The following is a 60,948-nucleotide window of genomic DNA, read 5'->3' on the forward strand; positions in this document are numbered from 1 at the left end:
TGCATTCTCTCTCCTGGTCACCATCACCACACCAGGACACTGCAGGGTGGGAAGGAGCATCGAGGCCCAGCAACTCTGAGCATCCCCTCCCCAGTGTCTGCCATTCTCTTGGCTCCCAGGGAAGGAAGGAAGGGAGGGAGGAGGGAGGGAGGAGGGAGGGAGGAGGAAGGGAGGAATTCACAGGCCTGGAGAATCCTGAGAGAGAGGAGAGAGATCTGCTTCTGATACTCTGAGCACAACATTTCCCAAATCTGTTAACACAAAACTTCTCTTTCAAAATATGCCTGGTAAAAATTCACTACTCTAAGTCTGAAATTTACCGGCACCTGTCCTAGTCTCCTCTTCCTCCTCTCCCACCCAAGCAGCACCCTAGGCGATGACAAAAAGGACTTGGAGGCTACAGGCCATGGCCATCCCCACTCCGCTCCTACTTTCTGCTGTCCGCAGCAGCCCCTGCCCCAGCTCGGTCTGCCCCCAGACAACCCACCCCTCTGCCAGCCTCTTCCCTTCGAAGAATCCGGGGGATTCACATGGGAAGTGACGAAGCTGGAATGCAGGAGCCCTGGGCTGAGAGGACCACGGGACGGAAAGCAGGAGTTCTGTCTTTAGTCTCCCTGTTTTCAGCCCCTGGTCCAGCTCCCGGCAGGAGAGTGGATGAGTGAGTGAGTGAGTGAAATCAAAGCCCCATAAGGGAAGACTTAATCTCTTCCTCAGCTCTTCCAAATCCCAGAAAGGTGCCGCCCTGGCCGTGGGGAGGCTGGGAGGAGAGTCAGCACCCCTCACATTGCTGACAGCCTCTCTCGGAGGACGTGAGTGCGAGGATGCTCCCACCCCCACCACCCTGCCCTGTCCCCCCACACCCCCACCAGCGCTTGCTGGATCTTGTCCCTCAGACACACTGAGCCCCTCCTACCTCCCAGCTTGGCCAGCTGCATCCCCTCACCCGGCTCTGGTCTCCAGCTCCTCCCGCAGCTGGCCCTCTACCTGCTGATCAGTGCTCAACGCTGACCTCTCAGAGGCTGCCCCTGATGCTCCTCTGTGAGGAGCCTCCCCAGGCTCTCCCCAGCTCTTCACCCCACCTGCCAGCTCCCATCCCACACATGCTTCGGCACCATGTTTATTCTGTTGCTCTGCGTGCCTCCCACCCAGCAGCACACGCGATTCTCACATGACGACAGCATGCGCCCTGGAGCTAGACTGCCCGCTCCAGACACCACCTTCGTCACCTACGAACACGTGACCTTGGCTCGCTTGTCCAGATACTATGCCTCAGGTTCCTGACCTACAAAGCGGAATTTATAATGGAGCCTCTCATAAGCAGCACCTCACAGTGATACCTTGTGTCATGAGCCCAGCTGAGGCACGTGGAGGCTGAGAGCACTGCTCCAGGGAAGGGCCTACTCCGAGTTTACCTTCCCAGTGGCTGTTAGGTACTGCATGTCACCACTGCCATGACCTGATGCCCAGAACAGTGCCTGGCGCACCCCACATGCTCAGAACGGGCATCAGGTGTCGGCTGGACACCTGCAAGGGTGCACACATGACCAAGAGTCTCCAGATGAGTCGGAAGGGGCCTGGAGAACCACTGCTGGAGGTCCAGGGAGTGCCTGGGCACCAGGAGGGGCTGCAGGGAGAGGGCGGGGGGGCCGGAGCTGGGTCGTGGGGCCTGGGGGCCTGAGGGCCCGCCCTGAGACGGGCCCAGGCCTGGGTGGTGAGGGGTTCCGGAGGGACTAGAGGCAGCGGGCTCCGGGGGGCAGTTAGGTGGAGTGGGGGGGTCGTGGGGCAACGTGGGTTGCTTTCTCTTCCCCAGGAGAACAGAGACTAGTCCCACGTTTGCCTCTGATAGATTCTCCTCCAAGTCACAAGACCCTCCCACTGCCTCTCAGGCCTCCCTCAGCTGCAGGGGAACAAAGCCAGACAAAAGTCCTCTCACCGAAGACGTCTGAAGCCACCGACAGTCCCTTCCTGTGGATGCAGAGATTTGATGCCGCCACAGGAGGGAGGGAGAGGAGAGGGCACTGGGAGTCCTGGTGACCAAAGGACCGTTTCCAGTTTGTTATGTGAAACGAGGACTTCAGGGTCCAGATTTCCGCCCAGAGGGGGAAGAGTTAAAGGCCTCCGCTCATCTCTCTGGGCCAGGAGAAGTCTGCACACAGCCAGCCAGAGCCCCGCGGGCCGCTTGACGAGTGCCTGCCAGATGCTCCGGACTCCTCGGGGAGCTCCCCGCCTGCCCCAACCCAGATGTCCCCTCCCACCACCCTCCGAGAGCAGGGCGGTGCACCTGCCTGGACCCTCACACCCACATCCCAGAACCACTGCTGTAGGTCCAGGGGGTGCTCGATGGCTCCCTAGAAATGGGGGTCCCAACAATGAGACAGCTGAGGAGGGTGCTGGATTCCAGGTGGGCAGGGGGCACCCACTGCTTTCTGGCACCTCTCTGAGGGTGGGGGGGTGAGCCGAGAGGGAAGGGCTGTTGGAAAAGGAAGCATCCTTACAAATCAGGAGCAGAACAAAGCTCCTGCAGAGAGAGAGGCCAAGACAGAGGGAGCCCACAAGGGGAACAATTAACTGATAAGAGCAAGCTAATTGTTATTCATATTAAATTAGGGCACAGGTGATTTGGAGAAAACCCACAGACCCTTCCAGATGTCCTGCGAGTTCTGCACTGCAGATGATGGTTTTATGGAACTCTTCTGGGAGTTGGATTGCAGAAGCTGGGCCTGGACCAGAGCGGGGCAGGGCTCCCGTCCTGCTTAACTACACAGTAAACACATAACAGCTTGTCCCAGAGGACAGACCCGGCTTTGCATACTAAACATTGCGGGGCTAGGCTCTGGGGGCCTCTGAGAGGGGGGCTCGCTCCTGGCAGCAGAGGAGTGAGGAAGGAAGAGCAGTCACTCAGGAGACCCAGGGCTGCTCCAGATGTTCCAAGCATGACTAAGTGAGGGGAGGCTGGAAATCCAGATGTGGAAAGCAGGGATTCCCACGGAACTGCAGAGGCCAACAGGAAGACAGGAAAAGCGTAGGAAGGCAGCAGTGCAGCCAACCACTGTGCGGGGACTCCTGTGTGTGTGCACACACGTCTGCCCGTGTGCAGGTGGGCGCACATGTGCACATGTGCCTTCGAGGTATAGGAGTGTGTAGTTGTGTGTGTCTGTGCATGTATCAGCCACTGTGTGCATATTTCCTGTCCCCAGAGCCGTCTGTGTATCTCTGTGCGTCCGTGCACTTGGGGTGATGCCAAAACTTCCCACTCAAACTAACAGCAGGCTGTTCTCTCTTCACTGAGGCTTATGCTAATTTTAATCCCACATTACTGTTCTTATTTGGCTCTAAAAATTAATATTTAAAAATTCCATAAGCAGGGCCTGGGGCTAAATTACAAGATAGGTCCTCCTGGAAAGGGGTTTATTGTCACTGTTGTTCTTCCAAGAATGGTGAGGGTACAGCCAGTCACCCCACCTGTCCCATCTGCCTACCCTCCCGCTAGATGAAGGGCGAGCAGCCTGACACCTGCAGAGAGGGCCCTTGGTCACAGTGGTCAGGACCAGACAGGACTCAGAGCAGGCAGTCCAACCCCTGGATTGACTGCTTCTGAAGAGACTGGCAGCCAGAGTGTGTCACTCAGGCAGGGCCTCCACACGGCCTCCTCCCAGGGCCTTGTCCTGGGGGAGCTGATGGAGAGATGGGGTGGCTCTGTCATGCCTTCACACCCTCCTGGGTGTGTGGGTTCTGGTTGTTGTGGGTTTTGTCCAGCAAAAGTCCCACCGCGGAAGAACGAGATTACTCAAGACTTTATTAAGTCAAGAGAGTGAGAGGGAGCTAGAGACCAACTCTCCGAGCTCCTCCAAAGCTCTTGTATTTACTGAGAATAGTCAAACAAAAGAATCAGAGTGAAATACGTCATAGGAATAAAGGGCATGGTACACCTGCAGGGATGCAGGCCAGCAGTTTCAGTTAGTGAAAAGCAGAAACATTATAATCTTAATTTATACTTAGAAGGTTACGATATTGATAGTACAAATGATTATTTTAAACCTCAATCATGAGCAAGGTTACAGTGTTCCGAATAATTGATAATGAAAACCCAGACCACCACAGAGTCTCCATACTATGATCAGAAATTGTCGAAGTACGCGAAGCAGCCCAGCTGTCCCCAGCTGAGGCCTAAGTCACGGTCTTCGGTGAGCAAGAGTGGCCCACACTATCCACCTGCGCCTGATGAGCGAAGCATGTCCTGCCGGTTAGGGCAGGGGACAAGCTACGGTTTTCCATAAGCACAAGTGGCCCTGAATCTATGACCTCGAACTAAGCAAAGCAAGCAGAGCATGTCTCTGCTTTCTATGGCGAGGAGACAGTTTGCAGCAGATTCTGCTAGCAAAGCAGCTTCAAGGCAACTAAGCTAAGTTCCCCAGATGAGGTGGTGACTGGTACTGAGAGTTTAGTGTTTTGTGCTCTCAGACATTTTGCTTTGAGGTAGCTGCATAATGACAAATATAGAAAGCACTGGTTTTGATTATACATTTCTTATGCTCTTACATAAAGATGAGAATACATAAAGGTGAGAATATGATTTGGTAAAAGCAATTTTTACAATATCAAAGTTAGATAAGCCAAGTTTGTGCTCCCACACAGGTGAGCCCCCTGGGGGCCTCCATCTCCCTGCTTGTAAAATGAGGTGAGGGACCTGGAGGGGCTCTGGGGGGTTTCTGGGGAGGGAGGCAGTTTGTACTCAAGCAAAGTGGTGGCCAGGCCCCTCTTCTGGGCTCATCTGGGCAGCCCTCCCCTCTCCAGTCAATGTGGAGGCAAGGAGAACTCGGAATCAGAAAGGTTCTCTCAGCAGAGTCTCAAGGAGCAAGGATTATCGAAACAGGGGAGGAAAAAGCAGGGCAGGACTTGCTGTAATTCCTGCCTCTTTAAGAGAATGAGGACAGGATCCTGCACTGCAGCAGGACATACTCAGGTTAGATTTGGCAGAACTTCCTTGATGGCAAAGAAGGCTGTTAAACACAGGGACAAAAGAAGCGGTGAGAGGGAGGGACGTTGTCCTTACAAGCACAATTAGTTATATTTTCATGTGTTCCTGAGGTGGTGTGCATGGTGGGACCCCTTCCTCACCTCAAGGTCTTGAACAAAGTAGCTGATTCTGAAGCCCCTGGTCCCACCTGATCCACCCACCACACATACTCAGAAGGAGTAGGGCTGCATACTGAGCAGGGCAGAGAAGGTGATGGGAAATGGGTCCACAGTACATAGAAACACACTGCCTGGTGGTGCCACTTTGATCCAGCAACACAGACAGTGGGTCTAGAGTTGTCACCACGTGAGGGAAGGAGTCCTCAGACCTGATGGGAGAGTCTGAGCTACTAGAAGCACTGACATCCTCTGGTCCCGCTAAGGTCAGAACCCACCTACTGGAGCTGCCTTCTGGGGCTGTGAGGCGAACACAGGGTGGCCCTGACAACTGGTGTCTAGTAGGAGGACCAGCCAGGGATGCAAACCCTAAAAACATATGTTGGATAAGTCTCTGGCAACTTGATAAAAGAGCATTGGGAAGTGTCCCCATAGATGACTGCGTGTCACGGCTACATCTGCACCCCATACACACATGCACACACGTGTGCACACCCAGGACTCACTGGCTGCACATTCTCCAGCCCACCCAGCACATGCAGGCAGGAAACATGCAGGGGCTTCTTTGCCCAAGGAGCCCTGGGAAATTCCTGGGCAGCCTGCCGGTCCCGCTGCTCCTCTCTGCTCCCTTTCCAGCCTCTCTCCAGCCCCCACGCTGCCTGCCGGTTGCCTTTTCTTTGGAATGTCCAGTGCACTGGGGTGAGGGGGAGTGGGGATGTCGAGAAGGACACACAGCAGCTTGGCAGGCCTTCGGAAAGCAGCAGTGCTGACAGGTGCGGCCCCCCTATAGGCCGGAGCCTGAGACACCCATCTCCACCCAACAGGCACCCCGGTATCCCGGCAGGTACCAGTTGCCCCACCAGCCATCTCCCTCTCCGGGTTCTTGAAGCCAAGGGGGAGCGGCACCCTCCCCGCTCCTGGCTCTGCCTCTCGGTCCCAGAGAACCGCCCCCCAACTGCCCAGCCCGGAAACAATCACCCTTTGAGAAAGCCTGCCAAGCCGGGCGCCAGGAGCCGCCGGGATGCAGGCGGGGTGGGGGTGGGGGGCTTTAACTCCAGAGAGCAAGGCCCAGAGATGTCGCTCCGCCCGCAGCCCCGGCTCCAGCGTGCAGCGCCGGGGCCGCCTCCGCCGGGGAGGGCGCGGGGGTGATACCAATCCGGGGGTCCCTTCCCTCCGCGCCCCCGCCTCAGCGGACGAGGTTGGTACCGACCATCAGCCGCGCGGGTCCCGCCGGCAGCTGGCGCTCGCTCGGGGCGGGGGCGGGGGCGGGGCGGGCGGGGAGCGGGGGCGGGGCCGGCTGCGCTGTCACAGCCGCGGCGGCCGGGGCGCATCCGCCGCTGCCGAGGGGACTCCGCGCCGGCCCGGTCGGCTGGGCTCCGGCCGCGCGCCCCGGCCCCCGCGCCCCCGCTCTGCGCTCCCGGGGCCCGCCCGCCCCACTCCCCTCTGCGCCTCCGGCCTCCCTGCCCGGCTCCCCTCCCCACGCCCCTTCTGAGCTAAGCGCAGAAAGGCCGGGCCGGGCCGGGGCGGCGGGCGGACGGCGCGGACCTAGCGGCTATGAAGGGGCCCCCGGGGGCCCGCAGCCCGAGAGCCCCCTGGGACGGAGGCGCGCGCGGCCGGGGCCAGCAGCCTGGGGTCGCCGGGGCTGGAGCGTAGGGGCTGCCGCCCGCGATGGACCTCACCGGGATCGATCTGGACTCGCCGCCGCAGGTCAGTGCCCCCCGCCGCCGCTCACAGAGCCCCTTTATGCGTCCGCATCAGTACCCGCGCCATGTCCTCCTGGGCGCGTGTGCGCGCGCCTGTGTGTGTGTGTGCTTATGTGCGTGTGTGTGTTTGTGTGTGTGGCTGTGCGAGCAGCGGGGCAGCTGGAGAGCCGCCGGGAACCGGACTGGGGCCGAGGGGCCTCGAAACAAAACCTGGGCGATGCCCGCCCTCCTCGGGCGACGTGGAGTGGGGAGCTGGTTCTCAGCAGCTCCCACCAGCTAGCCGGCTCTCAGCTTGCTGGTCCCTCCCCACCTCAGCAGGTGGTTGCCGAGGGCCCGGGTCTGGGGGCCAGCACCCGCTACACGGGCTCCCCAGCGTTGTCCTCAACCGCTCTGAGGCTGCAGCCACCGGCGAGTTAAGTCTCTGCAGCTCTGCCGGGGATGCTGAGGGGCTAAGAGGTGGCCAGGTGGCCCAGGGTCCTTGGGACGTTAAGTGTAGAGGGAGGAGAGAAGCACGACCCCGTTTACCCTCTACCTGCTGCACTTGGGCTCCAGCATGGGGTCCTGATCACTCCCAAGTCAGAGCCCGTAACTTCTGAGAAGGAGCTGAGACGTGAGGCAGGAAAGAAGGAAGAAGGAGGCCAGGGCATCCAGCGGTGACAAGGAAGGAGGTGACAGCTTGGGACCAAGAGCTGAGGTCAAGAGACACACATACACAAGCCCTTGTCCAGTCTCCCCGTCCCCTTCTCTGGCCAGGCCTAGTCTCAGCTGGCACTGTCTGCATGGATTCTTGCAGAAGCTGGGGCTGAGGGACTCTGGGGATTTCTGATGCACTGGACTCTGAAGCCGGCCTTGCTGACCATTGTCAGCGCCATGCCTGGAGGGGGACGGGGGCAAGCGCAGCTACACCTGCGTGGGAACCAGTCTGGGTAGGGTGCCTGTTTGGACTTGAGTGTGGGTTTTGTGGCGTGTCCTGCTTCACAGGACTGAGTAGGGATGTCTTAGTGCATAGCCTGTGACACTATTGTGTGCATTTGTGTGGAAATGGGGACACAGCTTCATAAGGTACTGGGGTTGTGCAGCGTGTGGCTTCACAGGAACATGGCTTGAGGTTTTCTGAAATTTTTGTTCTGTGCCTTGTGTCTCCCTGCCTCTGTCAGTGGCCACCACAGAGATGGACATATTTCCTCCCAAACCTGCACAGCTGGGGGCCGTTACTGGCTTTACTGGACCAAACTGAAGTCCCCTTCCCTCCGTGTGGAATGAAGACCCTTCCCCCGTGAGACCCTCAGAGAGATTGTGCACTGTGCTCAGTCCATCCCCAGCACCCCCTAAGGTTCTGGAGCTGCGTGCCGTTCCCCTCTGCCCCTTTGGGTGGGAGCAGAAAGGCTTGCCGGGAGTACAGAACGGAGAGGGCTGATGGATTTGGGCCCCATTCAGCAGTGGTGCCGAGTGGCTTGCCATGCCCATTCTGTCCCAGGCCCTTGGACACTTGGGCATCCCTGTGTGTTCAGGCACATTAGAGGCCCACAGGCGCTGGGCTGAATATGTGCATGTAGGTCTCTGGATGAACAGACACTGGCTAGTCCTCAGAGTGTGGGGCAGGTGAATCACTGAGGGGCACAGGCAGAGACCAGGAGCTGCAGAGGAAGATGCTGGCAGAGCCAGCCCAGTCCCCTCCCTCAGGCCTCTGGACCCACCTGGATTTTCCCACCGCAGTTCTGAGGGGCGGGGGCGAGGGGTGAGGGGACCGAGTCACTGTACACCCCCTGGTCGTGAGCACCGAGGGGGAGACAGGGCAGGAGCCCTGCAAGTGTGAGAGTTGTCGCAGGGTGAGCTGACCTGGAGCCAAGCCCTAGGATCTGGGCGTGTTGGTTCAGCTTGGCTGCAGGAGGAGCTGGCACAGAGGTGCCTGAGAGCTCCCCTCGGCTGAGAACTGGAGGGGAAGGGAAGCAGGGCTCGGGAAAAGAGAATCTGAGAGTCTGAGGCAGGCAGAGCAGCTGCGAGAGACAACAGACAAAGGGGCAGAAAGGACAGAAGCAGGCTCACAGAGCAGCCAGCAGGGAGCCCAGTGGGGCGGGGAGTGGGGGCAGCAGCCGGCTTCCTTCCCAAGTTTCCCAACCCTGGGTGAAGCAGGGGCACAGTCTCCTGAGGAAGGTTCTTCCCAAGGCTCGCATGAATGTGAGGTTCGGAGGGAGGCCCGAAGGCAGAAGGGGGACCGCCTGTGAGACCGGGACCCTCAGGGAGATGTGGCCCGGAACCAGCCCCTGTGCTGAGGGGTCCCCTACCTCCTGGGGCCTGCCCCCCCCCCAGCCCTGGGTACAGTGGGCTGGAGGCACCCAACACCTGGAGAGAAGGAGAGGAAAACCTCCTGCTGCAGCCTCAGGGTTCCGGCCGGAAGGCCTCTGGGGGCCCCGCTGAGCACGGGGTAGGGCACGGGCTCAGCCAGGCGGGGCCGCCTCAGGCCCTCCGTGACCAGCTGGTGGACTGTGGGGGAAGCTGAGCCCCCTAAGCCCTGGCTCCCTGAAGGCCTGTGAATCCAGGAGCCCTCTGTACCAGGCTGTTTGTGGTAGAGTTCTAGGTGGATGTCACCGTAGCGTCTGGACTTTGCTCACTTCCGCATGTCTTCTGAGTGGCTCTGGAATTTGGAGTAGCCATTCTCTGGCCAACCCGGAGCCATTCACACTGGGGTTGCCATCTCTCCTATCTCCCATGCCTCCAGACTCTGGGCCTTCTCTGCCCAGCAGTGCCTGTTTCCCGGTGCCCCCTTGCCCATCCATGGCAACAATATCATTTCCATGTCTGATCAGTAGCAATGTGGTCCTTCCACTTACCAGCCAATGGTTGTCCAAAAAAATCCATGCAACTGATGAGAGCTCCAACCCGGTGGCCTCTCGGTGTTTGTGCTGAAGGATGGCGAGGTGGATGGAGATGGTTCCAAACCCCCACTTCGTGCTCATTCACTGAGCACCTACTGTGTTCCAGGCTCTGGGCCATGCCGGGAACTGAAACGTTAGAGTCAGATCAGGTTTTTTATTTAACTTTGGAAGAAAGGACTGTGTGGGTTGCTTTTTTTTTTTTTTTCCTTTTTTGCAGCTATAGCAAATTTACTTTTCTGATGAGGTTTAGCTCCAGCCAATATTAAAATGAGTCTGCACTCCCTGAGCACACCGGCAACAACAGGGCAGCGGCCTCCCAGCCAAGTGCTTGGCAGGGCTTAGGGCTTCGCCAGCAATAAGCCCAAAGTGGAGAGTGTCTGGACTACCAGGAGCTGGATGGACTTGGGGATAAAACTTGCCTGCAGTTTTAAACTTGTGGACCGGGTTTCTCTCTTCAAGAAACTTCGGGAAGGAGGGGAGCAGGGGCATAGAGATGGCAGGCTTGGCCGTGGGTACCAGGAGTGGACCCAACCTGCAGCTGGGTCCCTGGTCTGCGGGTGCTCGCTGACTGTTGTGTGAGGCTGGGCACAGGCGGTCCTCTCTGCCTCACTTCCGTCTATCTCGTTCTCTTCTGCGTGAAGCAGTCGAACAATCTGGCCTTCGAGGCCATGAGTCCGTTTAGGCTCAAAGCTCTGGGCTGTTCATGTAACCATCACTCAGAAGCCTGAACCCAATGCTGGAATGGGGTAGGCTGCTCTCCCTCCCTGGTGGGCTGTCCCCCAGCCAAACCAGCCACTTCTCAGCTCAGTAGCACATGTGTCTAGTGGCCATCACATTCCCAGCATCACAGAGTTCTCCTGGCAAATGCTGCCCTAGACTGCACAGAGGGCTCAGCCAGGTGCTGCGAGCACGGAGCCCAACTACTGGACTCAGATCCCCGCTCTGCCGCCACAGCTGTGTGTCCTAGGGCCAGTACTTGACCTCTCTGTGCCTCACACTCCTCATCTCTAAACGAGGACGATAGCAAGATGTCTGTGAGGCAGGACTGAGTGTTACGGTTAATCACGTTAACCACTCAGAAGAGGAGTAGCAAGTGCTTTGCTTTGCAATTTTTTATTGTTCGTTCAGTTAACGTTTCACGTAGCGAACCCTTGTGGAACCGGCGCATGGCCTTGCTTCCATCTCTGACCCCTCTGAGCCTGTCTCCTCACCTGCGACAGGCATGAGGCCGGTGGGTGGGCCTGCTTCGCTCTCCCCAGGACAGAGGACGGGGGGTGTCCGTCTTTGCACACGAACGCAGCCACATGCGTGGGGGAAGTGGGCACACCTGAGATTCCGTTTAGTGGCACCACTCCCACCAAAGACCATTTCTGGAGCCCCCACGCGTTCAAAATAAAAGGAGCTGCACGAGGTCATGGGTTCAATCCCTGGTACCGCCATTAAAAAAATAATTTAGTAAGTAAACCTAACCCCCCCCAAAAAGTAAATAAATAGAAATAAAAAATAAACAGAGCAAATAAGTTCCCGGCCATCAGCATCTGCTGGGTGAGGGCCTGAGGGCTCCACCTGGGCTACCGCCCCTGGTCTTGAGGGAGGGGGAGCCCAGCAGAGGGAGAGGGGCCTTGGGCAGACAGGATTTAGAGGTCACCTGGCTGAGCCAGTCCCAGCACCAGGTGTGCCAGCCACTCACTGAGGGGCAGAATCTCAGGAGCCGCTGTCTCTTCATCTACAGCGGGAGGGGCATGTAGCGTGTGAGCGTTCCTCCCAGACTGTGCTACTGACCCCGGAAGGCTCTCCTCTACAGACGCCCCCGGAGCAGGAGGCAGGAGCAAGGGGGCCCGCCTGCTGCGAAGGCAGAAAGAAGAGTAAATGGGTCTGGGGAGCATCTGCAGCTATGAGCTAGCCGTGGACGCACAGGTGGTCTGGCCCAGACTGGGAAAGGGGCGGATTCTGTGGCTCTAGGCTGTTTCCTCCTTTCTACCGATGAGGAAGCCAGTGCCCAGAGAGGTTCCATTCCTGTTTCAGGTCACACAGCACTTTGGTGCCTTGTCCCAGATGGTGGCCTAAGTCCCCCAGAGCCTAGCCCTCCCGCTCTCAGGCCCCCCCATGTTGTGCAGGACAGAGATGAGCAACGGGGTGGCAGGAGCAGCCCCCCAGGCTCAGGGTAGGAGACCCACACTGGACCCCCAGGCCCCTTCCACAGACCCACTGGGATAGGCCTCCTCTCTCCCCTTCATGACAGCTGACCCCAGAGGACAGACCTAAACTGCCTTGACAGGGCCCCAGGGAAGGTCAGCTGGTTCAGGCCACAGGCGACACATTAAAAATATATGCGAAACTTTAATTAAACCAGTGAATCATCAGTCTGCATGGTATGTTCACGCATGCTCTGGCCGAAGGAATGAGGTCAGCCTGGAAATCAGGTGGAGTGAGCCGTCAGGCCCACAATGGCTCGAGAGGGTTTGGGGTGCCGGCTCTGCTCAGACCAGACCCAAAGCCTTGTGTCCCCATTAGCTGACTGGGGTCTTTCTGGGGTGGGCTTCTCAGCCCGAGCAAATCCAGGCCATCCTCAGCCCATCCCCAGCACTGTCCAGCACGCTGGGAGGTAAGTGCAGACTCAGAGGTGTCAGGGCTGCATCCCTGGAGATGCAGTTTCTGGAAGGGTGCGGCCAGTGGAGCAGGCCACACCAGGCCACCTGGAGCCCCTCCTTCCAGGGGCGTCAGTGCGTGTAATGAGTGCCTCGCCCCTTCATGCCCAGGTGGGACCCACGCTCGGCTCCTGGGCAGTTGAGCTCAACTTGCTGTACAGACTCTGAGCACGTGCTCCCCTTCTTCTTCCGTCAGAAAGCTCTGAACTAAAGCTGAAGTATTACTCATCTACCTCATCAGCTGTCAGTGTTAACTTCCTCTCCCTCCCGTAAATCTCGCTCCAGGAACAAGCGTCCCACTTGCTCCCAATGTCCACCACCTCCCTCCACGCCCGAGGACTGGGGACACAGTGGGCTGCCCTGTGTGTGCGCGTGCATGTGTGCATGTGTGTGCATGCTTGTGTGTACACGCACACCATCATCTGTCCACGTCCTGGCCTGCTCACTCCTAACAGCTCATCTGGAGCCTCTGGGGGCTTCCCACAGCCATGCCCTGTGCATGTTTCCTGGCGGTTACCCTGCCAAGTGACAGCCAGCAGGGAGCTGCACACACTGGGACAACACACAGGTGCCCGCCCAGCCCTGCTGCTGGGAAGGCCTCCTGTGCCCCTCCTTCAATGTCCAGGTGCGTCTGACCCATCTGCCCAGACCTTCTGGATGGCAGGTTCTTTTTTTGTGGTTAGAACAAAAGCACAACAAAATTAAAATGTAGCATCTTAACTGCTCTTAAGTGTGCAGTGCTGTTAAGAACATTCATCATTCAGTGATCTTAACCATCCATCTCCAGAACCTTTTCTTTCTGCAAACGGGGAACTCTGTATTCGTTAAACTACCCCCGACCTAGCTCCCAGCCCCCAGCCCGGGCACCTGCCCTTCCGCTCTCCGTCTACAGAGGTCTGACTGATTACACATCTCTGTGAGTGGGTCACACGGGGTTGGTCCTGCTGCTCTGCCTCTCCCTGAGCGCAGCATCCTCTGGGGTCCCACGTGCTAGCAGGTGTCAGGACTCTGTTCCCCTCAGGCTGGGTCCCACCATGTGGATGTGTTTCGTCGTCAGGCTGGGGGTCGTTTGATGCCAGACCAACGATGGGGCAGAGTGCTAACAGCGATATCTCTCCACCGCCCTGCCCAGCCTGGGGCCTGTTGGGTCGGGGATGGTGCAGACACCTCTGTGCTGAGTCCTAGGCATCTGATTTGGGTCTCTGGTTGCTCCCCTGACTGTCCAGTGCCAACCACATGTACTCAATGCCCAGCCCATGTGACAGTCCCCAAAGGTGGGGCAGGAGCAAGTTGGGGAGAGCACTCCCAGCAGAGGTGCCAGGTGGGCAGGTGAAGGGGCGCCCACTGGGCCCCCAATCCCCCACCTCCCGGGCACCTGGGACTCTGGGAGCTGGGGGGAAGCTGGGGTCTCCTTGACCCCCATCCACAGGGGAGGCCCAGAGAGGCAGAGATGGGCCCATGGCAGGAAAGGCCAGCGTGTTCAGGGGCATTTTGCTGTCATTGTATTGGAACCAGGCAGGACCTCGTCTGGGCAGGATCTCAATCTGTGCTAGGGGGACCCACCTGCAGTTCTGCTTGGCCTGTTCTCAGTGGTGGGGTGCAGCCAGGAGATGGAGGCAGTGGGGAGACGGCCCTGGGAGCCGTTGGTTGAGCCCCTCTGCTCCCTGAGCCTGTGACTCAGGCACAGGGGACCCACCCTCGGTCTGCTCTTGAGCTGGCCTTCCGTCGAGTGGAGACCCAGTCACAGGAGGGCTCCAGCCAGGCTCAGAAGCCGAGGGTGTTCACACACGCCCACGGACACACATGCACTCGTTCAGACCGGGCACTGGCCATGCACACACACGTGTGTGAAGACGTGGGCTGCAGCACTGTGAGGCCACTCAGGGGCTCTTTGGTTTGCAAGGGGTCAGGCAAGGAGGCAGCCTCAGGAGCTCTCAGGATAGACGGCAAATTCCATGTCCAGGAGGACAGGCAGCAGGCGTCTCTGGTGCCTTCACCAGGCTTACAGGCCAAGTCAGACAGCATCAAGAGGGCAGTGGGGAGAGGGAGAGGGGCATGATAAAACACAGGGACACGCAGGCCCCACGTTGGGCTGTGGCAGAGGCGACAGCAGGAGTCAGAGGCCAATCTGAGGAGGGAAATGAGGGAAGTAAGGGGGTGCTTGCGGCTGAGGCCGGGCCTGGCTTGCTCTCTGGGCATCTGAACTCAAACTGTGCTCCTGGGGCTGGCCCAGACCCTGGGTGGGAGGGGAAGTCACCATCTGGATGGACAAAGGCAGGTCTGGTGGCTTCCAGAGCTCTTGGGAGCCCTGCAGGGAGGGGAGGCGCTGTATTGGACGTGGGTCAGACGGCCGTAGGCAGAGGTAGAAGGGAAACGGGAGAGGCCACAGGGAGTGGTGGGTGTGGCCGCACGGCAGAGCCTGGGTGACACCGAAGTTTTCGATCTGTTCAGATTCCACGGTGAACCGGATGTAACACGCAGTCCGAACCTGTTTTCAGTCTTCAACTAGTCAGAGTCCAAACCTAATCCAAAGGTTATCTCTGAAAAACCAGAAAGCAAACTAGGGAACTGCCCCAAACAAGCAAAAGGTGGAGTGTGTTTTCTGACTCTGCTGGGCTGGAAGAAACCAAAGCTGTCACGTGGGGTTTACACCAGGCCCAAGTGGAGCTGCCCTGCTGCCCCCACCCAGGGTTTGGTCTCCTGGGGAGAGGCGACAAGGTGGGGCGAGGCACAGAGTCCACACTGCCCTTCCTGCCAGGCCTTCTGAAGTGAAGGCCAGAGGTGGCCAGGCCATGGCAGGACGCAGAGCCCCAGGGCATGGCCTTCCCTCCCCAACAGCCTGCACCGTGAAACTGTGGGGGAGCCCCTTCCTGGGCCCTCAGCTGACCAGGGCGGGCAGGGCAGGGCCGTCCCAGTGAGCTGGGAGCCTGTCCTGGGCCTGCAGGCGGGAGACAGCATGCACAGGCACCTGGTGTGAGCAGCTCCGCTAACTCCCAGACCCTGGGCCCTTCCAAGCCACAATTTCCTCATATGTACAATGGGGATGAAGCCCCCTGCCTGCCTCTCAGCCTTCAGTGGAGACCAAAGGGCTGGGCATCATGAAAACTGAACCTCACCTGCTCCAACAGCATGGCCGCCCAGGACCTCACTTCCCTCCTGAGAGTGGAGTGAGCTGTGGGACCTGCTCCAGGGCGAGGATGGCGGGTGGAGAGGCCACTCGTGTCCTGTCAGGCAGGGCGGGGATGGGGGCCGGGGGCCAGGGCTCGGGGGCCGGCTAATGGAGTGTGGACTGGCTGGACCGGAGCTGATTGGCTCTGTGTCCGGCTCTCCTGAGCAGCAGCAGCAGAATCGATACTCGTCCCCTGATCCCATTAGGGCTCCCACAGATCTCTGGGCAGGGTCAACCCTCCCCTCGCGGGGCCCCGGCTTCTGTCAACCTTGCCCCTCCCCTGCCTTCCGCAGCCCCGGCCCCCTAACCCGCATCCCTCCCAGGCCCAGGGGGGCTTGGGCTCCTGGAAGACGGGGACAGCTTCTTTCCTCACGGGCACAGCCGGGGCTCTCCTCCATCCCTGTAAGACCAATGTCCTTTATTCTGTCCGTGCGCTAAACGGTACCCAGGCCGGTGGGAGCCTGGGGTCCCCTCTGGTAGCCAGTGAGCTGCATCCTTCCCGAGCATCTGGAATATTTGTTCCCAGCCTGTTTGTGACGGTCCTGTGTGTTCTCATGGTCACAGAATGTGACACTCCACGAACTGTGAGCTGGAAAGAAAAGAATGTGTCGTTCCTATGAAAACTAAGTGGAATGCTCTCGACTCCATGAGGTGAGCCTGGGAAAAAACTTCTCCAAATTAGGTGAAGATTGGTGGGAAATGTCAGGAAACTCCTCAAGGATATGGCACTGGGTTGCTCACTGAGCGTCCCAAAGCATCCCCAGGTCTTGTCACTCTGGAGAGGTCAGGCTGCAGGCAGGGCGCCCAGCCCTCCCACCTCCAGAGGGTGGTGAGCTCCTGGGAAAGGCTGGAGCCTGCTTCCAAAGAGGGCAGAGCTGCAGTGGCCAGGAGGAGTGTTGGGTTGCACTGCGCGGTCATTGGGGACCACCGTCCATCCAACTCTGGGCGCTTCAGTTCTTGCTTCTCCTGAGCTGACACATGTGGCTTGTATGTGTCACCTGGAAGGAGTCTTCACCCCACGGCCTCCTTGGCCAGCCAGCCAACCACTGTCCCACTCCAGAGACGTGGGGTTGGGTAGTCTGTGTGTAACAGACTCCACGCTCACACACACACACGCACACACACACAGGTGCGCACATGCTATCTCTGCAGCACCTCCCCCGAGAGAGGGCCACATGAAGCCCCTCCCTGAGGGCTGGTCACTGCCGGAAGGCCGCCTGTCCATCTCCCGCACCTCCGCATTGTCCCTGGAACCTAACCCAAAGCCCCACTCACCACCGATGCTGGGACTTACACAAGCCTCCTCCTCAGGAAGATGCCTCCCTGCACGTGTGGAACCATCCAGCCTTCAAGCCCACCTCGCCTGGCTTTGCCTCCCCAGCCTCGCCCCTCCTGTCCAGCCTGACTGGCTCCAGCCCAGCCTTGGGCTCATCAGAGCCCCTGATCTAGGTCCCAGGACACTCTGAAACTCGTAGGTCTTCCCAGACGTGGCCCACCTCCAGGGCTCACTGGCCCTTAAACCATGACCGAGCTCCTTGGAGAGCCATGTTGCGGCCTCTTGCTCTGACTCTGGCCTTGATGGACCCCGACCCCCGTTTTGTCACACAGGACACTTCTCCATCCTCACAGCCCTTACTGTCCGGACCCCAAGTAGCTAACGAAACAGAACTGAGACTTCACCAGGGTGCTCCCAGTCCAGCCCTACTTTTGGAGATGAGCGCAGGGGCTGAGGAGGACAAGCAGGGGCCCCAAGCCCCCATGGAGAGCCGGCCCCTGGCCCACTGGGCTCACATGCCCCTCTGTACAGCACTGATCTGTATCCAGCCGAGGCCCTGGGAGGTGCCCAGGGGCAGAAGGGCCCCCATCTGTACCTGCTGAGGGGCACAGGACGATGGCGGCGGAGGCTGGACACAGACACGAGCCTCGGTGGAGGGCGGGGAGTCGCGGCCGTAGCAGACACAAGCCCCCACTCACTCTAGCCTGCAGGAGCCTCCCTCAAACATCTGTTCTCCGTGCCACGCCCCTCCCCACTCTGAGTGTGACCCAGCCCTCCTCTGTCTCACCCCCTTTGCCCAAGCCCACCAAGGGCGGGGTCTGCGGAGGCACCAGCCCTACCCACAGGCAGGCAGCCCCTACTTCAGGGTTCGGGTTAGGAGCAGCTACCCCATCTCAGACTTAGGCCTCTGGGTCTGGGGTGGGGGTGGGTACAGCTTTCACCCCCACCCCAGGCCCCAGGCCCCAATTCCCCTAGACCCGCCCCCTGCTGGCTAGCTGGCTTCCCCCAAGGCTGGGGCCCTCCCTGCTCGGCTTAATAACCTCCTGATAATTATCTCCACAATTTTGCTGCTTGCTTATAATAGTCTCCATTAAAGTTACGGGGTTTTCAGGCCATAATGGCTTCCAGAGTAATTAATGCACAACTGGGTTTATAGCTAAGTTTATTTTTAGAGCTTTTCTGCCTCACCCCTTCCCCCTCCTCTTATAGATGCTTTGACCAGACAGACTGGATGGGATCAGAGCCTCCATCCACGGCCCCAGCCTCCATCCCCCCATGTCCACTCCGGCCCCCTCCTGCTCCCCCTGGGGAGGTGCTGGGACCACTCTGGGGCCTGACCTCCCTTCCCGAGCTCCTGACTGCAGCACAGACCCAAAGGGTCTGGCAGCTCAGGTCTGGCTCCACCATGTGCTGTGACTTGGACGAGACATTGACCCTCGCGGTCTCAGCAAGCCCCGGGTGAAACGGGGAAGAGGTCCTCACCCGCGGCCCAGGAGTCCTGAGGACGGAAGTGCTCAGTGCATCCAAACAGCTGTTCTTGTTAAAACTGCAGCCCAGGCCGCCCACAGAGGAGCCAGTGCCAGAGGCAGGAGGCCGCCCCAGCTCAGCCACCTGAGCGCACCGGGCAGGCCAGGTGTGTGCAGAACAGCCCCAAGCTCACTCTGCCGTGGCTTTCCCACCCTGAAGTAGCACCCTCCCCAAGACCAGGACTCCTGGAAAATTTCCAGGGTGATCACAGAACCAGAGGAGACCTCCCAGCCAGGTCTGTTGGAAGGGCCTCTCCTCCTAAGACGCCCAGCCAAACAGAGCCCCTTTGCAGCCTGTCTATGGCCTAGGGCGGGTGGGAGATTGGCAGGGGTGTGGCATGAGCTCACTCAGCACACGAGACCCAGACTGGCATCCTGGGGTGGGATCCTGGGCTCCAGCACCTGCTGGGGCCACGGCATAGGAGTCTGAAGGAGACCCAACGTGCCTCAGGATTATTCTCCTCTGCGCTCTGTGCCCCCACCATCCCTGCCTGTAACCTTAACCTGGGAGCCTTCCCAGCTGCCTCCAAAGAGACTGTGGAGGTGGAGCTGAGGGGCGGTGGGGGCAGGGTGGCCGACCCAGGACACCACAGTGCCTGTCACTGGAAGATGACATGGTTCTTCCACGAGGCATGAGGACCAGACAAGGACAGGGAAACAAACTGTCTCCAAAACCTGGGGCCCAAATCCTGCTCAGCCCAGCTCCTGGCTGTGCTGGGAATGGGTGGTCCCCCTCCCGTCTCCCCTGTGGACCCAGCTGCACCTTGCATGGTGCTCAGGGCAGAAGTGATGAGGAAGGTGGGAAATGGGATGTGACAGTTTCCATGGCGTCAGGAGGCTCAGCGCCCACCTCCCATCACGTGGGAGGCCAGGCGGGGCAGGGGGGCAATCTCCCCATGCAGGGTCCCTCTCCTGGGGCCTCTGCTGCTGCCACTTGAGTGCCATCTGACCAGCACGTGGCAACCCACCTGGCCCCGTCTCCTCGCTGACATCCAGCTACAAGACCTGGGCTCTGTCTTACCCACGGGGGGCTTCTCGAGAATGTCCCCCCGACGTCAACAAGGGCAGAGTGTTCCCTCCCAGGACCCATCCTCCAAATGCCTCTTACTGGTCCTCGGAGGACCCAGCCCAGCACCAACCCCTTAATCCAGGCTGTGGAACACCCATGGGGGCACAAGCATGCAGCATTCACAGCCGCTCATGCGTCCCAGACGCTCACTGAGTACATCCGGCCCATGGGCTCCACGGGCGTTAAATTGTTTAATTCCCAGAAGCCCCGGGAAGGAGGTGCTGAAGGTGCCCATTTCATAGATGAGAAGCCTGGGACACAGAGATGAGCTGGGGTTTGATCCCAGGCAGGTGTGTCTGCATCCGTGCCCTGCTGACTCCAAGTGGGCAGTGCCCGCCCTGTGCTTGTGGGGACAGAGGTGGCTGTGCCTGACCAGCAGACAGAAGCTGGGATCCACCCAGGAAACACAATGTCCTGTATCCCCAGCCAGCCGGCCCTGCTGGGGCCCATCCCGCCCAGGTCTCTGGCCATCCTCTTCTGCTCTGTCTTGCAGGTGTCCACCCTGCAGGGTTCCTGACTGCACCCTGGACAACGCCCTCCTCAGCCTCCGGTCGGGCGGGGCTCTGCAGAACTGCTTCGGCAATGGGTGGGTTGTGAGCACCGGTAAGGCCTGCTGGCCAGCATTCGGCCTCCCGCTCCCCCACGCCCGGCCTGCCTGGCCCATTCCTGTTCTTTTCTCCCCTGTGCTTGGACCATCCGCCACCATCGTGCAGGTAACGAGGAGCCGTGGGCCCAGCCAGCCTTGGAGATGCCGAAGAGACGGGATGTCCTCGCCATTGTCCTCATCGTGCTGCCCTGGACGCTGCTGGTCACCGTGTGGCACCAGAGCACCATCGCGCCCCTGCTGGCCGCACACAAGGGTGAGCCGCTGTCCCGCTGCTCATGAGCTTTGGTGATGGGGGTGACCAAAGCCAAGGCTGCTGGCAGCTGGGGAGCCATAGGGTGAGCCAGGACAACGACCCTCCTCTGGGGGGGTCTTGGCTGCTTCAGGGACCTGACAAAAGCTGCCACACATGCGGAGACTCAGGGGCCGGACGCTGTCCCCGCTCCCCGGGCGCACTCGGTGGCTGGTGGGGCTGGTGGGGCTGGTGCGCGGGCGGATTCCCAGCCTGTGCTGTGCCATAGCCTTCCAGGGAGAGTGTGCTGTTTACTCCCTTTCCTCCTTGCAGGAAGCCCTGATCCAGCCCTACCAAGTGCAGACCGTCCCTGGAGCAGGGGTGGGAGAGCTGGCCTCTCCTGCTCCAAGGCCAGACCTCTTCCCGCTCACGGGGGCTTCCTTCACCCCAAGGCCGGGCATGTGCCCCCACCTGGCCTGCCCCCATCCCGCGGTCTCTGGTCCCACACCCTCCTCCCCCGCGTCCACACGCAGACACCACCCTCCAGGGCAGCCCTTCTCCCACTGAAATGTGCGTGAGAACCTGGGGGCCTGATGAGACATGGGGGTGCCCGGCCCACCCCAGAGACAGGGCAGGGTCCGGGTGGGCCTGGAAATGAGTGATCTGGGGGCAGGCAGGGGCCAGGAAGCAGTCTGGATCCCTGACATGGAATCACACGTCGGGTCTTGCTCAGCTGGGGGTCCTAAGGTTCTAAGGAGCGACCGAGGTGAAGGTCGCTGCGCGCCCTCTGCCAGGCTGGGCGCCTGGAGCCCCTGGCCTTTCTCCTTGACTCCAACATCTCTCTTTGGTGCTTGTCATCCTGCAACCTGTCATTCCAGAGGGGCCATAACTACCACGTGTCAGGAGGCAGCACCACGTGGATTCCATTCTCGGCAGAGCTCTGGGGTCAGAGAAGTCAGGCTGTTGTGCTCAGCACTGCTGTCCCTGCCTGAGGACAGGGAACTGGCCGCTGTCTCCCCAGAGCAGCCAAGGCAGACCGAACGAAGGCGGCACTGAAAGACGTTAGGGAGGCCCATAGGGCTCAAAGGTGGCAGAAGTCCTGCCCAGCTGCATTGTGAGGCCCAGGCAGCCTCCCAGGGCACAGACCCGCCGGGGGATGATTGCAGTGGTGGAAAAAAGGAGGCAGGGAAAGCTCAGTCTCGTTCCCCAGCCTCGGTACCTTAACTTCCCTCAGGGTGGGATGAATTTCACCGTCTTTATATCCTGGTCAGAGTCTCCTCTCCTCAAGATTGTTCTCTTAGCAGCTTGACCCAGAACTGCTTTGGGAAGTCCCCTCTGCTCCCCATGTCTGTGCTCGCTTTCCTGCTGCATCTGCACCCGCGGGCCTCACATCCCTGGCCGGGGCGGGGTTCCGGCTGCCGCTGTGTGTCCCGTCGTGCCTTCAGCCTGTCTGAGCTCCCTGAGAGCCCGAAGCCTGTGTCCCCTCCGGAGCCCAGCGTCAGACCCCACCTGCTAATGACAGGACTGGGGCAGAGAGGTGGCAGCGGCTGGTTCACAGCATCCTTCCAGAACCACACTTCCCTCCTTGCGTGTAACCGCTCACACTATCCTTTCTGTAGCTGCAAGAAGCCACGGGGAATAGAGCTGTTTACCACCCTCCTCCTATACAAGAGGAGCTGAGAGTGACCTGCTGGGCAGTGTTCCAGCCCTTTAACCCCGTAGTAACTCGATAAGGTAGACGCTGTTATCAGCTCCCTTTTGCATTTGGTAAAACTGAGGCACCAGAAGCTCCCTGCTCAAGGCCACGTGGTTGGTACGTGACAGGGCTGGTCAGGGTCTGAGCCCAGGTGTTGGGATCCTAGGTCTGGCCTCTGCTCGTTGCCACCTCCTGCTGAGATGCTGTGAGGGCAGTGAGGGCCCAGCCATCCAAACAGGAAGGGAGGGCTCTTAGGAGTGAGAGTGCCAGTGTGCTGATTCCTCTTGGTGGTGGGACTGACGCTTCGCCCACGGGGAAGATGTCCAGGATGTAAGAAAGGCTTGGCGATTAGAGCTGTCTGGGCCGGAAGGAGGGGCTCCCCATGCCTCCGAGTGTTTCACCTGAGGCCAGGCCTCCACCAGGTTTCATCCCAGTCCCTGCTGGGGTCTTTGGGACACGTGGTGTGCACCGCTGGCTGCAGGGCAGGTAGGGTTCCAGACGGTCGAAAGAGCGGACCCAGAAAGTGCAGGTTAGGAGACCTACACCAAACCACAGAAGAACCAAGACAGGCCTCCGCTCTGTCCTTTTGCCCAAATGTGGGGATACCTAGAATCGGAAAGGACAGGATCAGGACAAAATTTTCTTGACAACTACGGGTGACACCCTGGATCAACAGGCAGCACTTAAATATCAAATTCCACACCAAGATTCAGAGGCTGGATTATGAAACCCCAACGCGAGGGTTTGTGAAAACCCGGGCAGGGCAACGTTAGACCCCAGGGCACAGTGGGCTTTGTCCGAGAAAGTTCTGACACCGCCCTCAGGCGCAGCAGCAGAGGGAGGCAGTGCCCAGGCTCTGCAGTCCCACGCTGGCTCTGGCCAGATGAGGAGGGCATAGGGTGGCAAGGGCAGAACACTCTGTCACGTTAAACCCAATACATTTGTGAACCGAGGATGCAGGCTTGGGATTTGGCCAGCTGCCCTCAATAGCTACCGAGCTGTCAAATGTGGGAAGGAGGAAGAGGTCATTTCTGTGTCTCTAGCAGTCAGAATTAGGAGAAACCCGGGAAGGGATGTCAGGCAGGCAGCCTTGACCTTCAGCTGCAGCCTCCCTGCCCCCTCCCAACTCCGAACCCTGGGGCAGGTGGAAGAGCAGAGGAGAGGTGTGGCAGGGCGGGGCTGGGGCCCCTGCGGTACCTGCAGCCTGAGCCAGCCCACACCTCTCTCTTCCGCCCACCTGCAGATGACGGCAGTGACTCCCGGCGTGAGGCTCCCCCCGGCACAGACCCCAGGGAGTACTGCATGTCCGACCGCGACATTGTGGAGGTGGTGCGCACGGAGTACGTGTACACGCGGCCCCCGCCCTGGTCCGACACGCTGCCCACCATCCACGTGGTGACGCCCACCTACAGCCGCCCAGTGCAGAAGGCGGAGCTGACGCGCATGGCCAACACGCTGCTGCACGTGCCCAACCTGCACTGGCTGGTGGTGGAGGACGCGCCCCGCCGCACACCGCTGACTGCGCGCCTGCTGCGCGACACCGGCCTCAACTACACGCATCTGCACGTGGAGACGCCGCGTAACTACAAGCTGCGCGGAGACGCACGCGACCCGCGCATCCCGCGGGGCACCATGCAGCGCAACTTGGCCCTGCGCTGGCTGCGCGAGACCTTCCCACGCAACTCCAGCCAGCCCGGCGTCGTGTACTTCGCAGACGACGACAACACCTACAGCCTGGAGCTCTTCGAGGAGGTGCGGGCCGCGGGGGAGGTGCTGGCCGCGGACACACGAGGGAAACCTGGGAAACCCTGGAAGGGGCAGCCTGCAGGACCCCAGGAGCCTGGGAGAACTGGCTGAAGGGAAGGGGGTTGGCGTTGGGGCTCCCAGACCATAGCCCTGGCCTCGGGGCATTGTCTGAGGGCTTCCGGTTGCAGGGGCGCGGGTTCTGTGTCGACCCTCGGAGGGTCTTGTGGTTTGGGAGTCAGGGCAGTGGGGAGGGGAAGGAGTCATTTCAGACTCTAACCTGGGAAGACAAGTGTTGCAGAAGGGGGCAAAGCGGGCAGCAGGTCGCGCGAGAAGGGGAGTGTGACCTGGGTGGAGAGGCGGGCTTGCGCCCCTGGCCCAGCCGGGCACACAGCTCACTGATGACTCATCTTCCGCGGGAGGGGCTCCGCGCGGGTCGGCAGCGCAGGCGCCCTGACGCTCTTCCCGCTCAGATGCGCAGGCACCCTGACTCCTGCGCCTGCCCGGGTGTCCTGACTCTCTTCCCCTGCAGATGCGCAGCACCAGGAGGGTGTCCGTGTGGCCCGTCGCCTTCGTCGGCGGCCTTCGGTACGAGGCCCCGCGCGTCAACGGGGCAGGGAAGGTGGTCGGCTGGAAGACGGTGTTCGACCCCCACCGGCCATTTGCAATCGACATGGCAGGATTTGCAGTCAACCTGAGGCTCATCCTGCAGCGGAGCCAGGCCTACTTCAAGCTGCGTGGCGTGAAGGGAGGCTACCAGGAAAGCAGCCTCCTCCGAGAACTCGTCACGCTCAACGACCTGGAGCCTAAGGCCGCCAACTGCACCAAGGTCAGACCCTCGGCAGAGCTGACAGTAGTCGTGCAGCCCTTCCCGGCCCAGGCGACCCTCCCTGCCAAGGAGGGAGAAGGGAACAGGGCCTGGGAGACCCGGCCCCCCAGGAGGGCAGGTTACTGCCCATCAGGCAGCCACACTGAGGGCAGGAGGAAGCAGGGAGGGGCGACCAGTGGGGCAGAGCCCAGAACTGCATCTGTCTCTCTCACAAGAAGCAGCTGGGCTCCATGACCTCCCACCAGACACACCTTCACGTGGTCACACACGTGCACGCACGTGCACAGCAACATACGTGGACACACATGTGCACACTCCCACACACCTGCGTGCATACACAAGAACACACACACACACACACACACACAGCGCTTCTAGCTAGGGCCTGGGCTGTCATGTCACTTGGCTGAGCTGAAGGCCCAGAAGAATCCTCTCCCTCTGGAGAGACCCATCAAGAAACAGAGGAGAGGATGAGAAGCAAAAGGAAATCTTGGGGCCTGTTTGTCTGTTTCTGTAGCTGTAGACGTTCTGTTTCCCACAGATATTTTGAATGCATCCTATGTACAAACAGCGAGAATGAGGGGTGGGTAGAAATAAAGAACAAAGGAGGAAACCCTGAGGGAACAAGGGCAGGACGGAGGGGGCAGGGAATGCTTGCAGTGGTGGGAGGGAGGGAGCAGGCGGTGGCAGGGCGAGGTCAGGGCCCGCCCCATATCCTCTTGTGTCTCTGGGCACACAGATCCTGGTATGGCACACTCGGACAGAGAAGCCGGTGCTGGTGAACGAGGGGAAAAAAGGCTTCACTGACCCCACGGTGGAGATCTGAGCCCCAGGACACAGGTAGGGGTGAGGGAGGTAACACAGGGCAGGCCACCCAAGTCTGGATGCACAGTAGATCTGCCGAGGCTTGTCCCCTCTGTCTTCAGTAGTGGTGGTCATGGGGCAGACGCCAGCGGGAGCAACAGGAGCCCACCAGCCCTGCTATGCTGGGTCGTTCTGCCACCGGCTGCTTGGGAGGCCTGGCCATCCAGGCACCACCCTTTCGCAGCTCCCTCCTCACAAGTTCTGCTCTGTGGACTCGCCCAGGCTCTGTCTCCTGTGGGTTCCTCCTCAATCGAGGTGGAAGCATGGCCCCCAGGGCTGAGCTCGGCCCCCAGGTGCCACTTTTCACTGTCTGACCTTTCTGTCTCTGGGCCTCAATGTCTTCATCTGCACAATGGGTTGTTGGGGTACCAGGTGTGTCTCTGGAACTATAAGTCCTGCATGCATGTTGCTACTTTGTTTGATTCTTTAAAACCCTCAATCGAAGTAGGTCACAGGCTCCATCTACACTTTAGGGGTAAAGAAACATTCTGAGAAGCTGAATGGAGTGAATGGTACCAGGTGATGGGCAAGCTGGGAATTTTGTGTGGGCTTCCTGTGGTCTTGTCATAGAGGCCAGAGCTTGGACCGTGGGACACACATCTGTCCTCTGGCCGGGAGTCAAGCTGTGGCTTTGTATGACATTGGCAACTGCCTGCCCACGGGGACCACAGGGTGTCATTCTGCCTGTCTTGTCCCTGAAATTAGAAAATTACCTTGGTCAGTGCCACTGATGCTGTTGGCACAGAGCATCACTCCCTGCCCCATCCCTGACACTGGAGCGCGTGCCCCCACTGCCTCTCAATGGGGACCCGGGGGTGGGCTCTGCGGACCCCCTGGATGGCCCCCAGGGGGCCCTGACGCCTCACCCTCCCTCCCTCCCCTTCACAGGAGCCTCCTTCTCAGACCCGGTCCTGGCCACCTCCTCTCCCCACAGCTGGTGGTCCCTCCGGGGCAAACTCCTAAGGAATCACCATCACCCTCCTTCCTACTCTGGGGCCTTCAGAGAGACCAGCTGATGGCAGGACAAAGGACGGAGACCCTAAAGCACAGAAACCCCAGACCCGTTGTTCTCTTCCATCCCGCCGGGGCAAGGCCTGCTGGAGCAGACGCCGTGGGCCCTGAGCCCAGGAGCGATGCTGGGCTGGGAGGGAGGTGAAGGACCTGGCGGTCCAGCAGAGTACCCCCCACACACACCCCCGATCCCTGCTCCCGGCCCCACGCACGACCACACGGGACAGACTGGCCAGGCACTTCTGAAGACGGAGGGCGGCCCCTGGCCCGGCATCAGTTGGAGCTGCTCAGAGGAGACACAGCCGTCTGGCTTTCCTCAGCTCCTGTTTCCAGAGCATAAGGCAGCCAGCCCTGGGTGAGGGGAGCCAGGCTGCCAACGGGCTCCCCCTTCCCGTACCTCGTGGTGGGAGTAGACCCCCTTCCCCAACCCTTGTCCCTCAAGCCTGCTCCTTCCAGCACAGGGAAGGAGGTGGGACCCTGAGCCGGCACAGGTCGTGGGCTGACCTGGATGAAGACCACATGGGCCCCAGGCCCCTCGCCTAGGCTGGGCCTGGGGAGGTGGGAGCCCTCCCCGCCCCCAGAGCCCTCAGAACTTCAGGCCACAGGGGCTCGAGGGGGCCCGGGTGTGAGGGAAAGAGGAGGGCCCGGGCAGCCCCACGACTCTCCTGAGGGACTTTGGATTCGGGAGGAGTTCCTGGAAGGGGCGGAGACGATCTGAACACCGAGGGCAGGAGGCCGGAGTGCACACCACTTTGGAAATCATGCAATTTACACACAAAGTGGGAGAGGAAACCTCACTTCTCCCTCAACGGTGGGGGGGGTCACACAGAGCAAGCTGGCCTCACATCCAGCTCCCCCTCCCCCTCCAAGAAGGAACAGTGCGTGCGGCGTGCGGCCCTCGGCCCAGGTGATGAGGCCCCTGTCTCCCTGCTCTGGGCCCCGGGCCGTGCACAGCTTCCCAATGGGCCGGCCGGCCGGCCTCCGCCGGTCTCTCACTCACGCTCCTGACGGTTGGAAGCACAATTTCCCTCCCAGTGGAGGAAGAGGAAGGGCCTGAGCCTGCTGAGGGGGTGTTCACTTTTAACTGCTAACAGCCCCCACTCCTCTGAAACTCACAGGACGGGTCTGAGGACCCCTGAGAACCACCCCTGTGTGTGCGTGGGTGCACAGGCGTGTGGGACTCAGTCCAGGACCTAACAGTCACACAGCAGCACTGGCTGACTATTTGAAGTGGGTTTAACTCCGCCGCCCCCGACCCCCGTAGTCATGAGACCGTTCGACGGGCTCACCTCCCTGAGAGCCCTGAGCCACCAGGTGGGAGCACCTGGGGACCAGGCGGGTGGCGGGAGAGGTGGGGAGGGCTTGGGCACGGGCCTCGGTCTGTGAGTGAGTTGACTCTGGGCACCTGGCTGCCTCGCTTCCAGGACCAGCCCGAGTACAGGGCAGCTTGGCTGGACTGGGGCCACCTTATTGGCCAAAACCCAGGGCTCGTTTTCAGGAGATTGGCAGTGAACAGCAAGCGGGGCTAGTCTCTCCCTCTCTCTCCCTCTCTGACGCCAGTCCGGCTGTTTGCACCTAACACCCTCTCTTAGCCGCATGTGTGTTTATTTATACTTATACCCAGGTGGACTGCAGTGTTCATCTTTGTTGGGAACGACTTCGTTGTGAATCAGAATTGGGCCCATGAGTACAGTGTGTTTCCAAACCCTCAGGCCGGGGGTCCTGAGGACAGAGATGGGGGGCGTGAAGCCCACGCAGCTGCCACCATCTGATGTTTTAGTTCCACTGTATTTAATTTGTTTCAAAATTAAAAGTCAAATATGGTTTTTAACAGTCCTAGCCCTCGTCAGCCCTGCCTTATTTTCCCTCCTTCATGTAACCATCCAGCTGCGCTGGTCCACGGGCCTCTTTCAGGAGCCAGGACAGAGCAGTGGAAACCAAGGCACTGCCTTCTCGTGGGAGGAGATAGAGGGACAAACCTAGGGCGCTTCAGCCACAATCTGTTCAAGGAGACAGTGGGGGCGGAGGAAAGGTCGTGCAGCTGGGAGGCGCCGGCCCCTGCGCAGGCCAGCCAGGTGACCTCTCAGCAGACACGCGGGGCCCAGCGTCATAGCAGCCCAAGAAGGAGGACCTCCTGCCGGTGGGAGAGTTCAGCAAACAGGCCGCTGTGGGGCGGCCGCCTGGGAGAGGAGGGGGTGGCCAGACCCTGGAGCAGGGGCACCGCACGCACCAGCCCTGTAAGAGAGGGGCTGTCGGAGGGTTTGGAGCAGAGATGGACTCAGCCTAACCAGCCTTTTGGAAGAGTCACTTGCTTCCACTGATGACCCAGGCCCGGGACGGTGGAGTTGGATGAGGGGACAGAACAGAGGAGAGGGCAGCGGTCGGACTCTGGACGCATTCAGAGGCTTTGCTGATGGACTAGACGTGGGTATGAAGAGCCAAGAGTGACCTGAGACCCAGCCTAGCGGCTGCGTGTGCTGACCAGGGCTGCAGCTGGGGACGGCTGGCGTGCCCGGAGCTCAGACCACGGCCCACGTTGGAGAGAACTGGGGTGAAGGCTGGTTACCAGCCCCAAGGGTGAGGCCTCCGGCACGAGTGTAGACCGAGGGAAGAGGGGGCCGGGGAGGGGCTGAGACCTCCAGCACTTAGAGGGTGGGCTGACGAGTCTTCAAAGGAGATGGGAGTGAGGCCACTCGTTGGCAGCAAACCCGGAACGAAGCCTGGAGGGTGCTCCCTGCCGAGGGGCTTGGACAAAGAAGCTGGGGTCATCTGACAGGTAAGGTCGAGGACAGCAGGCTGGCCCAGGAGGTCCTTGCCCAGCAAAGAGCCATGCGTGTGCAAGCTGGTGTGTGTGGCAGAGTAACTGGGGATAAATCTTACAGAGGGGGTCCCTGCAGGAGTCCTTTACACACAGCGCCCTGCCACACTCCCCGGCACTGGTCCTGCCCACGGAGTCCAGTCTCTGTCTCATTGCCATGATTCCCATTCCAGCAGTTCTGGGAGAGCTGGTGAGTCTGGATAGGACGGCTCAGCTCCAGGGCCCAGCGGCTGCACACAATTGCCCCAGGGCAGACCCCTCCTTAGCTAAGCACGCGATGCCAATGCTGGGGTGCTGGGAGCCTCACACCTGCTCTTCCCTGCCCATCCCCACCCCTAGGAGGCCTTTCTCTTCCACCTGGACTCCTATCGAAGATCGTAAGTTTGTGCAGGAGACTCCAGACGTGGTTTGGGAAACAAATTCCCCACCGTGGCTCACATGCAGCTCTGCTGCTGGCAGCCACACCCTGCCCACCACACAGAGCCAGCAGAGTCTGCGTCCCCACTCCCCAGCCCAGCCCCACACCACCCTCACTTCTGGCTCCCAGCACACAGAAGGGATCACAGAACATCACCAAGGGGGATCTGATTCAACTCTGTTACTTTACTGCAACTCAGGGCAGCGAAGCTGGGCCGGAACACAGTGCCAGATCCCCGCCAAGCCCTGGGAATCTTGACCAACACCTGGGGCCCAGCGCTGGCCCCTGACACCCCAACACTCCTGCCCACGCCCCCACGGCCACGCCTGGTGCCCCCGTCTTCCTGGACCTTCTGAGAGTGGCGACCTTTCCTCCTCAGCTGTTACTGCTTCTCACAGTGAAACTGGAGCTCCTCGCACTCAGAAAACAAGTGCCCATTTTCCTGACTCTGTCAGCACCATTAGAGTAGAAGTGAAAGGTGGCCTGCATCCATCCCATGGACTTCCTTGTGACTCGCAGGGAAGGCTCGGGCAGGGTTGTGAAGGAGGAACAGGTCGACTCCAGGGCCCCTCGTCCTCTACAAATAGTGCCACGCCCACCAGCTCAGAAACAGGGGCCCCAGGGACAGGGTCGTGGCTGGTCCGGGGGACATTCAGAGCAGCAAACCCTGCAGGAGTTGTGCCTGCCCATCAAGGGGAGTCGGAAGGAGCCAGCACAGAGCCCAGCCAAGAAGCACTCCAGGGAAGACGGGTCCCTCCTCACCCCCACTCTCCTTCAGTCTGCAGGGCAAGGGTCTGAACTGCAGCAGAAGCAGAGCGAGCCCTGGCCCTCGAGGCTATGACTGAGGGGCACTCGGGACTCTGGACAGACAGTGGGCGGGGCAGCACCGGCGGGGCAGCAGGGAGGGTCTGCAGGTTCCTTGCCAGGAGCTGCTCAGTCAACGTACTGGCGCCGGCCCAGGTGGGGCGTTTCTGTGAACTGTATCATTGGACCCGCCATCTTCTCCTCGAAGACGATGACCTGGGGGAGAGACAGCTGGTAGGTCTTGGAGCCAGACCAGGGCCCTCGGGAAGGGCTGGGGACCAGCTGGAAGGAGCAGGGATCCACTCAGAAGGGGCTTCTGTCCCCTCCTGCCCGCCGAGTGCCCCCAGGGAAACTGTGCAGGGAGGGGGTTGCTGACAACCGGTCCCTGGGAAAAGTGCCCCCACCTGGTTGATGCCTTCGGCCAACCAGACACCAGGGAGGTAGAGGGTCTCCTGGGGCCCGACGTTCCAGTAGCGTCCGAGGTTTTGCCCATTGACGAATACAACCCCTTTCTCCCAGCCCTTTAAGCAGAGTAGCGACGGTGTCAGTCGACCACGAGGACCACCGAACACACACACAGGAGGCAGAGACACAGACAAAGGCCATTTGCTCTTCTCTCAGCTCCCAGGGACGGTGTTCCCACAGCCATGTGGTTAACAGGCGGGTTCTAGCTCCCGTTCCGTGAGTGCTGAACCCCCTGGGCAGGGCGCATAGGCTCAGACTGGACATAGGAGCCTGGGCCTGAGAATCCACCAGGTGGTCCTTCTGCTCTGAGCCCACCCCTCCCACACCAGGGAGGCCAAGCTGGAGACCCTCTGGGTACAGGCAGTGTGGGGCCTCTGGGAGGGAAGCCCACAGAGCCTGGGCAGGGCGGGGCTACAAACCTCCAGCTTCATGAAGGTGTCATAGGGGGAGAGGGGGACGGACAGGACACCCAGGAAGAAAGCAGGGAACGTGGGCACATCGGGGACGGGGTTCCACTTGTCTCCAAGGAAACTATGGACAGGATGGAGGACAAGAGGGTTAGGGTTAGGCTCCCAAGGCCCCCCAGCCCCCATCTGCTGACTGGGGCACAGCACTGGGCACGGGGGTACCACGGGCACACCCGCCCCAGCTCTGGCACTGCCCCGGCCATTGGGAGGGTGCGGAGCCGCTCTGAGCTCTGGAAGTTTCCAGGGCCTTGGGGCTGAGGCCAGGGCAGCTCCCAGGCTGTGCGGAGTGGGGACCGACCTCTTGAAGAAGCCCTTCTTCATCTCCAGGCTGTAGATTTTGAAACCTCTCAGGGGAGAATCGTTCAGATAGAGGTCCCCAATTAAACCTGTGGGGAGGAGGCGGGGACACTGAGCAAGGCCAATGGCAGGGGACAGCTGACCACCCAGGCACCTGCGAGAAACATTTCTGGAAAGTCTCCTGGCGAGGATTCCCTCTGAAGGGCCAGCTCCCTGAGGGCATTCTCCACGCGACGCAAAGCCTCCCCCAGCAACCCCGAAGTGGTGAGTGACCCCAGGATGTGCAGGGGGCAGCGCCTGAGGGCAACATTGGCCAGAGCCCCTCTGAGGGGGACGCTCCCTTCCAGGGGCTGAGAATCCCAACCCCATGAAATGAGGCCAAAGGGGCAGGTGACCAAGAGCTCACAGCGGCTCCAGCCTTGCTTCCAGGTCAGCTTGGTGGGGTCCCAGACTCTCTTAAGTGCCAGGACAGGTGTGGAGGGGCACACAGTTCCGGCAGGCAGGACTGCGACTTACAAACGAGGACAGGACTCCACAGTGAGAGGCCAGGGCACACCTTGGTCAGGGGCCCAGGGAGGCGAAGATGGGGACCAGGGCCAGGCTATAGTGCCTCCCACCCCAGAAGAACAAGAGAAGTGAAGGTGGGCCTGCAAAGGGAGCGCCCAGAGGAGATGCCGAGACCCAGAGAGGAACACAGGGATTCCTGGGCAGCCTGGCAGCGCTGAGGCCCTCTGGACGGGCTGGTCCCCAGGGTCCAAGAGCCCCCGGGGCTGGGCCACATCTCCTCCCTGCGGTGAGGAAGGGCTCTGCAGGTTCCCTCATCACAAAGACCAACACCTGTGAGCGCTGGAGGCCACCAGACTTCCTGCCACAGTCTGACTTATTGTCTGAGTTCTGACTTCATAACTTACATGAAACCACCCATGTTTTGATACGGAAGGGAAAAAAAAGGCAGATGTAAACAGAGACGGTTTAGAAGGCCAGGAAAAATAAAATGAACCGGTGGGATGTTCCTGGAGGAGCATAAGGAGCATTCTGTTCATGTGTCCTCCTTCCCACACAAAATGGACTATCGACGGGGCTCCAGAGAGAGTGAGAAAAGAAATTCAGCGTGAAGAACCAAGAAGGCAAATGTCTTATGCCAACTCCCCCAACTGGCCCCCGTGAGCCCCCTCCCCCCAGTGGCCCCCGTGACTCCACCTACAGCTCAGCCTCCGTGTGCTGCCATGGAGAAGGAACAGCCAGCCATGTGTCGTGACTCACCTTTGCGCTGGTCGTCGATGTTATCCCCATAGTTGACTCGCCCGCAATTCTCCACCAAGATCCTTAGCAAAATGAACCCCTGCCAGGAACGCAGCTGTCACTGAGGAAAGCCTGACTCCCAGCCGCACGGGTACAACTGCCCCTCGGGGTTTCTCTCTGGAGCCCCAGTTCTCCCTAAGCTCTGAGGACGGGAGGGAGGGTTCCCGCCGGTCAGAAAGCCACGCTCACCTCCCCATCAGCAGCTCTGTGTCTGAGCCTCCCTGCCTGACGCCCCCACACCTGCCCAGAGCGCAGCTGGCAAGCACCCGCCCCCAGCCCCAGGGCACACCTGGATCAAGGGGATAGTGACTTCCTTCCTCTTGTAGTCCAGGAACCCTACGGAGACGGTGTTCACAAACACCTGCCAAGCGAGCAGACAGACCAGGACGCATCCCATTGGCTGGGGCAGGCAGAGGGGTCCCCGCCGGGCAGGCAGAGGGAGCCGTGTGCACCAGCCGGGGAGGAGGCGGAGGCCGCGACTCCTGCCGCGGGGCCTTCTCCACACCTGCGACGCTCGGGGGAGGGTCAGGCGTGCGGGACGGATGGGCTGCTCCTACCTGCCCCCGGTCGCGCACGAGACCACTGAGTGTGCCAGACGAGGTGATGGTGGTCTCGTACAGCGTGTACCCGAAGGACTGCCCGTTCCCATCGTTTATCGGGAGGTTCTCCATGTTGACTGGCTTTTCCGAGCTGACTGGCTGCACGGAGAAGAGACAGACAGGGCCTCGCCTCCTGGGGGTGGCGGGCAGCAGGCACCCCCCCGACCCAGGGTTAGCTCTCTGGGGGCAGGGGCGGCTGGGCAGCAGGAACACTTCTTCCACTTGACTTCTCATCACACAGTCGAGCTCCGTGGTTCTGCTCCTGACTCCTCGTCCCACTGCCTTCAGGGCTCCCCACGGTCACCAGGGTGGGGGTGGGGGGGAGCAGCACGAAGCCCCATGCGCAGTGCCTGACGGCTTTGTATCCACCACACCTTCTGCACCAGGGCAGCCTGGAGGCGGCTCCAGGAGGGGCACCCTCCGCAGGAGGCTGAAGCCCCATCCCCCACCCCCCCCCAGGCTGGAGGCCAGGTCCCGACTGTGTGACCAGCCCCTCCTCTGCTGCTTTCTGTCCCTCCCGCCTCACGCTCCAGCACAAGTGGGTTCTCTGCTCTGAGTTCTGAAGGTGGGGAGCAGACCGCGACGTGGCCAAGCAGCTTCTCTTCCTTTGGGGCCACGGGTGGCTCTCACCTCCTCCAGGTAGGGCAGCACGTCCCACAGGGACAGGCAGAAAACTGGCTTCACTGCCTCGTACGTCGTCTTGGGAAGAAGGTCCGGTGGGAGAGGCAGAGGGGCCCCTGCGACACAAGCAGACAGAAGGCCGTCCGAGAGGATCCCCCGGTCACGGCGCCTCCAGCCTCCCTGGGCCTGGCTCCTGCCCACAGCCCAGCACGCCCCTGGCCCAGGCCGCTCTCAGTCGAGCCGGAACGTCACTGGGAAGGCAAGGCCAGGGGCGGGCAGGGGCCTCCACATGTCCTCGGGGACCTTGACACCTGTGAGAAGGTGGGGCTGGCGGGACCCCAACTCTGATGAGAACTGCCCCTCACACATGCCTGTCCTCGTCTGGGATGTTCCCACACACAGACCAGCTGGGGTGCAGGCTGGGGTTGAGGGGAGCAACTCAGAGCAAAATCTGGGGTCTCAGAGCAGAAGCCTGGCCCAGCAGGGCCTGGGTCCACGCAGGCAGGTACCTGAAACAGAACCGAAGAATTCCCGGAGCTTGACGTACTTGGCGGTGTAGTCCCCGGCCTCTGTCAGCACCGCGTCATAGTCTGCAAGACACCCAGCACCGTCATGGCCTTGGACCCCGGGCCCCACGACATGTCATGCGTGGCAGCAGATGGAAGGGGAGAGGCTGAGCAGACGGCAGGGTCCTCGCCCAGCAATTTGGGCATCGTCAGTCGAGATGTCACACCTACTAAATACTACTGAACGCCACCCAGAATGCCAGGCCCTGAATTTCCAGGCAGGGGGCCAGGGTCGCCTCATCTCAAGGCCTGAGGAGGGAGAGGGGCTCCCCCACCTGAGGGTCTTCCCTCCCCAGCCCGTGCCCCCTCTTCCCCTGGCTGACTTCCAAAGACCCCCCGTCTCCTACGGCTCTGAAAGCTCAGAAGTGATCCGCAGACAGAACCTTGGCCATCACACTGATGGGGCCATAAGCCATCCCGAGGGGTTCCTCTCAAAGCCCAGACCCACAAAGCTGGGTGCGCAGGGAAGGCCCGAGCTGGGGACACTTGCCGTAGCTGGTGACGTCAGACTTGTAGTCCTGGAAGTGCAGCGCCCCATTCATGAAGCCAAAGTTGGTGCCCCCATGGAACATGTAGAGGTTGATGGAAGAGCCGGCATCCACGATGGCAGACACCGTCTTGAGAACCTCTGGCGGGTGGGTGCAGAGTCAGAGAGAGAGGGAGAGAAAGAGATAGAGAGACAGAGACGGAGAGAGAGACAAAGACAGAGAGAGGGGGAGAGAGAGAGACAGAGAGAGGGAGGGCCATGCGCTGAGGCCTTCCTCCGACCCCCTCACCGCTCGTCCTAGAGCTGCCACTAAACCCAACCATAGGCTGTGGGGGAAGACGGCAGATCTCGGACCCATGGCCCGGGCTTCCAGGGCTCTTGAATCCCAGGCAAGTCTGCACTGACCCAAGTCTGCAGCCCGCAGTACGGCGGCCCCTCCTCCTGGCGGGCCTCTCCTGTGACGCCCACTTAGGAGACAGGGAGACCAGATTCAGAAAGGGAGACGTGGTTCTGACCCCCACCCTTCCCTGGTCCCACTGGACTGGAGAGTGAACCCTCAGCGCTCAGTAACAGCAGAGCAATGACATAAATGGCTGATAAATACGAACATACATACGGTTTAAAACCTCAGCACTGGTCCAAGACATGAGGGCTGAACGAGGACCTATCAGACCACCAAGCACCAAAATTACTTTCACACTCAGTGCCGACGCGCCTGCTGGAAATGGGACGGCTAGGCTCTTCCTGGGGCAGGTGAGTAGGCACGGTCAGACGTGCATTAACGAAGCAGGGCTGTTGCTGGGAAGGTGTTGCAGGAGACAGGCCAGGTGAGCTAACCTGACCACGGGAGGGCCACCCAGGTCCTCATCAACAAGAGACCGGATCAGCCCCCCAGGCTCTCTGCGTTCCTTCAAGTGGTGGTGGGAGCCACACCTAACCACGTAGGAAGCTGTGCACCTGTGTCCCTCACGGGCACGCGAGGCTGCAGGAGCAGGTGCGCCCACCTCTGCCCACACCCGTCTGCAGGCGTGCCCAGGGCTGCGGACGGAGACGGAGGATGCCTGGGCCACACACGTCCCAATGTCTGCTCTGCGCTCCAGGGCTTCTGCTTCTTCTTGACACATTGTGCTGGCCGGGTGTCTCCAGAGACACGTGTCCTCACCTGCTCACAAAGGCGTCCCAGAGCCCCGTTCGACCGCTCACTTCACGCGTCAGGACTGGTGACTCTGGACCATCAAGACCTGACTATGCGGCAGAGACTCCCCGGAGCCCGGCAGCTCCTCTGCATCACGTAGCAGCCAAGCCAGAACTTACTCTCACACTCGCGCTGGACGCAGCCCTGGACACTCACCTGAGGAGTCCAGGATGTTGTGTGGGCCGCCCCACGAGTCGAACCAGCCGGTCCAGTACTCCATTACCATCTTGGGCTGAACGCTCTGCGCACCACAAAAGCAGATGTCAGCTGGCTGAGGGAGATGGGGGCCCTTCCTGATGAGTCCAGCACCTCTGACTTCTGGACCCTTCCCAGCTGCACACCCAGCCTCAGACGCCTGTAAGCAGGGCACAGGTGAGCACCAAATGCACCTGCAGCTGCTCGTCCCCCATGTGCAGCCTCCACCCGGAGTAGAGTGAGTGGCTGGGGCTACCTAAGTGAACACAGCAGACACTGCCCCGTGGATGTGGTGTCAATGCTGCCCACGGTGCTGGTGGAGAACCCCAGGTTCCACCTGAGGTGAGCCTTTCCCAGCAGCACAGCCATGTGGTCCTCACACCGGTTTGCTTTCTAGATCAAACCAAGCTCTGCGTGTCCTCTTCAGGAGGGAGAGCCTTCCACCAGAGTCACCCTCTCTGAGAGGCTCATGTGGACACAGACCCGCAGCTGCCGCGTCCCTTTGGCTGGAGGGGTCAGGGGCCTGTGGGGTGGGCCCTCCACCAGGCCCAGGTCAGTTTCATCAGAAGTTTGCAAAACCAGACCAGAAGACCAGGGCGTCACAGCTGTCCCAGTGCAGACTCTGCCACCACGATGCCTCAGCCAGGACGTTCCAGAGTCTAGTATTGCTTCCAGATCCTGACTTGCCACAGGACTGCCCCAAGGACACAGAGCTCACTCCCGGGACCAGCTCTGCATAGCCACGTTCGCAGAAGCGCCAGAGTACCAGAGAGGCGCTGGGGCTGATGCTGGTGTCGCTGGTTCTGCCCCGCAGGTCTTCCTCGCCCATCAAGCACCCACTCTGCCACTGACAGCCTGGCGGTCAGGGGCCCCGGCACAGGGCACCACTGTCCCTTCAGGGTGGTGGCAGGTTTGTGGTCCGTTGAGTAGAAGGTCCCCACCATGCCGCAGAAAAGGCCACAGAGGTCATGACAATTTTCTAGCAAGATCAGTGGCTTGGTTTCCTTATGGATGCCTACCTCCAAGGGGACACCCTATACCTTGTTTAGGTCACTGAGTCACACACGTCAGCAGCCTCCAGTGCCAGGAGGGGTCCCACACCTGAGGGGCCGGGCTGTCCACCAATGGCCCGACGTAGCCAAGAGCTGGCTGTGCCTGGACTGTGCAGGACTCCCTGACCTGCCCCTGCCAGGGCTTCCCTGTCCTGGAATCTGTCTCCTGTGGCCACTGGGAGAATCACAGGGGATGGGACACTGGAGCCCTCAGCACACGCTGACCCCTGAAGACGTGCTCGGGGATACCTGCTTTCATCTTTTTGTCACTGGACAGACCCAGGCCGGCAAGGTGCAGCCTGGCACCCCAAGTAAAGCAGGGCAGGGGCACTGACCCCCTGAAGGACCTCTGATCTGAACGGCCCCTTCCTGGTTGAAAGCACACGTTGTGGCCACAAGTGCTGTGGACAGGACAAATAGCCTGGGGCCACCCTTCTGAGGACGACGCTGCAGGAGCCTCTGGGGATCATGGCTGTCTGAGTTCCCCCCAAACATCACCCACTTGACCTTTAACTGCCCTATGAGGGGTCCCACTGTGACCCCCACTTCACAGAAGAGGGCAGAGAAGGTGAGGGGCACAATACCATCCCCATCCTGGGCAAACTCCAGGACAAGCCCACTTGGCTCCTGGGCAACTGTTTCCCTAACGCGTCTCTTCCCCGGTGGGCAGAGAACCTGTCGTCTCAGACCCCCGCTCGGCAGGTGGAGGAAGCGGGGACACAAGCTGGGCCAGGGCCGCCTGCATGCTGTCTTCTCGCACCTGTGGAGCAGCTGTCCAGGGGCCCACTCTGTCCCACCTGGGCACCTCTCTGCATCCTGCTGGTCCCTCTAAACTCCAGTAGCACCTCCCACACACTGGGGCCCTCACCCTGGCGGCTTCACACTGTGGTGATGTTTCACGTGGCTGTCCCTCTGGACACCACATCTGCTCCGAAAAGGAACAGCTGGAACAGGGGACAACCCAGCCTCCCCCACCAACAGCCCCATAACACAGAGTGAGATGCAGCCTCTGCTCCCCCAAATGGTCACAGTGGCCTGGGCCAGATCATCACTCTCCCTGGGAGAGGACGCGGACCTAAGACCGGAGGAGTCAGTCAGGGTAGGACTTCACCATAAGTTCCTGGATACATCCAAGAGCTCCTCCCCTCCTGGCCTGGAAGGGACTAGGACTCCCATTTTCTGGTGACAATCGTCTTTCCGGGCCCAGAGCAGGTTAAGGTCAGACACAAACGAGCAGGGAATGTCTCTTCCCTCAACCCCTAGGGCCAAAATGAGCACACCTGGAACTCCTGAGTCTACAAACTTCCAGACAAGAGGCCTCTGGGACACAGCCCACCACGCCCAGAGCTTCACAAAGGGCCCCTTTCTCAAGAGGCAGGAAACTAGCTTCACGCACCAGCCGACACAGGGACCCCTCAGAGCAACCTCGCCGGGGCAGGAAGAGGGGCACAGGGGTGGGATGGGCCCTGGGGAAGGGAGGCTGAAGCCCAGGGCTGAGCCAGGGCTGAGCCAGGGCCTTCCCTCTGTCTGCGGACCCAAGCCAGGGACAGGTTCCCCACATGGAGGCTCAGCCCCGCTTTGGGAACCTGGTCCATGCTCACTGACTCACCTGGACACTTAGCAGATAGGTGACCAGCAGCTGCAGCTCGCTCTGTGACTGCAGGTTGATGGTGGCCAGCACTGCAGGGGAGGAGAACAGAGAGTTCTCCCCAAATCCAGGAAGACCTGGACCCTCCTCACCCCACCAGCAAATCAACTAACTCATCTCGACTCTGTCTCCCACCTCCAGTCACAGCTGACTCCTGTAACGTCAGGAGAAACCCCACCACTTGGCAGAGCCCCCCACCCCGAGAGGCACACCCCCCTGAGACGCACCCACCCTGCACTGCTCTCGATTGACATACTCTTTAGACCAGAGCCCAGAGCCTACAGTGCACGTCCAGTGCCCAGTACAGGGTGCCCTTCTAAACCAAGGCTCCCTTTTACATCTTAGGGAATGGCTAATTTTCTGTTCCACCCCCAAGATCTTTAAACGGCTTTCTGCCAGAAAACGGGATCCCTGAGAAAGAAACCACGGACATGGCCCTGAGGCTCCTTGCCTGCGTCTTGCTCCTAGATGGGGGGCCTGGGGAGGCAGGGGAGCCACCTGGGCAGCTGGCCCCCCAATGCACCAGTGATTACAGACAGACAGACAGACAACAGCTGGGGCTCCAGGAGGTTAAACGACTTGTCTCAGGTCACACCACTGGTGAGTGACCCACCTGTCTGGGTAAGACTGCACATCCAGGCCCTCCTCACCAGAAGTGGACACCTGAGACAGGGGGCCAGCCTGAAACCTTGGCAGGGTCTCAGAGCCCAGTCAGCACGGCCAAGCGAACCCTGCACCTGCTCCGTCCTCCGTGACAGCCCAGGAAACAAGACGGAGGAGGAGACAGTAGGGAGCAAGAACGGGAGATGGGACGGTAGTTCAAGGATACCTCGGGTGCCTGGAAAGGGGCGGTGGGTCTGGAAGCCACCTGAGAGCCGAGGGGACTGCTGGCCCCCACCCCAGCCCCCTGCTTCTCCACATCCCAGCCTCACGCCCCCTCTAGCCCAGGAAAGCGGAGGCTCGGTGGGAAGAGGACACTATGAACAGGTGACCCCTGCCGTTCCTACTGCCGGACACCCGCAGTGACGGCCCGAGGGTTCTCCTCAGGCATCACTTCATCCTGCGAAGCAGCACCCGCAGCACCATACAGGATTCCTCTCACTGGAACACGGACTCGCCCATCACCCACGGAGAGAGCACCAGCCACACCCCCACCAGCCCCCAGGGCCACTCGGTGCCTCTTCCCTAAACTGCTGGGTCAGCGCCAGATGATCCATCAAGAGGCTCCCAGACATGGGAAACAGAGCAGAACCAGTTAATGTGCAAAACAGTGAAATGCCCTCAGAGAGAGATGAGAAAGACAGAGTCCCTGAACAAGCAGGCTGTGAGGAAAGAAATATGTTGAAGAGAAACGTGAGTGTGACCCAGGAACTAGGACTGGAGGAAAACAGCTGAGGATGTCACCCATGACACAGCAGGGAAGGCGGGGATGAACCACCGCGCACTTGGAGGGTCACCACGGCGGCACACAGGCCAGACGGGACAGCACAGCCGGGAGGGGCCAGCTGGCCGCCCCGCCCGGCAGCTCGGACGGGGCGTCCCGCAGAGACCACGACTGGGAAACCTGGACAGACAGGCGGACAGACAAGAGGATGGGGACCCAGGCCCAGTCCCAGGGAAGGCGTGCCGGCCGCGGTCAGGCCCGGGACAGCGCGGCGCCGGCGCCACAGGGCTGGACCAGAATCTGACAGCGCAAAACCTGTCGACACCAGGACAGGAGTTCGGAAGAGAAAAGAGGGAGGGAGGAAGAGGGAGAGAAAAGCCCTCAACAGGAGAGGAAAATAAACGGGGTAATTACAGCAGAAGCGCGGCCGCCAGTGAGGGCGGGGAGGGGTCTGCACCGCCAGGAGGGCCGCGGGGCCAGAGCGGCAGCGGAGACCTGAACCCTCGGCGGGAAGGAGCGCGCAGCCCCACGTCACCGAGATTTACGGAGAAGATGCCCGAGAAGAGTTAAATGTTCAGAATGGTCACTGCCGGGCGCTGCGCGCGGAGGGCCACACTGTTTCTTTATGCGCGTTCCTATGATTTTACTTTTACACCTTGGGAAAGCCTTACTTTACTTTACTTTAACTAAATCGTTTAAAATAAGTAATTCCGGGCGGCAGGCAGCGATCCGGAGGCTGGGGGCGGGGGTGAGGGCGGGAGGAGGAGAGGCGGGGGCGCGAGGGGCGGGGACCAGCGCGCATCCACCTCCCTGCGCCTCGGCGGACAGGCCGGCAGCTAAACCCGCCCCGCCCAGAGGGCCCCGCCCCAGCACGGCCGCAGCCCCTCCAGGCGCTGAGCCGGTGCGCGGAGCCCGGAAGCAGCCGCGGGGACACAGCGCCCCGCGTGGAAGCGACGGGAACTGCGCCCGTCTTACGGTGGGAGGACAGGCCCCCAGGAGACCAGCCAGGTCCGAGAATCGCCCCGGACGCCAGGGAGAACGACGACGTTTCAAGGAAAAGACACTGAAGGTACCACCGGAGGTCGCGGACAGTGTCATGCATGGGGAGGCCACCGCGACCCAGAAAGGGGCAGGGCCGGTGTAGAGAGGAGGGTGGTACTGGGCTCGCCAGGGGCCAAGACGGGGAGGCATGGGGCCAGGGGCCAGGGAGCATGGAGGAGGGGACGGTCAAGGGGACAGCGGAGAAACAGAACACCCTGCAGGGACGTGGGCCAGCAGAGCCCTACTGGAGGGAGAAAGAGCAGCACATTTATGTGCGGGTGTTACGGACCAGGAGGGATAAAACCTGGTTATGTGGGACAGGACGGGGCCGGGGAGAAAGGGCTTGCTCGTGTGGGAGCAGCGCGTCCACAGGACAGGGAGACGCAGGGCGACGGCCCGGTGTAGGGACTGAGAGGCCAGCCACAGGGTCTACCCAAGTCCACCTGTCCCAGCCTCCCCTACCCGCTGAGGCCCAGACCCACGCACACAGGAGAACAGGCATCAGAGAACTCCGCTGTGGCTCAGGCCGTCTGGGGGAGCACAGCCAGGCCGGGGTGCCGCCCCCGTCCCCCGTCCCCTACATGCCCAACAGGCAAGTACCTCCATCCACGACCCCCTTGCTCAGGCCGTCCTTGTTGTCTGAGGTCAAGAGCAGCTCCACGATACCCCGGTCCTCCAAGGCCTGTGAGGGATCAGACTAGTCAGCCTGCCGTTCCTCAAAGGAGAGAAAGGGGGAGAGTCTCCACAAATGACTGTTCTGTGCAGAAAGCCGCCTGCATTTCAACAAAGCTCCAGTCAGCTTGAGCTCCCACCGTGGCACTCCCGACTGTACCATACACTGGACGCAAATATCTGACTCCACCCCAGGGACCCTTATTTAACCGGCAGAGCATGTAGCCCGAGCGCAGCGAGTTGAAACAACTCCCCAGATGGAGCCAACGTGCAGTGGAGGGTGGGGCCATGGCCTCAGGTGCCGGAGTGAGAGCAGCCCCCCAGGAAGACCCCCTACCACTGCCACCCAGTTAAGGATCCTTTACTCCTGGCCCCGGCAACACCACGTGTGAACTGTGCTTCCACTAACCTCAACCAACAAAGAGTAAACAGGTGAGGACTCTGTGGAACTAAAGGGAGGGAGAATGGATTCACTAATTAGTAAATGGTGCTGGGAGATGTGGTCTTGACCAGAGAGGAGCACCAGACCCGCACACCACACCAGAGCCCATAACACACCCCACAGAAAGAGCGTGGAGACAGGGCCCAAGCTGACGCTTACTCTCTTGACATAGGGCATGTAGGCAGGGTCTCTGTTATAGGAGCCATACTCGTTCTCCACCTGCACAGCGATGACAGGTCCTCCGTACCTGTACTGGGGAAGACAGAAACGGTCAGGGCATGGGTGTCGTGGGAGCCACAGAAGCTCGTCGCCGAATACCAGAAATACATCCCACTTCAAAGTGCAGGTCTCAGAAAGCTTGGTGTATAATTGAGTGACGTCAGAGGACATGGAGCAGGAGGCTCCAGGCCCCCGTTCCCCTGTGGAAACATCAAATAAACAACTACACACTGACTAAAATAACTTCGTAGGGGCTTTGGAAAGAAGCCAAGTGTTTAAGCAAACAACTGAATGCCCAATCAAAAAGAAGACATTTTTTGAATGGCAGGAAATTCCATGTTGTCCCGCCCCCTCCCTGGTATCTCATGGTACAGTCAGAAGGACCCACCCCGATTACAGTCCCCTTCCCCAGGATAGAAGGGACAGAGCTTGTTTGCAACATTCAGAGCTGTCTGTAGGCTGCCCGCTGCCTGGTGGACTAGCCTCTGCTATCTGACTTGGAGATCAGACGGAACATATTGGTACAGTTTGGACCTCTGGCTGAGAGCTGCAGAAGACAGGGATGGCCCACAGCATGTCAGCACTCTGGGGACTACAGACCCAAGGATGCCTGGCAGCAAAGTGTCACAGGCAGAGGAACACAGAGAACACCTCAGGCCACAGGAAGAAGCCAGGGTGAGACTCAGGGAATCAAGGCATAAAAGCAGCTGGGGGAAATTAAAAATAAAATAAATAAAAACATACACACTAGCCGGATAGGATACATGCCAAGAAAACATGTGAAATGATCTCAAGCCTTCATCCTAGGCTGATCTCCAAGAGCCCTCTGAATAGTAAAGGTGTCCCTGCAGACTGCAAGAACTGGGAGAGGGGCTGTTTCCTCAAATGCCCAGTTTTCAACCAAAAAACATGGCATACAAAGAAACAGGAAAACATACCTCATTCAAAGGGACAAAATAAATATCCAGAAACAGTCTCTAAAGAAACACACCACTGAACTTACTAGACAAAGATTTTAAAATAACTGTCATAAATATGCTCAAAGAGCTAAAGAAAAACATGGACAGAGAAATCCGGAAAAGGACATACAGACAAAGTGAGAGTATCAATAAAGAGACAGAGACTATTACAAAAACTAAACAAAAATTCTGGAGCTGAAAAGTACATTATCTAAATAGAAAAATTCACCATAGGAGTTCAACAGCAGATTCAAACAGGCAGAAGAAAGATCGGGCAAACTTGACGACAGGTCATTTTGAAGTATTGCGTCTGAGGAGCAAAAAGGAAAAAGAAAGACGAAAAGTGAACAGAGCCTGAGGGACTTAAGCAACATCAGTAAACAGACTAATATATTCAGTAAGACACCCTAAAAGGATAATAAAGAAAGGGGGAGAGAGATTATTTGAAAAAATAATAGCTAAAAACCTCTCAAATTTGAGGAGACATAGATATACAAATCCAAGAAGCTTCCGTGAACTCCAGGGAGCATTAAATCAAAGACCCATACCAGTACACATTATCAAATGTTCAGAAGCCAAAGACAGAGATTCTTAAAAGGAGCAAGAGAAAAGTAACTTGACATGGACAAAGGGTCCACAACCTTGCATGACACTTGGTCCTATCCAAAACATCCATAAGACATTCTCTCCATAAGACATTTAGTTCATGCCAAAAGGTCCTTGAAATTTGGTCCTGTCCAAAATGTCGATGTGCATTCTTGGACAGGACCAAACATCAAAGACTTTTTAGCGTGGACCAAATGTCTTATGCACATTTTGGACAGGACCAAATGTCTGCTAACCGTCCCCAATAAGACTATCAGTGGATAGCTCATCAGAAATCTTGCAGGACAGAGGCAGTGGGATAATACATTAAAGTGCTGAAGGAATGACAAAAAACTACCAGCTGAGAATTCTATATCCACAAAACTATCCTTCAAAAATAAGAGAAAACTTAAGATATTCTCAAACAAACAAAATCTGAGGGAACTCATTACCACTAGACTTGCCTAACAAGAAATGCTACATGGAGTCCCTCAAGGTGAAATAAAAAGATGCTAGACGAGAACTCAAAGCCAAATGAAGATATAAAGTTCTCCGGTAAAGGTAAATATGTGGAAAAAAATGTACAAACCAGCACTATTAGAATTTTAGTTTATAATTCCACTTTTTATTTTTACAGGATTTAAAAAGACAAATGCATAAAATAATTATGAATCTGTATTAACTGGCACACAATATATAGAGGTATAATTTGTGACAACAGTAATAAAAAGGGGGCAGAGCTGTAAAGGAGTAGAGCCTTTGTTTGTGACTGAAGTTAAGCTGGTGTCTACATAAAACAGAGTGCCATAACTTTAGGACAGTATATGTAATCCCAATGGTAACCACAATCAAAATATCGACAGAATATACAGAAGGAGATGAAAAGGGAATCAAAACTTATCACTAAAAAAATCAACTAAATGCAAAGAAGGTAGTAATGAAGGTGATGAGGGATAAAAAAAGAACTATAAGACATACAGAAAACAAATAACAAAAGTAAGTGCTTCCCTATCAGTAATTACTTGAAGTGTAAATGGATTAAACTCCCCAACCAAAAGACACAGATTCACAGAGTGGATAAAAAAACAGTATCCAACTATGTGTTGTCTACAAGACACTCATGTTAGATCTACAGACAATCACAGGTTGAAAATGAAAGGATGGAAAAAAATATTCTATGCAAATAGTAACCAACAGAGAGCAGGGATGACTAATACCAACCAAAATAGACTTTAAGTCAAAAGCTGTTAGAAGACACAAAGAAGGACATTGTATAATATACATGGGTGTGTGTGTGTATGTGTGTATACACACATACACATATATATACATACATATATATATTCACACAATGATACAAGGGTCAATTTAGAAGATACAATAATTATAAACATACATGCACTGAACATCAGACCTCCAAAGTATTTGAAGCAAATATGGACAGAATTAAAGGGGAGAAAGTGGCTCTATAAAAACAGGAGACTTCAATGCCCCATCTTCAGCAACAGAGCAACCAGGTGGAAGACCAGCAAGGCCAGGACACAGAGGCTTGAGCTGGACCACAGACCAGCTGGACCCCACACACGCACGGAGGACACAGCGCCCAACAGCACAGAACACGTTCTTCTCAGATGTACACGGAACACTCTCTAGAATAAACCGTGTGTTAGGCCACAAAACAAGTTTTAATGAGTTTTAAAAGACTGAAATCATATGGAGTATCTTTTCCAGTCAGAATAAGATGAAACCAGAAGCCAACAACAGAAAGGAAACTGGAAAATTCACAAGTATGTGAATAAACAACCAGTAGCTCAAAGGAGAAATTACAGGGAAGTTGGAAGATATCTTGATACAAATTAAAATGAAAACAACAGAACAAACGTATGAGATGCAGTGAAAGCAGTGCTCAGAAGGACATTCACAACTGTAAACACATTAGAAGAGATGAGAGCTCTCAAGTCAACAACCTAACTTTTCACCTTAAGGAACTAGAAAAGGAGAAACAAATTAAACTCAAAGGCAGCAGAGGAAGGAAATAATAAATTTTAGAGCAGAGAAAATATACAGACTAGAAAAACAGTGGAGAAAAAGCTACAAAACCAAGAGCTGGTTCTTTGGAAAGATCAACAAAGTTGGCAAAACTTTAGTCAGATTAATAGGAGAGAAAAAACTCAAGTAACTGAAAATCAGAAACAAAACAGATGGAGACACATTTATACTAAAAAAAATTTACTCCTTGCTTATCTGAAAATCACATTTAACTGGGTATCCTCTGTTTTATTTGCCTACCATGCAGATGACCAGCAGTTCCTTTGATCTGAGTGTGCTGTGAGTATCCCAAACCATTGACTCAAAGCAGTTTTTACTGATGTTCTAATTTCTTGGTGTCACACTTCTTATTTTCACAGAAGCAACTGGGTTAATTATTTTCATTCCTGCTTTTTCACTGTTTCCGATTATTACATGCAGTGTTAAGATACTCCCCAAAATTCGCTTTGACGCCTATGCTTTGAATGTTGGGTGTGCCATGCAGCACCTTTTTGGTAGCAGAAGGATGTACCGTGCAATGTCCTCAGTGGTAACTTTACAACTACAAGAAGTCCTGCCGTCCCCCAGGCAGGGGCCTCCCCACATATGCTCCCCCCAGCAGAGCAGAGCCACTGGGCTGTGGGGACACAGACGGGGGTTTCCAGTTATCCGGGCGTCAAGGGCCCCTGGAGGCAACACTGAAATAGATAGACCTCCAAAGAGACCCCGCCGTGGGGAGGGCTGGGCCCTGTGTCGAAGGTGCTGCGAGCCCCTGGCCTGAGGGCTCCACCCAGGCTGCGGCCACCACTGGGGGACGGGGAGGGGGAGGGAGAGCGTGCCCACCCTTACCTGGAGGGGCACCACCCTGGACATCAGGTGGTCAAAATAAAGGTCCACTGCGTCAGCGAAGCCCTTGTAGGTTGTCCTCAGCCTCATGCCGGAGTCCTGGAGTAGCCAGCTTGAACAAAGAGGAGGGTGATTAGTTTTGCTGTCTGTGGGTTCGCCCTGGGCAGGGTGATGCATGAGAAAGAGGCATGGTCAGAGAGCTTGGGAATGAGGGAGGACCTCTGACCCACCTCCACTGGGTGGGGGTGGCAGGCAGGATGCTACACCACAGACTGGGGCAGACACCGCTTGGATCAGGCCTGGCACAGCCCCGTGCCCCCTGAGGTCACAGTCCTGCGCCCCCTGAGGTCACATGCTTGCCTCCTGCAAAGGGCACAGCCCTGCATCCCCTGAGGTCACGGCCCCGTGTCCCCAGAAGTCACAGCCCCGAGGCCACTCTATTTCCAGCTTTAGGGCTGGCTGCCAGTCAGCGTGAGAAAGGCTTCTCTTTGAACTCAAGGCCCAGTTTTCAAGCATTTACTCCAGTCTCAATACAAAGGGGTGAGGAGAATGGAATGAGGAATCACAGGGTCAGAGGACACAGGTGTCGCCTTCCAGGTCACCCAGAAGAAGCATGAGATGCGGCTGAGAGGCCAACTCTGGTCCAGCCGCCTCCACGCCCACCTTCCCCTCATCAGTATTCAGAGCCCACTCATGGGAGGAGCTGGAGACCAAGATTAGTCCCTCCTGCAACCTGCCTGTGTGACCTTGCTCCCCAGGTGAGCGGAGCGTCACTCCCAGAGCTGGAGCCAGGGTGTTTCCCCTCTCACCTGAAATTCTGAGCAACACTGATATTTTTACAAAAGGCTCTGATGCATCTTTCGTCCTGATTTGAAGTCTGGAACGGGGTCAGAAAACCATCAATCTGAGTCAGGTAACCCTGGACAAGGAGATGGCAGCTCCCTCGGGTCTGACCCCGTCTTATCTAGAAACCTCTGTCTCTCCTCCTCACCGGGATCCTGTGGGATTCCCAGTGCTCCCAGCTCGCCCCCTCCCCGGGGCTGCCCCACCACCACGAGCCTGTCCTTCCCGTGACCCGGACCTGCATGGACAGGTGAGTGCAGGGAGGTCTGAGCGCTGGAGCCCCTGCTGCTACTCAGCTAAGACTTAATCCTGTCCTCCCCCCATCTCCCGGCTGGGGTCTGAGCCGGAGACATCGCTGACACACAGGTTTCTAATCCCCAGGTGTGGGGAGGCCACTCTGGCTGTGTGAGCCTTGCTGGGGGTGCCCTGGCCAAGCTGAATGGCCCAGGGACAGAGGAAACAGCTTGCCTGGGCCCCAGAGTGGGGCGGGGTCACTTTAGAGATGAGAGCGTGAGGGCCCCCCAGGAGAAGGCCCAGCAGACAGAGCAGACGGGACCAGCCTCCTCCCCTCCCCGGCCAGCGATGGGGCAGGGAGGGGAGGCTAACTGGCTAGAGCACTGAGGGTGGCTTCCTGCTCACAGGAAGACCTTTTTGCTGGAAATCAGTGGCCCTGAGGATGAGGACGAGGACTGGACATGCTGCCTGGGGACTCTGGCCCAAGTCCGCATCTGACCAGACACACTGCTGACCCCCGCGGAGACGACACACCACGACGGCGCACTAAGGTCTGAGATCTGAAGACGAAGGATGAAGCAAAGCAGCTGCTTCCCCTACACTTCCTCACAACACTGGGGCTTTAAAAACCTGCTTATCAGAAAGCGAGGTCGGTCAGGGGCAGACAAATAACCCACGGAGTTTCAGCTCCACACGGAGGCCCAGGGCTGGGAGAATGGCGGCCCTGCTGCTCGCCACACAGGGACCACGTGGAATCTGACCAGGGCCACAACTGGGGCATCACTTAAGTGGGCCACTTATTCTGAAAAAGAACTTCAGGACAGAATGAAAAATAAACTTTGACAATGAAATTAAACCTACATTTCTGATTAGCATTTTGCACAAGCACAGAATTCAAGTCAAGCCACTGCCAGAGGCCCCGCCGCCCCCACCCCCAGCCCCGCTCACCTGGGCAAGCCCCCGAGGTCCAGCTCACTGCAGACGTAGGGGCCCGGACGCAGGATCACCCACAGCCCGACCTCCGCGGCCAGCAGGACGAAGGCCCTAGGGAGCCAGAGTCACCAGCGCTCAGGCCTCAGAGCTGAGGAGGGCATGGCCCGCCACCACCACGGTGGGCAGAGCCCCGCAACCCCTCCTTACCTGCCCTCCTCTCACCTGGGGGGGGCACTAAGGGCAGGACTCAGCTCCCCCTACAGAGCAGGGGACACCCCCACCAGGTCACAGCAGAGACCCCCAGCCTAGGACGTCTGCACAGCCCTCTGGGGCAAGAGAAGGGGCACAGAGGGGTACGGGGGTCCGACAGGGAGACTGGCCCGGATGGCCTTGCGGCCTTGGAGGGGCAGCCCCCGTCCCCGCCCAGGCGGCCAGAACGCATGGACCGCACTGCAGAGGGGGGCCCACCCCGGGGACGGGAACGGACACCTCTGGGCATGGGGAGGTGGCCTGGGCCCTGGGAGTAACAGGGTCACCACGGGAGCGAGTCCCCCGGGTCTGGGAACAGGCTCCAGACCCCAGTCTCTCTCTGGCTCTTGGGGAGCAGAGTGCAGACGACCGCGGTCCCCGCCCGCCCCAAGGAGCACCCCCCCCTGCCCCGCCCCGCCCCGCAGGGTCGCGGGCGCAGCAGCAGCACCTACTCCAGGTCCAGGTTCCCGGAGAAGTCGAACTTGCCTCTTTCTGGCTCGTGGAGGTTCCATGGGACGTAGCTGTGGCAGGAAAGAGAATTACAGGCATGAGCTGTTCATTTATTCCACTTCATCTCCCTAAAGATTAGCACTTTTTATCCCCAAAACCCGTCATGACGGTTGAAGATGTGTTTCCTAGGTGCACTGTCTTAATGGTGTCAGCACTGGAACCGAGAACTAACTGAGGAGATTTAGGGACCACAGAGAAGCCAGGGCAAGCCACCTCCTGGGTGGGGGGAAACAGGCCGCAGGGGAGCCCGAGCGCGTCCCCCTCCCTCCCAGCCAGAGAAGTCGCTTCAGAGGAAACCCAGTTAAACGGAGGGTAAGAGGAACCCTCAATCATCAGCCCATGTTTGCCGCCGCCTCCAGAATCCCAAACCCAGTGACAGAATGGAGGTTCTTACTCTAAAGAGAAGACAAGGACACGAAGCAGGTCCTTTAAGGGACCCCGCTCAGGAGGCAGAGGCGTGTAGTCACACGTGATAACAGTAAGGATGGCGGCTCCTCTCCTGGACCGGCCCCCCCCCGCCCCCGCTGTGGTGGAGCCTCCTCCCCTGCCAAGCCTGCACAGGTACAGGGAGAGGCTTGCCAGCTTCCAGTTCAGACTCAAGAGATTATACAGATTATCTGGCTTTTATAAAGCAAAATGCTCACCCTGCAGTCTTGCCACCAGCTCCAGGAGCCCTACCACATGAGGACATCCCCCCCCCCAGATCAGAACTCACATTTGCAATAAAAGGACCCTATTAGGTAGTCTTCCTGGAAAATTACACACTTTGTTCAGCTATGCTGTCCTAGCTCAGACCATCCCTGTAACTCTTTTTAGAACTGTCTTCAAAGCCAGTCCACAAACCACCAAGAGGCCCGGGACGGAGGACCTCCCCCAGGACCTCTCCCAGGAAAGCGGCCTGGTGGCTGGGGCGGCTGCACTCACGTGGTCAGGGTGTTCAAGCCGCAGGCCCTCAGCTTCAGCAGGCGGTCCCTCCAGTACTCGCGGGGCACCCGGAAGTAGTGGATGGAGCCCCCAAAGATCCAGAAGGTGGAGTCCTCCAGCATGAAGTTCTGGCCTTTGGCCTGCAGCCCCGAGTGCCGGTGTCTCAGCCACGTGGGGACCAGGCCGCGCCAGCTCCACCTGCAAGGAGAGCAGTCGTCGGACGCCCATCCTGGGGGGTGAGCTGGTGTCCAGGCAGTTAGAGTGCAGCCAGAACAGGCTTCCTCTTGCCCGGCGTCCAGCTCCACACCCTCACCCTCCGGCCCATGCACAAGACACACGCGGTGTTTCACACGGAGAATGTGCTCACAGCAGGGAGGACGGGTCACACTGCACGGGGAGGGGTTCTAGGGCTGAGAAGCTGCCTGTGGGTGCTGGGACTCGGGGGGGACTCGGGGGAGGACGCGGCTTCCTATGATGGCCAGCCTGACAAGGCCATCTGACTAAACATCGAAGCAGTGGCTGCTTGGAACAGTACCTCCGAGCCACCTCATGGTCACAGCTGCCGGGCGTGAGGGGCAGAGACCTGGAAAGAGGCACCTGGTTAGGAATGGTGTCAGCTCTTGACCAGATTCCAGGTCTTACTGTGACCTGAAGATGGAGTGTTGGCCTAGGGACAAGCCGGCAGGACAGGGAGCCCCAGGGCGGGTTTGGGGGACGCTGGAAAGTCTTGATCCTGGAAGAAGCACCTCTTGGCATCCAGCGGTTTGGCCATGGGGAGGCCCTCAAACTGACCCTGAGACTCAGGGCTCCAAGAATCCCTCCTTCTCTGCTGCACCCCGTCTCCTGACGGCCAGAGGGAGCAGCGAGAGAGGTGGGAGCAGGAGTTTCCAGCCAGGAGTTTCAGAAAGTTGGAGACACACAACCAGAGCGAGTGTATCCGGTGCGAGAGCAGATTTTCCTTTGCTTTAAAAGCCCCTAAACCACTCTGGTCTTTCCACTCATTTTGAAACAATGGCTAAAACCACACGCTGGTTGAAACAGTCACATGAGAACCAGAAGTCCTGACTCCAGACTCCCCTCCAGGACGGCTCCTCCTGCAGCGCCTCGGGTGGAGGCCCTGGGCGGACCCGCAGGCCCACGGCCAACACCCACTGAGCTTGCAGGCGGGCCCCTCTCCAGCTCTGGGTGCCCCCGTCTCCGCCACCAGCACCAGCACCGGCCTCCTTCTCCCACGTGCCAGTGGCTTCTCCTCCACCTACAAGGCCAAGGGCCTCAGCTCTGACTGTCCACATGCACACTCTGTGCTGTGGAGCAGCCAGGGCCCTGCTGCTCACTGGCCGCAGTCTTTAACGGTTCACACTTCAGCAACTGCATGTGGCACACACACACAGCTGCTTGCACGAGCGTGAGCTCCTCAGAAAGCCCGCTCCCATCCCGCCAAAGCCCCTCCGAGCACCCAGCCCTGGGAGGACCCCGACACCTGCGGCCTCCGCCGCCCAGGCAAGCCGGGGAGGACAGCTCCAGTCCTGAGAGCTGCAGGGAGTCACGCACACAGCCACACGTGCGTGCGTGAGCGCACGCGCGCACACGCACACACACACACACACACACACACACACACACACACGGCAGGCCGGCTCTGCAGCAGGGACCATGCAGCTCAAGGGCCCCACACTCAGGAGGCTCCCGTGAGAGTGAGCTTGGGGCCTGACAAGCAACCCCACACCCTGATGGCACAAGACGTGGCTAGAGTGGCCACCATGTCACCACATGCAAACATATTCCCACCCTGAAAGTCTTAGTGATGCTTAAATGAGGCCGCCGTTTTCATCACGTGCTGGGCCCCACTGGGCAGCCGGCTTCATGACGACAGAGGACAGCGGCCGAGTGCACAGGTAACTGCTGAACGAAGAACCCACCTAAACCACCTAAACCAGCTGGACAGAGCCGGAGGGGACTTCGTGGAGAAGAGGGCGCTTGAACCCAGAGATACAAGAACACACAGTAAACCGGGGGCAACAGCACAGACGTGAAGGCCAGTGTCCTCGGGGAACGGCCAGCAGACGGGAGGGAGAGGGTGTAGATGGTCCACTCCAGCCCGCTGGCCTCACCACACCGCCAGCGCCTGGTCCTCGCCGGGTCCGTCCAGAGGTGCGGATGCTTCCCCGCGATGGCAGTGGCCATGTGTCCACTGACGCCAGTCATGAAAGGCTGGGCGGTACCTTGTATACTTTTCTGTCCGTGTCCTTTCTCCAGTCACTTGTTTCTATGTGTTTTGTGTAGTAACAGACTGGGAAGCATCGCTTTGGACGGGAACCGTGGGCGGGCCTGGGGGCACTGCAACACATGGATGGACGGCAGGCTCGCTGACCAGGGCACCTGCCTTCTCTCCGGCCGGAGCTCATATTAACACCTTCTGAATTCCTGTTGCCTTTGTCTTTGCTTCGTTGTGGGTGAGCAGCCTCTCGGTCCTAGAACAACCTGGACAGCGGGCCTCAACCCCGACCTGATCGTCCTCTGGACTATTCTGCTCTGTCTGCAGCCTCCTGAGAGGCTCCTGGCAGGAGGTCCCGTGTCAGGACCCCGGCGGGGCCTCACACAGCCTCACAGTCTCCGCGATCCTGTCACTGGCACCCCTTCTGCAGGCACAGCGCAGGCTGCCAGGGAAACGTGGAGCAGAGACTGGTGCTCCTGGCTCCTGGAGCAGGGGTGTCGTCGGAAGGGGACAGGTGGGGGGGAGGGGAGAGGGAGGGGGGAGGGAGAAGCCTGCTCGTACTTCACACCATCCTTGAGGACAGAGGGCATGGTCTGCAGGTCACGGGATGTGGTCAGAGGGACTGAGTGGACACGTTTGGTTGAAAATGGGCAGATGAGCAGGTGACAATGTCACAGCACCCCTCCCATGAGCCGGGCCCACAAGTGGGTTCCCAGCCAGGGCAGGGAAGGGCCAGACCCCATCCCCTCCTTGAACAAAGTGTGCTAATCAGGACAGGCCTGGAGCGCCCCCTGCCCTGCCGCAGGGCGTCCCTGTGTCCCCTGTAGGTGCAGCAAATGGTGACCACAACTGGGTCGGGGTGGGATAGGCGGGCTTGCCATGGGGTCACACAGACGTGCCCAGATCCAGCCAGGCTGGCGTCCACGCACCCAGAAGCGGCGGAGACAGCGTCATCAAGCCTGCAGGGCATTTGTCTCCAGCAGCGGCAGGGCAGCACTCACACAATTTCAGGCCGACCAAGGCTGTGGACAAGCTGGTACGCAAGGTAGGAACCTGCAGCAATGGTCCTCAGTTCGGTTCCCAGAACCTGAGTCCCTGCTGGTCCTGAGGGTTGAGTGGTTTGGTTCCACACGTAACATGCACTTGCTAATCTGAGATGATGACTTAACAAACCCAATTTCCAGGTGCTCTGGGACCCACTAGGGCCCCTAAGCAGAGGGTCAATGGAATCTGGGTCGAAGGCATCGTACTAAAGATGCTGACCAAGAACGCTGTCACCTCTCCACCCGTCCAAGTGGCCGGGTTCACTCAGACGGACACGTTAAACTGCCTGGACGACACATCCTCACTTGGGTCCTAAATACAAATTTCTGTCCATCACTCTCAAGATTCTGATGTGGCTCCAATTTCCTTGGCCACCCCAACCCCCTGAACTGCCCACCGGGGATGTCTGGGCCTTGCCTTCAGCCCTGTACATGCCCCCTCAGCTGGGGAAGGAGGGACCGCCCACTCCCTGGCCCCAGCCGGTGTCCCTAATGCCTCTGCTCCAAAAGACTGCCTCCTGGATCAACCCTTGGGCCCCAAGGACTTCGGCCCCGGGAGACAGAACTCTGTGTGCAGGCCTGGCCCAGCTTCCTGGATGTGCTCCTTGGCCTGGGCCCGAGGCTCTGGCTCCTCCTTTGCTGGGAGAGGTACTGAATACTTCCAAAGAGCTTGGCCTTCCGTCCAAAGCAGGCCACTGATTCCGCGGGGATGCCCGGTCGTCCTGCAGCACCACTCAGGTCTGTGGTGCGGCTGTGGCTCCAGGAAGGCCCCAGGCACGCCAGGCACCGGCCGGCACCAGGCTGCGGCAGGTCAGGTGGGGCCACATCTAGAGACCACAGGGCTCTCTGCGCAGACAAGCGTGTACCAGAGAAAGGCTTGAGATCCCCTTGTGAAATGACGATATCTCCTCCTTAGTGATCACCCACACAACAACCACAAAAGTGACCTGACGTTACAAGCCGCCGCGCTCTTTCTTTGGGAAAAATTTCCATTGCCAGCATCGTAAACAGAAGGAGTGCCACGTCTGAGCCCCGGGGGAGAGGACGGCTCTGTAAGATAACCCCAAGGGCTCCCCTGAAGACGGGCTTCCACACTGGGAGACGCCTGCGGAGTCGGAAAGGAAGGACTTCATCAAACAGGGACAACGTGGTGAACAGCCTTTAAAATCCACCACATGGGGCCGACAGACCTGGGTACGTAAGAGCGGGGCTCGTTCTTACAAGACGCTCTGAGCACAGACAAACAGATTTCCCCGTCAGGTTCAGAGCACAGCCCGATCCAACAGAAACAGAACATGCTGTTGATTTACTTACCCTAACTTATTTTTACTTACTTCAGATGTCCGTCAGGATTTAAAATGAGTATCCCCCAGGGTCAGCCATTCTACGCACAGAAATACACCCAACAGATACTCCCTGCAACATTGCAGCAACCGACGCCCAGGAGGAGGGCTGCTTGAATAAGCCTGAGCCTCGGACGCAAGGGGAGACGCTACAGCTGCCGGCCTCTGTGCGGGGCCCCAAGAGAAGCGGCTGCTGGGCCCTCCTCCGGTGGGGGAAAGGGCGCCCAGGGGCCAGGAGCGGCAGAAGCTCATTTTATTCAGCTATTCCATCCTCTTCACAGATGACGCAGGCGCAAAGTAAACTTGGCATGAACACACAATGTGCTTCTGTAAGGGGGGCCCGGCCACCGTCCTGCAGCAGGTACCAACCCACAGTCACCACCCGAGACCCCCTCAAGACAGGCCTGCCTCCGCACTATGGGCCTCTGGGGACCCCACCCCGCCCTTCCATCCCAGGAGGGGCCCCTCCCCAGGGGACTCTCTGCCAACACAGCCTTTAATATCCAGGCAATCAATTTAAGCAAAAAGTAAAATGGAGTGGAGAGGAAGCAGCAGACGCCCCCTCTCCAAAAGAACTCGGCAGGATCAAGGGGGTGGGCGGGGGGCGGACTCCAGAGTCCTTGGCAGGTACTACATGTTCCGAAAAGATCTCTCTAAGCTCCAGCATCTCCCAAATCTGCATCAGAAGAGCACTCAAGGCGACATAATGGAAGATGAAAAGCTTTTATCTCACCAGCCCCTTACCTGCACTAAGAGGGAGAGAACTCCTTGGCCAACTTCCCGATACCTGTGGCTCCTTAGTGCTGAGTTCCCAGTGGTCTCCTGGGACAACACACCCTCACTGTCCGCATGCTTGCTGAGACCCTCTGGTCCCCTATAGCTGCCGGCTCGGACTGTCCCGAGACTCTCAGAGCCCACGCCACCCTCCGGCCCAGGGTGGCTCAGACACCTCCTCCCCACCTGTGCCACTGCCTCGGGTGCGAGCTTCCCCCCGGGGGTCAGAGGGGTGGCACTTCCACTGCCAGATGAATAGGACAGCGTGCAGAGAGTCCCCCCACCACCGGGAACGCAACTCAGGCCTCATGCACAGAGCCCAGAACAGGCAAAACTCATCAAATCAGTGACCTCTCAGGAGCCCAGGATGAGAGGCAGAGCTGTGCACTTGCCCTTCGAAGACAGACTGGCCATGATTCGGCCCAAACAAAGTGACCTGGTTCTGTGGCTGAGTGACCCATCTACCCTGAGGGGTCTGCGGGGTCCTTGTCCTCTGAGAGGATCTGGGGTCTGAGATCCAAACAGTGCTGGGGCAAGGGAGACACGAACCCACCAGAGAAGGCGAGAGGTGTGTGGTCTAACTGACGGCCTCCTCTGCTGACTCTGCCAGCTAAGCGCTCAGATGTGACGGGTGCTGAGCTAACCAGACCACTGCTCAGGGACGCACTGATACTGAAAGAAAGCCCTGAGCAGGCACCATGCCCTGACAACACCGGCTTGCATCCCTGTGTCCAGGCAGCTGGAAGAGGCAGGAGAGGGAGGCCCAGAGCCGTGGTCCCCCGACACAGACCCACGCGTCCTGGACCTCAGACAACATGCTGACAGAGGAGGCCAACGAGACAGAGGATGTACCTCAGGGTCACACTTCTGAAAAACTCTACAAAATGCAAACTAATGTGTGGCGGCAGAAAGCAGCACGTCACGGCTGGGGAGGTGGGTGCAGGGAGACGCCAGGGCCGCGCAAGCACTTTCTGGGGCTGATGGGTACTTTCACTATCTTCACTGCAGCGGTGGGTCCACGGGTGGGTCCACACATCAAAACCTGGCAGATTCTCCCTGCCAAACACGTGGTTATTGCATGACGATCACCCTGCAATCAAGGTAACTTTTTAAAAGACCTTTCTTCAACTAAAAACCAAAGGGTAAAATCTTCCTGAAAAGTCCTCATGGTCCTCCTGTTTCTTGGATATGATGTAATCAAACAGCTGTGATTGACCATGAGCCAGCCCAAGGTAAAGATCATTTTTAAAAAGTGCAGCACTATATACAACAGCTAAGAAGACATGGAAGCAACCTAAATGTCTATCAACAGATGACTGGATAAAGGAGCTGTGGTATATTTATACAATGGAATATTACTCAGCCATAAAAAATAATAAAATAATGCCATTTGCAGCAACATGGATGGACCTAGAGATCATCATTCTATGTGAAGTAAGCCAGAAAGAGAAAGAAAAATACCATATGATATCACTTATATATGGGATCTAAAAAAAGAAAAAAGAAGACATGAATGAGCTTATCCACAAAACAGAAACAGACTCATACACATAGTAAACAAACTTATGGTTACAGCAGAAGGGAAGGGCGTGGGAAGGGATAAATTGGGAGTTTGAAATTTTCAGATACTAACTACTATATATAAAATAGATAAGCAAGTTTCTTCTGTAGAGCACAGGGAACAATATTCAATATCTTGAAGTAACTTATGATGAAAACGAATACATGTATGTACATGTATGACTGAGACAGTATGCTGTGCACCAGAAATTGACATATTGTAAACTGAATATACTTAAATTAAAAAAAACACACACACAAAAGCTGCAGCCAAGCAGCCCCTCCCCCATCCAAATACCTGCCTCTGATCCTGACAGCTTCGCCCCACAAAGTCACCAGCCGAGTAGCCAGTCCCCAGGAGACCTCTGTCCCACTGGCCACACCCACATCCCCAACACCAGCTGGCAGAGGCCCCACCTCCCACTCAGTCAATGACCCAGTCAACCTAGAGAAGGGCAGGGAGAGGAAGCCACAAAGGATGTTCTGCTTAGGCCCCCAGACGTAATCCCTGGTGTCCAGCACAAGCTGGGTGGAAGGCCCCCCAGGAGGGTGATGCAGTCCAAAAGACACCCGGAAGACGAGTCATCCAGAGGACACTAAGAGGCGGCCCTGAGCTAGGTTCAGAGCCTCTCTGGCCTCTGTCTTACCTGCTCAGAAAGAAGGCTCAGCGGGAAAAACACCTTTCCTAAGCATCTCCCACCGCTTCCGGGGCTCAAGACACAGCCGTTCTTTCTCTGTGGCTCTTCCCAGCAGCCCCACGAGCCCCGACCAACTCCTACTGAGGCCACTCCACCGGGGGACATGTTCACTCACCCTGAGAGCCCAGGCTTCCTCATGGCCACTCGGCTGCCTGACACCTTGCCCTCTATCCTGCCAGACACCCACAAGCACCCACCCCCACTTCCCCTGGATGGCCAGGGTGTACCACCTGCCTGTCTCAGGCCCCTCAGAGCCACCCCCCAGTGACCTGTCTGGGTCCCCTGCAGAACTGCCACGTCCTTGACCTCCAACAGTGGGCACAGCACATGCTCTCTGCACACTTCTGGCCTTTCTTCCTGGGGGACTGGTTCCTGGACATCCTGCCGTAGGCCACAGGTGCTGAGGAATCCCCCTGGGTTTTGCATCAGCCTCGCAACTACAGGTGCCAGGACCAGTCAACCAGGAAGGGGTAAGTGGCCACAGACAGGAAAGAAGACATCTTGGGAACAAGTGGAAAACAAAATACCCCCTTAAATCTTCTGGGCCCCAGCGTGAGAAGCGCACCATCTCCTTCTCCCAAACAACACCGTGACATCCTACGTCCTAAACAAAGACGACACCTAGGTCTTGGAAAGGGGTAATGGGAAGAGTTAGGGGCCCTCCATCAAAAGTGTCCCTCCCTATCTCCCGGAGGAAGTCCAGAGAACCTCCGACGGGGACAGAGAAGAAGCAAAAGATAAAGCCGAGGGTGGCATGCCTGCCGCCAGGTCCAAGGGCTCAGCCTTCAGCTGCAACACTAACTTTCCTGCCAAAGCACTGGATACTGCGGCCTGCCTTCCCAGCAACACCAGAGGTTTTGAATATGAAAAGTGCGAGTCATTGACCTCAAAGATAGGGTCAGGGCTGTAGCATCCTATAAACAGACACAGTTTAGGAAAATTTGGGGCTCCAGCATCCACACTGGCTGTGGGTAAATTATTCTATCACTAAATGCACCCCCAAACATTTTGTAAGGGGCTAGTGCGGAGGGGTAAGCCGGTGACTGGTGGGAGAGTGGAGAGAGAAGGCTCATCAATCCTAGAACAGGGCAAATACACCCAGGGTAGGATCTTGGAGGACCCTTGGGACAGCGTCCTCGTGACTGCACTGGGCAGGCCACATTGACCTTAGTGTGAGCCCTGGAGCTCTGGCCTCTGCCGAACAGAGAAGCCTAGCACTAGGCTTGGCAGGAAATGTGGGGACCTGGGAGAAGAGCAGAGGGGGCTCCGCAGGAAGACTAGGGGCGCGCAGCTCTGGGGACGTTGGAGAGGGGTCTGAAGGCCAGTTCTGCAGACCTCCCCAGCCCTGAGCACAGACGCCCGGGGGCCGGGAGCGCAGCACCTGGCGTCACCCAGGCCGCTGGGAGCGCAGAGGGACCGGGTGCCGGCGCTCCAGATCAGAGAGGCTGGAGGGCGGGTCCCGTGGGGACTCGGGCTTCGCGGGCGGCGGTGCGCGGGCTCATGGGCTGGCTCCCCGGTGCGAGGGGAGGCGAGAACGCAGGTGTGCAGGGCTGGGAGTCTGCTCACCTGCGGAGCACCAAGAAGCTCAAGATGACCAGCAGCAGCAGTCCGAGTGTGCGGCCCGGCCGCCGCCGAACGCTCCACGTGGGCATCGCGCGTCCACGGCTCCCTCACCTGCTCACAGAGCTCCAGCCCGCACTCCACTCCGAGGCTCGCCGCGGGGGCGGGGCCGGTCGCCGGGGCAACGCGTCCCCGCCCGCCCGGCCGTCTGCGCTCATTGGCTGCTGCCCACGGTCCCGCCCCCGTGCCGCTTGGCTTAGCGCGGCAGGGGCGGGGCCTCGCCGGAGGGGCGCAGGTAGGGGTGCTGGTGGGGGTCCGGCGGTCTGCAGCTCCCCCGCGCCCCGGGTCCCCGCCTGCCTCCCGCGCCCCGAGAGGGCTCCGAGTGTTGGGGGCTCCTTTCCTGCTCGCGATGTGCAAACAGATGCAGGCGTACGGGGCGCGCATTGCACACCCAACCCTTGCACACTCGCAGAGCACAGGGATGAAGTCACCCCGCTGCGCTGCATTAGCGAGCAGGTGCTTAAAGGCTCCTGCAAAGCCAACACAAAATCTTAGAACAATTCGGGGGTTGAA

General features: G+C 58.7%; 2 protein-coding genes across 4 annotated transcripts; one reads left to right on the forward strand and one right to left on the reverse strand.

Annotated features, from left to right (window-relative positions):
• The first annotated feature begins 6,674 nt into the window (after nucleotides 1-6,674).
• On the forward strand, nucleotides 6,675-28,215 carry B3GAT1 (beta-1,3-glucuronyltransferase 1). Of its 2 annotated transcripts, XR_012066544.1 has the most exons (8): nucleotides 6,675-6,840; nucleotides 19,894-19,986; nucleotides 20,114-20,260; nucleotides 23,176-23,684; nucleotides 24,208-24,504; nucleotides 25,244-25,344; nucleotides 26,257-27,693; nucleotides 27,972-28,215. XR_012066544.1 is itself a non-coding variant. In XM_015245580.3 (7 exons), exons 2-6 carry the CDS (start codon nucleotides 19,983-19,985, stop codon nucleotides 25,328-25,330), a joined length of 1,044 nt encoding a protein of 347 aa, XP_015101066.1. In that variant the 5' UTR covers nucleotides 6,675-6,840; nucleotides 19,894-19,982; the 3' UTR covers nucleotides 25,331-25,344; nucleotides 26,257-28,215. The 2 variants fall into 2 exon arrangements, 1 of the variants encoding a protein (XP_015101066.1); XM_015245580.3 differs by having other exon boundaries at nucleotides 26,257-28,215.
• A 1,565-nt stretch (nucleotides 28,216-29,780) lies between these two features.
• GLB1L2 (galactosidase beta 1 like 2) lies at nucleotides 29,781-60,514 on the reverse strand. 2 transcript variants are annotated; one of them, XM_072954020.1, is made up of 19 exons: nucleotides 60,382-60,514; nucleotides 51,183-51,380; nucleotides 50,201-50,269; nucleotides 49,515-49,610; nucleotides 47,493-47,601; nucleotides 43,012-43,104; nucleotides 42,339-42,420; nucleotides 39,275-39,345; nucleotides 36,575-36,659; nucleotides 35,227-35,364; nucleotides 34,680-34,760; nucleotides 34,180-34,286; nucleotides 33,508-33,648; nucleotides 33,240-33,311; nucleotides 32,912-32,990; nucleotides 31,650-31,737; nucleotides 31,304-31,415; nucleotides 30,824-30,940; nucleotides 29,781-30,635 (listed from the first exon to the last, which is right to left on the reverse strand). In XM_072954020.1, the coding sequence occupies exons 1-19, from the start codon at nucleotides 60,465-60,467 to the stop codon at nucleotides 30,549-30,551; spliced, it is 1,911 nt and encodes a 636-aa protein (XP_072810121.1). In that variant the 5' UTR covers nucleotides 60,468-60,514; the 3' UTR covers nucleotides 29,781-30,548. The 2 variants fall into 2 exon arrangements, with proteins under 2 accessions (XP_072810121.1, XP_072810122.1); XM_072954021.1 differs by lacking the exons at nucleotides 36,575-36,659; nucleotides 39,275-39,345.
• Between the last annotated feature and the right edge of the window lie 434 nt (nucleotides 60,515-60,948).

The sequence above is a fragment of the Vicugna pacos genome, chromosome 33, assembly GCF_048564905.1.
Source record: "Vicugna pacos chromosome 33, VicPac4, whole genome shotgun sequence".
Taxonomy (NCBI): Eukaryota; Metazoa; Chordata; class Mammalia; order Artiodactyla; family Camelidae; genus Vicugna; species Vicugna pacos.

Bases quoted from the DNA above. Each gene is read 5' to 3' on its own strand.
- B3GAT1 (XM_015245580.3), top strand. The intron at 20,261-23,175 runs GTGAGCCGCTGT...GCCCACCTGCAG, and splicing joins CCTGCTGGCCGCACACAAGG to ATGACGGCAGTGACTCCCGG. The intron at 23,685-24,207 runs GTGCGGGCCGCG...CTTCCCCTGCAG, and splicing joins GCCTGGAGCTCTTCGAGGAG to ATGCGCAGCACCAGGAGGGT.
- GLB1L2 (XM_072954020.1), bottom strand. From the start codon at position 60,467: ATGCCCACGTGGAGCGTTCGGCGGCGGCCGGGCCGCACACTCGGACTG. The intron at 49,611-50,200 runs GTAGGTGCTGCT...CTGGCTCCCTAG, and splicing joins TCCGGGAACCTGGACCTGGA to GGCCTTCGTCCTGCTGGCCG. The intron at 34,761-35,226 runs GCAAGTGTCCCC...GGTGTCTTGCAG, and splicing joins GTCTGACGTCACCAGCTACG to ACTATGACGCGGTGCTGACA.